The following is a 72,089-nucleotide window of genomic DNA, read 5'->3' on the forward strand; positions in this document are numbered from 1 at the left end:
AAAGTCAATCAAATCAAGAGTAAGTCTCATTCACGAAGCCACACTATAAGAGATGTATAAGGAAACGACCTATAAAATATTCGTTGAATGGGTGTTCTTTTCAACTACCGCTTCTTTGTGTGGTGGAGGGTTGTAGGCGAAAGGGTTTGATAAGACACTAATCACATTAAAAGTATAATGTATAAGTACTAGAACATTCTATAAAATCCCACTCTAGTTACTTTAGGGAAAATGTGAAATTGTATGTCAATCCATGAAAACGCACATTGTTTCTTTGTGAGTCGTTAGTGGAGCGTGCGTAGTTAACCGACATACTAATGTGGGTGTAACGTCCCAAAAATAAGATCCAAAAATTTCTGTTTTTAAATTAATAAAACCAGTATCCCAAAACATCACCGTGAAAATCCAAATAAAACAAATGTATCAATCATCAAATCACATCAGAGTAAATCAAGAAAATACGGAATGAGGTGGTGTGTGCTCTGCAATCATCCAGAGCTCTTCCCTTTGGAAACAGAAGTATCTGAAACATAAACTGAAAACTGTAAGCACAAAGCTTAGTGAGTTCCCCAAAATACTACATACCATACATACATTTGTCAAGGGCTACCCCCGTGGTCTTTTCCCTGAAATGCCATGGGCTACCCCCATGGTATGACATCCAAGTGCGATGGGTTCCCCCATGGTCTTTCCTTCAAATGCCATGGGCTGCCCCCATGGTCTGACATCCAAGTGCCATGGGCTACTCCCATGGTCTTCCATAGAAATGCCACGGGCTACCCCCGGGGTCTTCCAAGCAAATATCACAGAGAGAACTAGCATTTCCACATAACAAGTAATAGGCCGACATTGGTGCCTTCAACCCATGGATATGGTGAGAAGACTCACCTCAGACACCTGAAACCCACAGATAAATCTCTGACTGCAAATCCGCTAAAATCCCCCCGCTATCAATTACCATAATAACATCAAATTAATAACTGGGTCCCGACTCACACTAAGAGTCCAAATTTGGATAAAAGACCTTTTTACGCTTCCTCCAACTTAGCCCAAGGCCAAGGCCCAATGCAATTGTCCATAAAGCCCAAAATCCAAAATAATCATCTAAAGCCCAAATATGGAAAATTGGGCCCAATCCCTTTCATGGGCCTTCTCCCAACAGATCCCAACAAAATTCCAATAACCCAACCAAAGAATTCGGATGACCCAACATGGGCCAAGACAACCAAGCTCACCCAAGCCCAAAACTGAAGCCCAAAACAATGAAATCCAATCATGCTGAGTACGTGGGGCGTACTCAGCTTGTACGCTCAACGTACTTCTTAAAGGGCTTGGACGCGCAACGTACATGCTTGTACGCCCCACTTACTCACCAACTTGGCAAACTTTCCCATTTTAGCTTTTAATCGATTAAGACCATGACCCGAACTCAAATTTGACTTCCTTAAGGTGGTTAATCACATAAAGTTGCCAACTTTATGTGCATGCATGGCTTAATGGGGCTCTAGAGTTCAAAAGAGCTTATTAGATGACTTAATTCATGCATGAGGCCATAAACACCATAAAGCTTGCACCTTTAATCTTAAGAAAATCATAATATACTCAGATCTATGAAGCATTTGAGGCATCACACTTGGGGTGCTAGGCTCATAAGGTTTCAAGGATCATAATCAACAACAAGGTAAGTTATTCTATCTTTCATTCAAGTTAAAAATGTTCCCCATGTATGCTAGATAGGAATATAACCTTGGAATTCAACTTTGCATGATTATTAGACAAACATAGATCCAAGGTTATTAGGGTTGCATGTACACTTAGGAAGTGTTAGAATGCTCAAAACCCATCAGTGGTATCAGAGAATGGTTCGTTTGTTGTTTTTTTTTTTTTTTTTTGTGTGCAAACAGCTTGAAAAAAAAATCGTTTTTCTGTTTTCTGCTCGTATGAAAGTTTGCACATTTGTTGCTGGAAATGGACTAGAAACATTACCCTAAACTGTTTTGATGTTTTAAAGCTTGTTTTAGATGGTGTAATGTTTATGCTAATCCATTTACAATGACAATTATTAAAATTACAAGTTTTTTTTAAGTGTAATTTTTGATTCTTGAAAAGTGTTCATATTCATGTTCTTGAACTTATGAAGATTAGATGATCATAGGAATTGTTTGTAACCTTCATGGTAGTTTAATTCATGATCATAATGTGTTTTAATGGAGTCCATAACTTGTCCTCAAGTTATGGAAAACCAAAAGTCTCACTTTTATTAAAGCCATTAAAAGAACACAAGAGTTATAAAAATGAAGAGTCTTCATTTTTATTACTCAATTAATTCATAAGTTATAAGAAATGAAAAGTTTTGGAAGTTTACAAAACTTGCCCTCAAGTTTTGGAACATGTAAAGTCTTGATTAAAACTTTAGTTCCAACCCTTAGAATTTTAAAAGTTAAAATTCAACCCTTATACTTTATAATATTATAAGTTACTAATATATATATATATATATATATATATATATATATATATATATATATATATATATATATATGTATAACGTCAAGTCGTCTTACCGCTAGTACGCCTCATTCACGAAGCCGGTCTTTAAGGGGGGTATAAGGTTGTTGCCTATAAAATGGCAACTTAATGGGTGTCCACTCTCACCCATCGCTTCCTTGATCGGTGGAGGGTCGTTAGCCGAACGGGTAAGACAAGGACTTATAAATTCTCATTAAAAGTATGATGAATATTATAAAGTAACTAAATGCTTTTATTAAATTCCCAATCTTAGTTACTTTAGGAAAATGTGAATAAGGTGCTAATCCATGAAATTACACTTTACACTTTGTTTAAGTCGTTGGTGGAGCGTGTGTGGTTAACCGGCACACTAACTTGGACTTAACAAGGTAGGTAAAGGGTGACTTAAGGTTTACCATAGCATCGGTGGAGCGTGTGTGGTTTACCGGCACATCGATTGAGTGATAAACCTTGAGGGTACCAAGTGATTTGCATGGTTACTTCACACCTCGTTTTGTGATCCTCGGTATCCCAGTCACAAAACTTGGAGGGCACACTCGAGATTGAAACATGCCTTTGAAAAGTTCATTGAATCTCAAAAGAATCTAGGAATTTCTAAGAACCAATTAAAAACCTAATATTTATATTTCGTTTTTCATGGTGGAAATTGGTGAATCGTCATTCACCTACCTTTCAAATATGTTATAGCTTGGATTACGGCATACCTCTTCTAAGTTATAATATATTGTGATTGGATCCTAGCCTTAATATTACATTTGGGTGTTTTATTAAGGACTCTCTTAATATCTAAACTAATCTTGTTCTCTTCTTTCAGATGTCTTCAAACAATGCTGCTTCTGGCTCTAATCCTAATGGCTCCTTTACCCTTATGAACTTGTGTGGGAAAGTCACTTTTGATGGATCCAACTTCAATGAATGGATCAGAAACATCAGGATGATTACCCGCTACGAGGACAAAGAATATGTCCTTGACAAGGAGCTTAAGGAGATTGATGAGACCACTGCAACTCCCCAGGAGATCGCTGACTTCCGGGCACATGAAAGGGATGCTACAAAAGTGGCATGCATCATGTTGGCCACCATGACAGCGGAACTCCAAAAGTCCTATGAGGACTTCTACCCTTTTGAAATGCACCAAGATCTGATGGAAAGATACCATCAAAGTGCACGACAAGAGAGGTATGAAATCATATGCTCTATCATAACAACCATGATGAAGGACGGGGAATCCGTCACGAGCCACATGCAGAAAATGCAAAGGTATGTGGATCGGTTGCTGAAGCTTAATGTGAACTTCCCTGAGGAGCTTGTAATAGATATCATTTTGCACTCCTTACCATCGTGCTATGATAAATTCCAGATGACATATCACATGAATAAGGAAGAGGTCACACTCAGCAAACTTCAGGGACTCCTCAAGACCGCAGAAACAGGTCTTAAGGGTAAGTCGGTTGTTAACACTCCTACTCCAAACTCCGCCCCGGTTTTGGCAATCGGGAAAGGTAGAGGGAAGAAGAGGAAGAGCTCTTCGAAGGGTACCAAGGCTAGGACCCTTGATGGCTCTTCTTCAAGTGGAACCAAGAAAGGTTTTGTCACTCCTTCTTCTGACCCTAAAGAGGCTGAATGCTTCTATTGCCATGAAAAGTCACATTGGAAGCGGAACTGCCCAAAGTACCAGCAAGATGTGAAGGATGGGAATGTTAAACCCAACCATGCAGGTATTTACACTATCTTATCTAATAACTCACCCCATTCTAACTCTTGGGTCCTTGATACCGGTTGTGGTATTCATATATGTTCTGATTTGCAGGGACTAAGAAGAAGTGAGAATGTGGAGCATGGAAGAATAAACTTAATCATGGGGAATAGGAAAGCTTTACCTGTCACCAAGATTGGAGTTTATACTTTATCGCTAAGTAGTGGGTTTAGTTTAGATTTGAATAAATGTTGTTATTCGCCAGAAATGGCAAGAAATATTATTTCCTTTCATGCATTGTATAAAAAAGGTTTCACCTTTTCATTTGATAATGAAGTTGGTTCGATTAATGCTTTCTTTAATAATGTTCTTTATTTTAAAGCATTACCTTGTGATGGTGTGTATGAAACTGTATCTGTGGTTGATAACTTAGGGAATAGTGTATTGTGTATTGATTCTGTTAATGATAATAACTTGGATAAAGCATCATTATGGCATTGTCGTCTTGGACATATAAGCAAGAAACGCATAGGCCAACTCCAAAAGGATGGAGTATTGGAGTCATTTGACCTAAAGTCAGATGATAGTTGCGAATCATGCTTACTTGGAAAAATGACAATGTCACCCTTCACAGGTTCTTGTGAGAGGGGTGAAGGTTTGTTGGATCTTATACACACGGATGTGTATGGGCCCTTCAAACATGCCACAAGGGATGCTAATCGTTATTATTTGACTTTTACTGATGATTACAGTAGATATGGATATGTCTACTTAATCAAGCATAAGTCAGAGACTTTTGAGTGGTTTAAAGAGTTTAAACAGGAAGTCGAGAATCAATTGGGCAGGAACATTAAGATGCTTCGATCCGATCGAGGTGGTGAGTATCTTAGTTCAGAGTTCCTCGACTATCTTAGGGAATGTGGGATTGTCTCACAATTGACACCTCCCAGGACACCGCAGTTGAATGGTGTAGCTGAGAGGCGTAATCGAACCTTGTTGGATATGGTTCGTTCCATGATGAGTCGAGCTTCGCTACCAATCTCATTTTTGGGGTATTCCTTAGAGACTGCCGCCCATATCCTTAATCTAGTTCCCACAAAGAAAGTTGCCAAAACTCCTCATGAGATGTGGACTGGTAAAGTACCCAAACTAGACCACATTAAGATTTAGGGTTGCGAGGCTTTCGTGAGACGCGAGACTCATGATAAGCTCGAACCTCGAAGTGAGAGGTGTATTTTCATCGGCTACCCACAGAAATCCTTTGGTTACCTCTTCTACAGACCTAGTGAGAATGTGGTCTTTGTAGCTAGGAGGGCTTTCTTTCGAGAGAGAGAGTTCATAAGCCAAGGAGACAGTGGGAGGCAAGTTGACCTTGAAGAAATTCAAGAGTCAAGTGGTGAAGGAACTTCAAACCCTAGCACTCAACTTGAGGAGGAAACTTCTGTTGAGCCAATTGACAAGTCTATACCTCTGAGGCGTTCCACAAGGGTTAGGAATGCACCTGAGCATTACTATGGATTCCATATTACTGCGGAAGGTGATATACTTATCAGTGATGAGACACTGATAGGTCTGGATGAACCTAACAATTACGCGGAAGCCATGGCAGGCCTTGAGTCAGCCAAGTGGAAAGAGGCAATGGACAGCGAGATACAGTGCATGTATGACAATCAAGTTTGGAACTTGGTTGAGAATGTACCAGGTCGTAAGACTGTAGGGTGCAAATGGATCTTCAAGAAGAAGACCGACATGGATGGTAATGTACACACTTATAAGGCACGACTGGTTGCAAAGGGTTTCTCACAAACTCCGGGAGTTGATTATGATGAGACATTTTCTCCAGTGGCCAAGATTAAGTCTATTAGGGTTCTGTTAGCCATAGCCGCATTTCATGACTATGAAATATGGCAAATGGATGTCAAAACCGCTTTCCTTAATGGAAAGTTGGCTGAGGATGTTTACATGAGTCAGCCAGAGGGTTTTGTCAACACAGAGTACCCTAATAGAGTGTGTAAGCTTGAGAAATCCATTTATGGGTTAAAGCAAGCACCTCGCAGATGGAATCTTTGCTTTGATGAGAAAGTCAAGGAATTTGGATTTTCTAGGAGTGAAGATGAATCTTGTGTATATGTCAAGGCTAGTGGGAGTATAGTTAGATTTTTGGTATTGTATGTGGATGACATACTACTCATAGGAAATGACATCCCAACTCTGCAGGAAGTTAAGTCCTGGCTTGGGAAGTGTTTCTCTATGAAGGACCTAGGAGAAGCTGCCTATATTCTAGGGATAAGGATCTTGAGAGACCGGAGTAAAAGACTAATTGGACTTAGTCAGAGTACCTACTTGGATAAGGTGCTGAAGAGATTCGGCATGCAGGACTCCAAGAAAGGAGAGTTACCCATCCAGAGTAACGCCAGATTGAGTAAGACACAAAGCCCTAGTACTGAGGCTGAGATAGCAGAAATGAGTCGAATACCTTATTCTTCGGCTGTAGGATCGATCATGTATGCTATGACGTGTACTCGACCTGATGTAGCCTTTTCTTTGAGCATGGTTAGCAGGTATCAGGGGAACCCTGGCAAGGCACACTGGACTGCGGTAAAGAATATCCTCAAGTACCTACGGAGGACTAAAGACTGGGTCCTTACCCTCGGTGGGAGTGAAGACTTGAGAGTTGTAGGGTATGGTGATGCTAGCTTTCAGACTGATAGGGATAATTTCCGCTCTCAGTCAGGCTGGGTCTTTACCTTAAATGGAGGAGCAATTTCTTGGAAGAGTTCCAAGCAAGAGACAGTGGCTGATTCAACTTGCGAATCAGAGTATATAGCAGCTAGCGAGGCAGCAAAGGAGGCGATATGGCTGAAGAACTTCATTGGAGACCTTGGAGTTGTACCAGCTATTAAAGAGCCGATGGAAATTTTATGTGATAGTGAAAGTGCAGTTGCCTTAGCCAAGGAACCAAGGGATCACGGGAGATCCAAACACATCGACAGAAAATACCATTTCATCAGACATCGAATAGAAGAAGGACTCGTCGTGGCAAAGAGGGTATCATCGGATGAGAATCCAGCAGATCCCCTCACGAAGGGACTGACTCGGGTTAAGCATCTCCAGCATGCTCGGAGCATAGGGCTGAAGGATGATATTAGATTTAGTAGTTAGATAACCTTGAAATTTGTAAAGTGTAATTGACATTAGATGATGAATAAAAGGTGTTTTATTTATGAGTAAAGTGTTGCTATCTCTTGTCGATCGTTTACTATATTTCTTTTGCATGTTTTGACTTCCAGAATAATTATGTTTGGTATATCATATTATTCGAACCTCCACAGTCGGTCATATGTCGGAAGTAGGTATGAATCAAGACTGTCATGATTGGTTGCAGAGGTCTAAGTTGTTGGACATGGCTACAACACTCATGAGTGCTCATAAGTTCTGAGCATTGGACTCAACCCACGCTCACTGGAATCACTTCATGGAATTTATCTCGAGTGATCGTGAGACGGTAATATCATATAAGTCTTCAAACCTAGAGATATAATTTGTTACTTATGAGTTGGTTATGCGTTGATTGTATGTTAACGCATTGGTAACTCGATGTTATAAAACATGCTTTTGTGTATAATTCAATGAGTGGTAGAACAAACATATGAGTCGAAGTTTATCTGTTCCTTCTTGGATTAGAAGCTGATATCTGGGCCCCTCGATGATTTTGTTTTGACCTATGTACCGGGCCCGGTCAGAACTAAGTTGATGTGTTTAATTGAGTTCTATGTCAAACAAATCGGAAATCGGGAAACAAACTGCTGGACACAAAGTAAGACACTGTTCCATGTATTTGTACGGCTGATATCTAGAACAGAGGATTATATGATCACTTATCTTAAATGGCGTATCATCATCTTCTCAGTTCTGAGAGACCTTGAAAGAGCTACGATTGCCGATCGGTTCCTGAAGTATTGCAGTTATAGTTATTAGACTTATCCAAGTGGGAGACTGTTGGATAAGGTGTCTAAGTCCATAACTATTTCTGGTATGTACTTGACCCGACCCGACATGGTCCATTTGGGTTGCATGGCACCATGCAATTGGATAAACTAAAATGAGAGAAATAACACTTATGGTTTATTAATATATTATAAGTTCTAATATATTAATAATATTATTTAATTAGTTTGATCAAGAATTAATTTAGAATTAATTAAGTGATCAAAAGATAACTAATTAAATATATGGGTAGATTATGTAAATCTTCCATATCTTATATAGTGGGCTAAGAGGCTCTATGGATTATCAAGTTGGGTTCCACCCATAGGATGCTCCATGGATGCTCCATGGGAGTTACAAACCCATGGGTCATGGAAATGAAGAGTCATGACACATTAGGGTTTACATGGTGTAACCCTAGATGTGTCAACACTATATAAGAAACCCATTCTCCACCAAAATCGGATACACATAAGAAACAAGAGGGCTAGGCCGATTTTAGAAGTGTAAGATTCTCTCAAAGTTTACTCCTTTGCATTTGGTGTTGTGTGAAGCATTTGAGGCATCACACTTGGGGTGCTAGGCTCACAAGGTTTCAAGGATCATAATCAACAACAAGGTAAGTTATTCTATCTTTCATTCAAGTTAAAAATGTTCCCCATGTATGCTAGATAGGAATATAACCTTGGAATTCAACTTTGCATGATTATTAGACAAACATAGATCCAAGGTTATTAGGGTTGCATGTACACTTAGGAAGTGTTAGAATGCTCAAAACCCATCAATCTAAAAGGATAATCCCCATTGTTGGGGGTCAGAAATGGCATCGACCAAGTCCTCGCACGATGGCCGTTGTGCCGCAATCTAATGCCTGGTCCTGGAGGGCTGAATGCGCTATATGGGTTAGGTTTCGCCCTTTCTAACACTAATTGGTTTTAGATTAACTGGTAACGTTGATGTCAAACAAGTGGTATCAGAGCCAGTGGCGAGGGTTCGATTCTCTCAGGGAGAAATTTCCGAGGGGGGATTGTTGGGGGTGAGAAATGGCATTGACCAAGTCCTCACACGATGGCCGTTGTGCCGCAATCGAATGCCTGGTCCTGGAGGGCTGAATGCGCTATATGGGTTAGGCTGCGCCCTTTCTAACACCAATTGGTTTTAGATCAACCGGTAGCGTTGATGTCCAACACCCACAAAAGAATTAACTCATCAAACTAACCCAAAAGGGACCAAAAGCATAAAAACCATGACATGAATAGATCTAATCAAAGAGATGCCAAGATATGAGCTTTTTACCTTCAATGGATTGCAAAAGATGGGAAACTTGTGGATCTACAAGCCCCACTCCAAATGATGATCATTCAACAACCTTCAATCTCTTCAAAGTGCACAAAACACTCCAAGATTCTTCACAAAAGCTTAAGAACTCCAAGATGGTGGCTTGGGGGTCGAATATTAGGGTTTATGAGGCTTGGAGGCTGCAAAGGGGCATGGATCAAGAATAAAAGATACTTAAATAGGAGTAAAACCATAAAAATGAGGGTTTCTAGCTGAAGGGAGTACGCATACCCCTTAGTACGCTCGATGTACTAAAAAAGAACCCGCGACCTAGCAAGCCATTACGCCCAACATACTTGGTGAGTACACCTCGCATACTCGACCAAGATCCAAAACACTTAAACTTCATTTGGCCATAAGTCCCTCGATCTAAGTCCAATTTCGACGAACTTTATATCTACAGAAAGGTGACAAGAAGCCCTACACTTCTAACAACTCACCCCCGCCTTAAGACTTCCCGAACAAAAACCCAAAATTCATAAAGGCCCAAACTGCCAAATTACAATTATACCCTTCGGCTCCGAAACCCAATCGAACACTCGGATCACTTAACCTATAATACCCACATCCAAAAAGGGCTAATTCTCTCTTCCCCCCAAGGCCTGAAGCCTTATGATAACTGATGATCGGGCAACAGCCCCAAATCATGAAGCGATCAAAACCGAGTGTTACAACTCTCCCCCACTTCAATTAGATTTTTTCCTTGAAGTCATTCCTTACCACCCCAGGCACGCCAGACAGCCTAAGGAACACAACCGCAAACTCGAGCATACAACGGCCTTCCCAAAGCAACCGAACCCAACCTTAGCAGAACTCTCCAAACCCGATGATGAACGAAGCCTTAATCCCTGGTAGAAAACCACTTCTACCTTACTCGAAATCTGAAATATCAAATTGGTTTGACTTCCCGACAGACCGCCCATACTGAACCACTACCAGGCCAAATCCACATTGAATTCCAAACTAAACAAAATACTTCCAACCCTTGATTATCTTGATGCTTCTATTGGAAACAAAACCCCTGACCATTCTTTGTCGCGGAACACTTTCACTTGACAGAAGGCTCAGAAAATCATTTGAATAGAAAACTCATCCCGACAACGGTTAGATTCAGACGAGAGCTGTGCAACAGGGTCGAATTAATTACTTTGAGATTATTTAATCCAAGCTGCAAGTGCCTTAGCATATTCTCCGAATAACATGCGACTCCACACATGAGTCCCAAATCACTAATACCGCCTCGACTCATCTTGATTCCCCCTATCTGCTTTCCAAAAGCAGTCCTGACATCCCTGGTACCAAATTAACTGCCAACTAACTGATTCACCTGATTCCCACCCGGTTGGTAAGTCAAATATTCACCCATAGTCACACCACGCGACTTCCGAACGAAGGCCTCATCTGACCGTAATTGCCTTAGCTATCTTGCCACTATGGCTCCAACAACCTTTCCGATCCAACCGATCATAACCGACCGACAAACCTGGCGCCACCAAATCCAATGCTAATAGTGAATGCTACGGGCCACCCCGTAGTCTTACACACTCCAACGCAATCTGCCAACCCTTTTGTACTCATCCTGAGTTGAACATGCATCAGACCATACTCCCAATCAGGTGTTTGGATTATGCTTCGCACCCCAAAGCCTTAATTAGGATAGAACAAGCAGAGAGGATCTAACACAACCCTCAACCTGGATCCATCCATATGCCTACTGTCCATCACCAAGAAGATGCTAACCAACTGTTGAAAGTTTCCTGAACTCCCAACTTACACAATCCTCAATCTAGACAGCTACTTGAGTCGTCTTCCCTCCCAACGGGAATGTGAAACTCATCCTAGTTTCACGCCTGATTCAACTTCCGGAAATCTGAATGATTCTCCCCCACTTGGATTCGTCGAAGCTCTCCCAGCCCACAAAGTTTGATGGATTCCCAATCCCTCACACCTCCTTATGATTGAACTGCCGATAACCTGCGCTTACCAATACTAGTGTTCCATCACTAGCCAAGCCTAAAGACCACACAACTCTTGAAATCCAGATGAACACTCCCTAAAATCTTAGAAAATCCGACAACCCCAAATGCTTCCCAAGATACATCACCCAAATCCTTAAGTCCTTTATGTTGGTGATAATGACCATAACCCTTGCGATAAATGAATCTATTTGGCACCTCCAGTGACCAATCAAACTCATGCGACTGACACCACCATCTTTTTGCTACCGCTCCCTCCTTAGCAACGGTAGTGATTGAACCCAAAAGTTCTTCCATAGACGACCGCCGACCCCACCAAATCAAATATTAAGACAAATGAACCCTGACTTTATTGGAGAACTAAACCGTTGATCCTGACCATAGATCTTCCAAACAATACCCCAAAATTTATCCCATCAAAGAACTAGAACAACAATCAAACACACTAAAACCCGCTCAACAAGATATGACCCACTAATGATTCATGGCATGCAAAAATGGCATATAACAATTCTTCATGATATAACCCAAAAAATAACAGAGAATTATACCGAAGATAATGCTTACCCAAACTGATACAAAATTCCCAAGCAATATAAATTCTGATAATAATAAATAAGGAAGCAAAAGATAACATACCCGCAGCAGCACCTGATGGAACCCTGGTCTCCTCTGACTGACACTGCAATACTCGACTCCTCATAGCTGAGGATCCTGCCCCGCCCTCACAACCATCAGAGATCCTCAAATAAATCGGAGCAGATGCACTCACTGCTCCACCCCTCAACATCGGATAGTCGGCCTTCTTGTGGCCCACTTGATTGCAGTGAAAACATAACGCCCCCCCTTGAGAACAATCTCGACTGACGTGGCCAACCCTTCCGCACTTGTAGCAACCCATGCCCCTAGAACGACAAACCCCATCGTGCTCCTTCCTGCATGTGCTGCGCTGACCCCTGCCCGGTCGGCCCTTCAATCGCTGATTTGAAGTCTTGTATCTCTTCGCAACACCCTCAACTACTTGCACATGCTCTGGTTCCCTCTTCCCCAGGTGCCCTAAAACAATCTCTTGCTCCTGGGTTATCCCTACCATCCCATCATCCGTGTGAACAGCCAAGGTCCGACCCACGAACCCGACAGCTAATCTATCAGCGACACGCCCAATGATGACAGGTAACTCCTCGCACAAAGCTCGTGAAACCTTAGAGGAAATCCAGTCACGGGATCGATTCCACTGATAACATGGTGCATAACCCTCCTCCGATCCCAAATGACAAGAAATAGCAATAGGATCCTCCTTCCAGAAGGATTCTAGGACTCCACAAGCTTTGGGCTCCTGATGAACCTCTAACTGCCCCGCTACAATCTCGGCCCGAAAATCCCCGAGACGACCATCCAAGAACTCCAAAATCCCTTCCTTGACTGAACCAAAGATCACAGGAGTCCACTCCAAAATACTGCGGGTAATCTCCGACGAGATGAACTTTCGCATGCGCTCATCGATCGACTCAACACCTGCACTTGATCCTAAATCCGAACCCGAACCTCCTTCCCGAGTGCTCATCACGACGCTAGAAGACGACATGAAAAAGATCAGAACATACCCAAGAATCCTCATCCAAAAGGCTCCCTAGATTCTTCGAAACTTTCCCCGATTCGAGTATGGATCCTGTGCTTTCAGTAGTACGGGCCCAATACTACCTTCCACACCTATCCATACTTTTCTCAAGAATCATCCCAAATCCTGTAAGTGTAACACTCTGAATTTTCAAATAAAATTTTCAATTTTAATTCTCAAAATATTACTCATAAATCCAAGTCATCAGACAACTTGTAAGTTATTATCAAAACAACATCAGAGTATCCCAAAATCCTCAAATCTCTATAAGCCGACAGATGTGTACAATCGAGCATTCACCTTCCCGAAATCAACAGAAGTACCTGAATCACATGTTACACAACACTGTAAGCACGAAGCTTACAGAGTTCCCCAAAATACCATGCACAAATAATTAGCCTCTCATGGCTATATCTGAATAAGGACCCTCCGGTCATGTGTCTCAGTGAGGACCCTCCGGTCTCACAGCTCGGGTCGGACCCTCCAGTCTGGTATCTTAGTGAAGACCCTCCGGTCTCACAACTTGGTTTGGACCCTCCGGTCCTAACTCAATAAGGTATACATCATAAATCACAAAGACAAAATGCATGATATCAAATAACTCAGAATAAGCACATAAGACCCTCCAGCCAGTAACTCAAATAAGACCCTCCGGTCACACAGTATTACCACTCAGGTAAGTATAGAGAGAAGACTCACCTTGCAGAGTAAATCAATGTATCCACACTCGAGTTGCTGGTCTAGACTCCGCCTACACATATCGTAATCATCTCTACTTAAAAATTATATAAAAATGTTAATCTAACTCCTCTACTAAATCTCAAAAGGGCGAAAGACCATTTTACCCCTCCATGTTCTCCAAGGTCCACAACTTGACCTAACCCTAAAAGTCAACAGAAGTCAACACTCAAGTCAACAGTCCATGTTGACTCAACTCGTCGAGTGCAGCTCATGAACTCGTCGAGTCCCCCCAGAACTCAGTAAAATCACGAAAGCCTGAGTCAAGTCGCTGAGTTGCTAGCCAACTCGTCGAGTCCATGCAGAGTCCAAAAGATTGGGGAAAAACCCTAGCCACTCGTCGAGTTTTCCCACCAAATCGTCGATTTCACTCTGAATCCAAAAACGGGAAAACCCAACTCAACCTGTCGAGTTAGATGCCCAACTCGTCGAGTTCTTCAGCCCTCTCTCATTAAACTCATTCTAGTCGATTCCAATGCTTCAAACTCCAGATCCAACCTCCTAGGATGAAGTTACCACGTAAAGTTGCTAACTTTACGATCATGTAAGGCCTCACAAGGCTAAAACACCCAAAACTAAGCTCAAGAGGGGTTTAGGGCATAGAGAAAGGCCAAAGCTTGATAAAGCTGAAGACTTTATGTACATGAGGGCCTAGAGGAGTCCAGATCTGCAGCTACTCCCCCTGGACAAGCTTAACCCGAGAATGGCCCTAATTTTGCACCAAAATGCTCATAAACTCACACAAGAAGAGATCTAAGAAATGGAAACCCAAGGTAAAGACTTTTTACCTCCAGATGGATGCTACAACTATATGAACGCTGCATCTAAAGAATCCTTCTTGTTCCAAGTTCTTCACTCTTAATGCTCGTTCAAGGAATGCACCAAAATACTCACTATTAGCTCCCAACACTCTCAACATCGAAGGTATTCGATTAGGGTTTGTCTCAAGGTTGTAAAGTGATGAGGGAGGCGGGGTAAAGGAGTTAAAGTCCTTTAAATAGGGTGCAAGCCCGAAGAATTAGGGTTTCATCAAACATACACAAAGTCCTCCGACTCGACGAGTAGACTTCATAATCCGCGCATCCTGATCAACTCCTACACGAAGAGTTGGGACCAACCAACTCGTCGAGTTGGTCCTCTAATGTGAATAAAATTCTCAAGTTTCACATCCAGGAAATCGAGGTGTTACACTAAGTCACCTTCTCAAACTGATACCCCAAATACTCGCTACACGACACGAACAAACCCACTGAAGCACTACCTAGACTTCCCTAGGTTCCCGACCTCACCCTGCCATCAGCTGCTGAAGAACTTCCCATAACGTCAGCTACCTACCTCATGAATAAAATCACATGCAACCAAGCTTAGACAATCCTTCGAGTAACGGACTCATCCCTACAATGGTTAGACTCAAACGAGAGCTGCACAATAGGGTCAAATCCATCACTCTGAGATTATTCAACCTTTGTCAAATGTGACTTAATATATTAACCTAGTAGGTAACTCACATCACTTAAGAGTTACACAAAGCACAAAGCAAGTAGCATTCAGGCAATAACATTCCAGTCTCACATACCACAACTCATGCTAGGAACTTCCACTCTGACTGCTGGTTGCCTTATGCATGCAAATTATACACAATGCAATATCAAATAGACTATCGAATAAAAGACTCTACCCTAGGACGACAACCATACGAGGAACATGAAATAAGGCCAAGTCAATCATTCTAGGGCTATATGATCCTAACCGTATACAATTTTTAGAGCAAGCACTTAACAATTACTAATACCAATAGATATTCCCAAACCCGTAAAACATCCAATGCTCCTAGGCTACAAGGAATCATATATCATGCCAATCTATCAATGACTAATCAGGACTAGCATGCAAGGCTACACGCTCATACTATAGGGATACTAGGCATCTCTCCTAGCATTTTATCATGCAAACACTGAGCAGACCCTTAGCCATAACTAGCATGTGATTCGCAGATTCATAAATCAAATCATATCAGATAACATGTATGGGTATTTTGGGAAAAATTTACTTGAGCTCAGCTGATTGCACGCACCACACATTTGCTTATCTAGAAAACTCTTTTCTTGAAGGATACTTTTCTTTTTGAAAACTTTACCAAATCCTCAGTTTGAGTTCAGACACACCCGAGAGTGTGTACGAATCCCTCAAACCAAGGCTCATATACTAACTTGTAACGCCCCAAAAATAAGACCCAAAAGTTTCCGTTTTTAAATTAATAAAACCAGTATCCCAAAACAACACCATTAAAATCCAAATAAAACAAATGTATCAATCATCATATCACATCAGAGTAAATCAAGAAAATAGGGAACGAGATGGTGTGTGCTCTGCAATCATCCCGAGCTCTTCCCTTTGGAAATAGAAGTACCTGAAACATAAACTGAAAACTATAAGCACAAAGCTTAGTAAGTTCCACAAAATACCACATACCATACATATATTCGCCATGGACTACCCCCGTGGTCTTTTCCTTGAAATTCCATGGGCTACCCCCATTGGTCTGACATCCAAGTGCCATGGGCTACCCCTATGGTATTTCCTTAAAATGCCATGGCTGCCCCCATGGTCTGACATCCAAGTTCCATGGGCTACTCCCATAGTCTTCCATAGAAATGCCACGGGCTACCCCCGGGGTCTTCCAAGCAAGTATCACAGTGACAACTAGCATTTCTACATAACAAGTAATGGGCCGGAATTGGTGCCTTCGACCCATGGATATGGTGAGAAGACTCACCTTAGACAGTTGAAACCCACAGATAAATCTCTGACTGCAAATCCACTAAAATCCCCGCACTATCAATTACCATAGTAGCATCAAATTAATAACTGGGTCCCGACTCACACTAAGAGTCCAAATTAGGGTAGAAGACCTTTTTACCCTTCCTCCAACTTGGCCCAAGGCCAAGGCCCAATCCAATTATCCATAAAGCCTAAAATTCGAAATAATCATCCAAAGCCCAAATATGGCCTAATTTTCCAAATTGGACCTAATGCCTTTCATAGGCCTTCTCCCAAGAGAGCCCAAAAAAATCCTAACAGCCCAACCAAAGAATTCGGATGACCCAACATGGCCCAAGACAACCAAGCCCACCCAAGCCCAAAACAATGAAATCCAATCTTGCTGAGTACGCAGGGCGTACTCAGCTTGTACACTCAGCGTACATTTTAAAGGGCTTGTATGCGCATCGTACATGCTTGTATGCCCCGCGTACTCACCAACTTGGACAACTTTCCCATTTTAGATCTTAATCGATTAAGACCACGACCCAAACTCATATTTAACTTCCTTAAGGTGGTTAATCACATAAAGTTGCCAACTTTATGTGCATGCATGGCTTGATGGGGCTCTAGAGCTCAAAAGAGCTTAATAGACGACTTAATGCATGCATGAGGCCATAAACACCATAAAGCTTGCACCTTTAAGCTTAAGAAACTCATAATATACCCAGATCTAAAAGGATAAGCCCCACAAACGACTTAACTCATCAAACCAACCCAAAAGGGACCAAAAACATAAAAACCATGACATGAATAGATCTAATCAAAGAGATGCCAAGATATGAGCTTTTTACCTTCAATGGATTGAAAAAGATTGTAAACTTGTAGATCTACAAGCCCCACTCCGAATGATGATCCTTCAACAACCTTCAATATCTTCAAAGTGCACAAAAACACTCCAAGATTCTTCACAAAAGTTTAAGAACTCCAAGATGGTGGCTAGGGGTCGAATATTAGGGTTTATGAGGCTTGGAGGCTACAAAGGGGCATGGCTCAAGAATAAAAGATGCTTAAATAGGGGTAAAACACTAAAAATGAGGGTTTCTAGCTGAAGGGAGTACGCCCCGCGTACCCCTTAGTACGCTCGGTGTACTAAAAAAGAACCTGCGACCTGGAAAGCCATTACGCCCAACGTACTTGGTGAGTACGCCTCGCGTACTCGACCAAGCTCTGAAACACTTAAACTTCATTTGGCCATAACTCCCTCGATCTAAGTCCAATTTCGATGAACTTTATATCCACGGAAAGGTGATGAGAAGCCCTAAACTTCTAACAACTCCCCCGCCTTAAGGCTTCCCGAACAAAAAACCCAAAATTCATAAAGGCCCAACCTGCAAAATTACAGTTATACCCTTGGGCTCCGAAACCCAATCGAACACTCAGATCACTTAACCTATAATACCCACATCCGAAAAGGGATAATTCTCTCTTCCCCCAAGGCCCGAAGCCTTAAGATAACTGGTGATCGGGTCATGAACCTGAATCATGAAGCGATTCAATACCGAGTGTTAAAGTGGGACTGCAAAGATGAAACAATGGTACACACTCGAAATTTATGGTTGTTGATGGAGCATGTGTGGTTAACCGACACATCAATGTGAGATCATAAACGGCTTCGAGGGTATCACAGGGGTTTGCATGGTTATTTACATCTTGGTTGTGATTCTATGCATCCCAGTCACAAATCGAAGAGCATAATTTGAGATTAAACATGCCATTGAAAAGTTCAATGAATCTCACAAGATCTAGGAATTTCATATTAGAGTGCTTTACCCATCTAAAATAAATCCATAATTAGATTATGACATCCCTCTTCTTAAGTTCGAATTGTATTTATGGATCCTAGCCTTAGATATTAACTTGGGTTAAAATATTAAGGATTGAATTACTAACTAAAATCTTATCTCTTATTTTAGATGTCTGGAAATGGCGATCTTCCTCCTCCGCTTCCCCCACTAACTCAGAACTTCACTTTATTGTCAATTATCAAAAGAGAAGTTTACTGGTCCAAAGTATATGAACTAGATGTGGAATTTAAAGATGAAATTTTTATATGAGAACAAAGAATATGTTCTCAAGAATCCAGTTCCTGAAATTGATAAAGCAACTACCACTCCTGAGGAACTTGTTGATTATGACCAACACTTTGATGATGCCACTAAGGTCGCTTGCATTATGATTGCAACCATGACAACTGTTCGTCAAAATTCCAATGAGGACTATTGGCCATATGAAATGAACTTGGCTCTTGCTCAAATGTTCCATAAGAAAGCGAGAAAAGAGCGTTATGAAGTCATCAAGGCCCTAATTGCATGCAAGTTGAAAGAAGGGGAATCTGTATATGCTCATGTGTAGAAGATGCAGAGACACATAGAAAGATTAGAGAAGCTTAATGTAAATTTTGACATGGAGCTTGCCATTGATATGGTGCTCAACTCCTTGCCAAGTAATTATGATCAATTTATCCTAACTTATCATTTGAACAATAGTGAAACCACATTGATTGAATTTCATAATCTATTACAAACTAGTGAAGCTCGAATGAAGAAGACTCATTCAAGCAGTTCTGCAAGTGCCCCAGTCATGGCTATTCAACAAGGCAAGGGGAAGAAGAGTAAGGACTATTCACTACCCAAGTGGAAAGGGAAAGCCCACATTGGAGAGTCCAGTGGGTCAAAGGTAAAGGTCAACTTTGATGCTCTTCCTGTCAGTGATCCGAAAGAAGTCGTGTGCTTTCATTGTGGCCAAAACGGACATTAGAAGAGAAGATTCCCCAAGTACCTACAAGAAGTAAGAGAAGCAAAGGGCAATGTGTATGGCTCTACATCTAGTATGTACTCTATTGAAATCAATAACACTTCTGTTTCAAACTCTTGGATCCTTTATACGCGATGTGGTTTCCATATTTGTTCTGATATGCAGGGACTAAGGGAAAGTGAAGAGGTTGAGCATGGGAAGCTGGACCTGATCATGTGGAATAGGTGAAAATTGGATGTTACCAGGATTTGAGTTTACGAGCTTATGTTTGATAATAGTGTTAGAGTTGATTTGAACAATTGCTTTTATTTGTCAGAAATGTCTAGAAATATAATTTCTTTTCACGCTTTATTTAGATAAGGTTATCGTTATGGTTTTGACAATGATGATAGTGTAATTTTAGTTTATAAAAATGGTGCATTTATTTTTAAATTCTATCCTTGTAATGGCATGTATGTAATTATTGTGTGTGTGGATGAACTTGGGAATAGTGTTTTTAGCATTAATTCTTCTAATAGTTTAGACAAGTCATGCTTATGGCATTTTCGTCTTTGGCATATTAAAAAGAAATGCATCGCCCAACTCCAAAAGGATGGAGTGTTGGAATCATTCAAACTAAAATCGAACGATGAATGAGAATCTTGTTTATTAGGAAAAATGACTAAATCACTTTTAATTGGAACTTTTGAAATAGGTGAAGGATTGTTAAACCTCATCCATACTGATGTATGTGGTCCTTTCATATCCACAACAGGGGATGCTAATCGCTACTACGTGATGTTTACTGATGATTATAGTAGATATGGCTATATCTATTTAATCAAACATAAATCGGAAATCATTGAAAAGTTCAAAGAGTGTAAGAACGAAGTAGAAAATCAATTCAGAAAGAAGATAAAGATGCTTCGATTTGATAGAGGTGGAGAATATCTTAGTATCGAGTTCAACGGCTATCTAAAGGAACGTGGAAGTGTTTCACAAATAACACCTCCCAGAACACCACAACTTAATGGTGTAGCTAATAGGCGTAATCTAAGCTTGCTTGACATGGTTCGTTTTATGATGAGTCGAGCATCACTCTCTATATCATTCTGGGGGTATACATTAGAGACAACTGCCCATATCCTCAATCTTGTTCCTACCAAGAAGGTTTCCAAAACGCCTCATGAGATGTGGACGAGGAAACCACCCTCGCTCACATATATCAAGGTATGGGGTTGTGAGGGTATCGTTGGGCGCGAGACCCAATAAAAATTAGAACCAGAGCTGAGAGGTGTAAGTTCATTGGTTATGCACAAAATTCGTTTGGATACCTGTTTTGTTAACCTTTTGATTATGTGGTATTTGTAGCTCGAAGGGGAATCTTGAGAGAGAGAGAGAGAGAGAGAGAAAGAGAGAGAGATCATATCCAAAAAGGATTGTGGGAGTATGATTGATCTTGAAGAAATTCAAGAGTCATCTAATGAAGGAACCTTAGATGATACTAGCTCTCAATGTGACATCCCAAATTTTAGGTCTAAATCTATAACAATCAATTCACCGCAAACCTCTTTGTAACTTGACCTATTGAGATTTAATGCATACTTTGGTAAATATATAGTGTCATTACAGTTACAATAAGATATGAAATGTAACATCCCAGAAATACTGAGTAAAATTTTCATTTTTACTAAGTCAAAACCATTCATATATTATCCCAAAAGACAATTTGAGTAAAAGTATTTTCAAAACATCAGAGTAAAATCATGAATAATCATTGTAGAATAAATCTTCAGGGGATGCAGTGCGATCAAGGCATACTCTTCTTTTTAAAACTGGAAGTACCTGAAAATGTTTAAACCACAAAACTGTAAGCATGAATCTTTGTAAGGTCCTCAGAATACCACATACAACATATATATAGATATAACAGCACGTGGTTATGTTGGGTCCGTATCAACCCCGAGTCCATAATGACTCTATATAACAGATTGTAGTTATGTCAAGTCCATATCAGCCCCCGGGTCCGTATCAACCCCGAGTCCATAAAGACTCTATATAACAGCTTGTAGCTGTGTCGGGTCCGTATCAACCCCCGGGTCCGTTTCACCCCACATACATAAGCATACAGATATATAAGCATGAGTCACAAAGACAACACACACATACAGACATATCATCAAGTCTCACAAAGACAACCATCATCCTACAAACGGAATACAATAGGCCAACATTAGTGCCTTCGACCCACGAGTACAATGAAGATACTCACCTGAACTACTCATCAGAAGCTCAACCGCCACCTCAGCAACAGAACAGCCAACCCAAGCTTCCTAAAGCCAAACCAAAATCAATCCTTAGCGAAATGCTCAATTCTACTGAAGTTTGACCAAAAGTCAAACCAGTCAAAAAGTCAACGGTCAACAGACAACATTGTCCTTTACCACGTCGTGCTGCATAGAGGACAAAACAGACGATCTGACCCCTAGTCGCCATGGCGTGGGGACCTGAAACCACGTCGTGGTAACGAGGTTCCAAACACCTTAATTTATTAAGTTGTTTTCTTCAACCTATCAAGCTACAAAGAGCTCAGATGTCACTCAAAACATGATCTAAAGGGATAAAGTTTCTACCTTTACTCTTAAGGACCATCCAAAAGGTCCAAAACCCAAACCCTAGGTCCAAATAAAGCCAAAACCACAATGTCTTAATCAATAAGTCCTCAATCTGAAAAGTCCTTAACCCAACCACTCAAGAAGGGTTTTATAATATCGGGTTTATCATAAAGGTGGAAGCTTTATTGAATTGCATGCCCAAAACATGTCTAGAATCCAAATTAGGTCAGAACGGGTAAAAAGGTGACCAAAACTCATACATGGATGTCAAAACCCAACCAAGTCTCAGATCCATGAGATATAATATTCTTGGGACTCTTAAGAGTCATAAAGTTACAAACTTTATCTCTTCTATCTTGACAAATGCAACCAAGAATCCAAAATGTGCTAAAATTCTAGATCTATGAAGATAACATCAACAAGAAAGGAACTAGAAGGCTCACCAAAGGTCCAGAGAGCGAACACAAGGAGTGGAGATGGATTTCTTGTTGAGTCTTGCACCACACTACATTCTTCTTCCTCTAAAGATCACCAAAAGCACTGAAATGAGCTCACAAAACTGAAAGATGCTAGGGCTAGGGTTTCTGAGTGTTGCAAGGTGATGGAGGCTGATAAGGGGTGAAACCCTAGCTGCTACTTCCTTTAAATAGGGCTCATAGTCCGGAAATTAGGGTTTTTCTCAAACAGATGTCATCATGTCATGGTGCCCTATGGCCACGTTGTGGTAGGCACTAAATATATGCGTGTTTCCTGCACGCTGCCACGCCGTGGCGATCCATTCACCACGTCGTGGCCAACCTAAAAATGACAATAAACTTCATAATTACCATACGAGAAACCGGGCGTTACAACTCCCCCCCCCCCACTTAAGTTAGATTTCTTCCTCGAAATTCGTTCTTACAACTTAATCTTAAACATCCTCTGAACCCCTTGTGGGTACTTCCAAGTTCAGATCCTCCTAAACAAGCTGTCATAGTTCTCACGTCCTGAACAACAACGAAGAACTTTTAGATTCCAAATCTGATCGCACATCCCAAGCCTTTGTGATACTCCAAATGGTTTGGAACACCATGATTTCCGAAACTCCGGATGACAACATAAGAAAACGACCACCTTCTGCTACCGGTGTTGATTCCATCCTCAACAAGAAATATGCGACTTGAAAAAGACATTCCTCACAACTAACCTGTAAGACCCGACTTCCGGTGAAAACCGCTCAAAACGGAAACTCTCAAGACTACAATCACAAACCAACTCCATCAATATACTTCCTGAAACCGAGAACTTATTAGTTTAAACTTCAGAAACCATACCCTGATACAGATAATCATCCATTCATCATACCTACCTATAGTTCCCTAACCCAGAACACCAACAATTCATACCGAAAGAATACTAAAAACGTCCTGATCTTGAATTTCCACAAATCCCAAATCCGGAAGTTGTGCCCAAAAACCTTAAATATACGCTTGACTTCCCGACAAGTCATCACCATTCCACTGCTCCCACGAGCATAACGATGGTTCATCCAAGAATTTCATGTTGCATCCAAACCCCTCATCATCCCAGGGTGCACATCCACTTGAAAAAATCACTATATACATTTACAACAAACTTCATGACTCGAGATCTCAAAACTGATACCCCACATGGATAACTAAACTCCTAATAACAACCCACAAGCAAACGGGGATCAATATGGAAACATTCAGAAAGAGACTTCCGATGTACCATTAATACTCCCAACAACCTTTTACTGACCAAATGATCCAAACTATTTGGTCACTGATTCTCCCAACTTCCAACAATGCACTAACACCTAAACATGTCAATAAGACTAACGATTCGAGACCTAAGAGTCTCAATCAACTGACTACCGGGTCCCACCCGTATGAGTCATACAACCACTAGTTCACGATACATCGTGACAACCTCTAACCACTAAAGTGGTAGGCTCACAGTCCTCTACCGATCTTGCCGTCATTACATTACTGTACTGAAGACTCACGACCAGCACCACATGGCCTAAAAGTACTCAACCATCAACCCCACCGCTTTGCAAGAACCCAATCAATATCTCCCTCGACCCTAACCAATCACAATACAAGCCATACCCTTCTATAACGCAAAATTCCTTTAACAGAACGAGTTGCTACCAACGCAAAAATTCAGATGAAAACATGGCCACACACAACTAGAGAATGCAATAGGTTGTTGTACTCTTGTTCCAATTCAAAGGCTATAAACCAAATAAGAACCATGCCTTTAATTCGAACTAAGTGATCCTTTTCTATCTTGTTCGGTCTACATACACCCTTCACGACAATATCTAATGCACTTACCATGAATACACATCCTTAAGAGAACCCATAACCAACCATGGATCTACTGCATTCCTTTTTTTCCTTCTCACTACCTTACCCAAAAGGGTGAAAACCAGTAGATCTCACGAAATGACGAACCTCAATTGTTAACATAAACATCCTCATGAATGACTGAACAAGCTCATGCACCTTGATTGAAACTGAACAGATTCCACCAATACGTAACTAACTCGATAAGACTTCCAAAGTCATCCAAAATGCTGCTAAAACCCTCGTCGGATCAATCCAAATACCCACCCTGTCGACACGTCAGGCCAAAATTGGATTCTATGTAGATCCCAAGCCACACCTGAAAAACTAAACAACCCTGACTCAACATCCGAACTTCCAATAACCAAGGACATCTGCCAAACCCGAGCCCGCTATGAACAATACTTCCATAACCAACAATTTAGGGTACCTAAACCCAGAAATCAAAATGTGGAATGTATAGATTTTAACGGTAGATTGATGCATCCATTGAACTTCAACTGATAAAGATTGAAACTTCCGACGAACCTCAGCTATTGACGATGAGCGGAATGACTAACGATTGAGAATGCATTGACAACTAATCCAATGATCCAATTCACTGCTGAACAAAATCCATGAGGAACTACTCAGCCTAGACTATAGTTATCAATCTATACAATGATCTGACAAATCCCGCGACAATCGATTCTGACCGGAGCGACCAAAACACCTCCCGATCTATACGTTGGCATTCCCAAAAGGAACCACTCACTACAACGAGCTCCCTGACCAACAACTTCCTGTCGTGAAGACAACTCATGTATTTCTGAGCACATACATATGATGGTAACTTACTGTACACCCTCGACTTGGCCAAATCTTGAACCAAAGTATTGCATACCCGAACCACAGATTCCTGTGACCCATTATTCTGAAACCAACTGTATGAATAGATCGATGATCTTTTAAACAGAATACTGGTTCTCCCCCACTTAGGGTTCGAACTACCACCAACTGACATTGCAAGTCGACCAAAACTCAAATTGGCCAACCAAATACATAACATTCCCTATCTTGGAATGTATAATACAAAACAAGATGATATTCCATATAAAGACCAAGCAAACTCATTCCGAATCTCAGATGGGGACCTCGGAAACCTCCGATCATAACTACTTCTAACTTCAAGAACCCCATACAGATGCACAAGCAATAATTCCAATTGTCCATCCATAACATTGATTCTCAATCCAGAACAAATGGATTACCACTTACCTCGCCCACAAATTCCCAACCATAAATTTATTGTGAGGATCATTCATATACTGAGACATCACTCTCATTGTCAGGATACATCAGAGACGAAAAAATTTGCCTCTCAACTCACCTTCCTTGATCACCTGGAACAATCAACTAGCACCAGATCTAACCAAATTCAAAGGAGGCAGTCCCTTGATTTCTTCCCAAGGCAGCCATACCACAAGAATCCTCTTGTGCATTTCCGTACTGCCATACTTGCCGCAAAAAACCACAACTATCTAGCCCCATGTTGGGTCTACATCCCAACTAAAAAAATCTCATATCTGCTCTCTCTCTTTCCCCCAAACCCGGAAAGCTGGAAGAACATAACCCCCGCCGTGGGTAGTGACATCCCAATCCATCTATCAATCACTCAGCCTTTGGTTGCACTAGTCAAGCCGGTCATCACAATCGCTTCCTTCTTGGGCCCTACGACTCATATGGCACTACCTCGAGCAAGGCCCTCGAGACCTCGAAATCAACTAACTCACTTACGTCTACACCATTCAATCCCAATCTGACAATGTCACTAAGGACCAAACAATAACCATGCCCATCCTCAACCTGAACAACCATAACCGATAAGCCGAATAAGAAGGAAACACGATCTAATGAACCATGGTGCCAAACCATACAGTATACCCTCAATGAGCTCCTTAGAATCCTCGAAATTTTCCTCGATTCGAGTACGGACCCTGTGTTTTCAGTAGTACGGGCCCAATACTACCTTCCACACCTATTCGTACTTTCCTCAAGGATCGTTTCGGATCCTCTAAGTAACTACTCATGTCCACTACCGACCGATCCAACCACATATACCCATTTTCAAACGAACACCCACCACTAAACATCACATCATTTCCTCTAAGGCTCTTCCTCGGATTCCCACCTCACCCTGCCATTAGCTGCTGAGGAACCCCTACTAATATCAGCTAACTATTTCATGAATACAATTAAATGCAACAAACCTTAAATAATCTTTCGAATAAAAGACCCAACCCTACAACGGTTGGACTCAGACAAGAGCTGCGCAATAGATCCAAGTAAATCACTCTAAAATTATTTAATCTTGATTGCATGTAACTTATCATATTCACTTAATAGTTAGTTCGCATCAATATGAGTCCCACAAAGCACAAAGCAAGCAACATTCGAGCAACAACACTCTAAAACATAAAGGCATCCTTCAAATCACTTGCTACTACGAAGCTAGGAGCCTCCACTAACACTATCGGTTGCCTTATGCATGCAAATTATACATAAAATGGGATCACATAGACTGTTGAATGAATGATTCTACCCTAAGCTCACAAACAGATAAGGAACACACAATAAGGCCAAATCAGTCCTTCTAGGGCTATATGATCCTAATCGTATACATTTTTTAATACATACACTTAGCAATCAATTCCATCAACATGGATTCCAATTCTGACATAGGATCCAATTCCTCCTAAGCTACAAAGCATCAAGAATCAGGCCATTCTATCCAACATCTGAAATCCATACTAGCATGTAATTTCAAAAGCTCAATCAACAGGCATATACAGACATCCCTCCTAGAATTCTATCATGCAAATCCCGAGCAGATCCTTAGCCCTAATCTAGCATACAGTTCTCATAAACGCATACCAAAACAATAAGCATAACACATGTATGGGTATTTTGGGAAATACTTACTGGAGCTCAGTTGATTGCATGCATCGCACATCTTTTTCTTAAAAACCTTTTTGGAAAACTCATTTTCTTTTAAAAGATTTTATCAACTCCCCAGTTTGAGTTCAGACACACCCGTGAGTATGTCCGAATCCCTCAAACCAAGGCTCTGATACCAACTTGTAACCTCCTAAAAATACCGAGTAAAATTTTCATTTTTAATAAGTCAAAATCATTCATATATTATCCCAAAAGACAATTTGAGTAAAAGTATTTTCAAAACATCAGCGTAAAATCATAAATAATCATTGTGGAAATAATATTTAGGGGATGCAGTGCGATCAAATCGGGCTCTTCTTTTTAAAATTGGAAGTACCTGAAAATTGTTTAAACCACAAAACCATACGCACAAAGATTACTAAGCTCCCTAGAATACCACATACAACATATATATAGATATAACAACATGTGGCTGTGTCAGGTCTGTATCAACCTCGATTCCATAATGACTCTATGTAATAGCTTGTAGCTGTGTGGGGTCCGTATCAACCCCGAGTCCATATTGACTCTATATAACAGCTTGTAGCTGTGTTAGGTCTGTATCAACCCTCGGGTCCGTTTCACCCCACATACATAAGCATACAAACATATAAGCATGAGTCACAAAGACTAAAACCATATACAGGCATATCAACAAGTTTCACAAAGACAACCATCATCATACAAACATAATCCAGTGGGTGGGCATTGGTGCCTTCGACCTACGAGTACAGTGAAGATACTCACCTGAACTACTCATCAGAAGCTCATCCACCACCTCAACAACAGAACAGCCAACCCAAGCTTCCTAAAGCCAAACCAAAATCAATCCTTAGCCAAATGCTCAATTCTACTCATGTTTGACCAAAAGTCAAACTGGTCAAAAAATCAACGGTCAACAGCTAACATTGACTTTCCACGTCGTGGTGGTCCGTCACCATGTCGTGGTCCGTAAGGGACAAAACAAACGATGTGACCCCCAGTCACCAGGGTGTGGTGACCTGACACCATGTCGTGGTAACGGGGTTCCAAACAACTTAATTGATTAAGCTGTTTTCTTCAATCTCTCGAGCTACAAAGCTCAGATCTCACTCAAAACATGATCTAGAGGGATAAAGTTTCTAGGTTTACCCTTCAGGGCCATCCAAAAGGTCCAAAACCCAAACCCTATGTCCAAATAAATAAAAAACCACAATGTCTTAACCAATAAGTCCTCAATCTGAAAAGTCCTTAACCCAACCACTCAAGAATGGTTTTATAATACCGAGTTTATTATAAAGGTTGAAGCTTTATAGAATTGCATACCCAAAACATGTCTAGAATCAAAATTAGGTCAAAATGGGTAAAAAGGTGACCAAAACCCATACATGGATGTCAAAACACAACCAAATCTCAGATCCATGAGATATAATATTCTTGGGACCCTTAAGAGTCATAAAGTTTGTAACACCTGTTCCAGGTATCAATTAATTTTCCAAATTTTAGAGTTTTGTGCTAGGACTCGACGAGTTGGGGAGCTCCAACTCGTCGAGTAGAGATCATTTATGAGGACGCGAGACTTTGGATCTACTCGACGAGTTGGAAGGCCCCAACTCGACGAGTAGACACTATAAAGAGAAACCCTAATTTTCAGGGATTTGTACCCTATTTAAAGAACTTATGGCTCATATGCAGCCTCTTTCATCGTCCTTACAATCCAAAGAAACCCTAGTTCGTGTCGTGCACCTTTTTGAGTGAGAGAGAGAGAGAGAGCGCTTTTGAGAGTGATTTTGGTGTGGTTGTGAAGGATTTTGGAGCTTGAAGAAGAAGGATGTGACAACCCCAATTTCCGATACCGAAAAAAAATTCTTTACGCTTTAAAATATATAATATCTTTTATTGCGGAACTTCCTAGTATATTAAAACAATTTGAGTACAAAATATTGTCTCAAAATAATACAACTCTAGGGATGTCATAACTGATACACAACATATGTTACAGCATAAAGACCTAGCGGTCCTGAACTCTATTGCAGGCCTTCTCTCAGCATCATACTTGTGTCTTCAGTAGTCTTACACTGCTACCTGTGATGCATATAAATTGAGTGTGTCAGGTTGGGAAAACTGGTGAGATACATAGGGTTTTCAATCCCACAATGTGATAATAATGTATATCTTAAACCTGCAAAACCACTATTATCATTAACACAGATATATCATATCTCTAAAATAATCTATCCCATCCCGTCGATCCCCACGTACTGATGATCTTAGGAGATCTAGCCTAAAGGATCAATATGAACAAAAAAATGATGACGCTGCTTCGGAAATTCCCTGGCAGCAAACGAGGATCAATAAAGACATCAAATGAGGGGAATGGAATAAGTTTCACCACGAACCTCCGTTCGTAAAAACCACAAGACAGTTAAGTCAGGGGTAGTTATCTAGATAACTGTGCCTAGCAGTAGTGTGACACCGTGATGTATTTTACCCCCAGACTCACCCTATCCGGCAATATAACACCAGACATACCTAGTAGTGGTCTATCAATGACACACTTTATTAGGCAGTCTACGAAGTTCCCTCAATTACTTCGAGAAAGGAAACGCTGGCACATGAAACTCATCCGATCACTTCATAAAAGAAACGATGACTCCAAAGCTCTTCAAAATAAAAAGTATGAGGAAATACTAATAAAGTACTCATGTATGCTCCCATACCCGACACGCAATAGTGTAAAAAAGAATGACTTTGTACATGATAGCACTTCTGGCACATTATAGTACCCTGGTATGAGTAGCACTCGTACCCTAGAACATAATAATACCTTGGCACAAGTAGCACCTGAGACACAGAGCTTTGAAAAAGACTTCGTCCATAAAATGTACTTCTGTACGTAGGACGTACTCCACCGATCATCAATCTCAACACACACGCACTCTTAATAAGAGGCTACCCAATGTCCAAACTTAATTAAACTAAACATCCCCATTTAAGTCTTATCCCATTACTAGGCAAAACTAAAATGCTTATAATCAATTTTTAATACCATCTCAGTTTAGGCAACGCTAACTAGTGTATACTTAACACCGAGTTTTAGGTATTAATTTACTTTTTTTAGAGATAAATACTTCTATTATTATTATTATTATCACGTAATAATATCATATATATACATCTTAACACATATAGAACCATAACTGGTTCGTACATTGTATATCATCAAATATATATCTAACACATATTTCAGGCAATAAGCATATAATTGACATATAAACTTTCAACAAATATTTAATATTTTAATTAATATTTGTATTAAAATCATGTTCATGAAAGTAACTATGCACTCACCTGACTAGTTAGTGGAAACTAACTACTATCGTGGCTCCAACCTCAACACTACTTGCCAACTTATTTTCTTGCCAAAACCTTACTTCGTAAGCTTATTTTCGTAATCAACATCGTTACACACTTCCTCTATCTACGAGTCACCGCTTGAACGTTCGAATTTTTAATCGAAGAAATACAACACTTTAGGCTATTTATACATGGTTGTGATATGTTCCGCCGTACCGACCACTATGATTTCTTAATCTATAATCTCAATCTTGATAATCAAAATAAATAGTTGATGTTAATTTAACTATGATACAAAATGTTTTGTTTAAATCATCTATTTATACTCTAATTTGAACCGCCTTCCATCGAATCATTCATATCCCTTAAAGCCCAAAAGTTGACACGTTAACTTCATATATATATATATCCAGAATTAATGTACAAATTTCCTTTATCAACACGTATCTCTTTTTTTTTTTATTACTATGTGAACACCTCATTTATTTTGGATGTTCTAATCCACGTCATATGCATTTCTAAATTTCAATCCATTTTCACCACACTTACATATACACGTATAGAACTTTAACAAAAATTCAAATTATATATATATATATATATATATATATATATATATATATATATATATATATATATATATATAATCATTTAATTACATACTTTGTAAACCGACAAATATGATATACATATATCATTTTTTTTACCATGACTTTAATAACTATTTCTATTCGTACATATAGAAGATATATGTATATATGATTATTTAATATATCATAATCTCCAACAATCTCCACATGTACATATAGACGTTTATTTTTATTAAATAATTAATTCATTTCTTTATTATTTATTTAATACATCATATATATAAAACAACTAGTTTAATTAATATTATCTTATGATACATTAAAGTTAATCACCGATCGCTAATGTCGTAAAATATATATAGATATTTATCATCGAAAAACGGGTGCAACACAAAAATAACGTTTCACTACTTGGGATCATCCTTGGATGCATATAACGCGTAAAGCGTACGACGAACAATTATCATATTCGAGGATTTTATTTATTTAATAAAATGAATATTTATTATTATTATCCCTTTGACGTCTAGCCCTAATTCACGGACGTTACAAAGGAGCAAAGAGAGAAGTAGTAGATCCGACATCTACTCTGTATTGGCGACCACCTTGAGGTATAAAGTCACTATCTTGACCATTAGTTGCTTAGATCTCATTTCAGGGAAGTAAATGGTCACCTTTGATGCATAACGGTGTCACTTTTTGGATTGGACCTTGTTATGAGAATACAGTGCAGATATGGACATCCCTAGACCTCTATGGACATAAAGTTACTCACTTTATCCAGCCTTATCCTTTCTCCATGCCCTAAACTTGGTATAAACCTTAGTTTTAGTGTTTTAGCCTTGTGAGGCGTTGCATGTATGTAAAGTTTGCAACTTTATGTGGTAACTACACTAGAAGGAGTTGGATCTGTAATTTAAAGCCTTGGATTCCACTAGAAAGGACTGAACACAAAAAGAGTTGAAGGGACTTGACGAGTTGCTTAGCCAACTTGACGAGTTGGGTAGGGTTTACCCGTTTTCGGGAATATGAGTGAATTCGGTGAGGGATTAGGGTTTTTGGCCTGCATGAGTTTTCGGCCATCTGGACATTGAAGGAACTCTACAAGTTACTCAGGTGACTCGGCGAGTTGACTCGGGATTTCTATTGTATGGACTCTGAAGGAACTCGACGAGTTGCTGGATGCACTCGACGAGTTGAGGTCAACATGGACTGTTGACCTTGACTTTGACCAGGGTTGACCTTGAGAGTATTTATGGTATTTCGGGATTGTGACAAGTTAATCACATGATGATTATAGGCAGTTGAATTGGAGCTGTGCGTTGGGATTATCTGATCTTATCTTGTCAGTTCAGTATTCACTAGAGGTAAGTCTCCTCACTATACCAATGGGTCGAAGGCACCAATGCCGGCCCATTTTGTGATATGGGGTACACTCGCTGTTGTAGAGATACGTGGTATGATAGTCATTTATGCTAAGTGTTATGCTAGATATATATGCGATACTTGCAGGGAAGACCATGGGGGAGCCCATGACACTTGGATGTAAGACCATGTGGGGGAGCCCATGGATTTTCAAGTAATGACCATGGGAGGAGCCCATGACACTTGGATGTAAGACCATGTGGGGGAGCCCATGACACTTAGGTGTAAGACCATGTGGGGGAGCCCATGACATCCTGGAGTAAGACCTTGGGAGGAGCCTACGACATCCTTATATGTTTTTATGCATGGCTTATGTGGTTTATGTAGCTTTTATAGCTAATATGATTATGTGATTATGTGGATTATGTGGATTGTGTGGGGTATGCTCTGGGGAACTCACTAAGCATTAGCTTACAGTTTGTGGATTTGTTTCAGGTACATTTGAGCCTAAGGGCAAGGGCAAGGCTTGATGACGTGGCATGCACACTCTCTCTGGCATTTTTATGGGACACTCTGATGATTGCAATAATATTGTTATTGTTATGAGTTTGAAAACAAATGTATTTGAGATTTTATAGATTATGGAAAATATTTTTGACCATTTAAAAATGAAAATTTTCTTTTGAAAATTGGGTCGTTACAAGTTGGTATCAGAGCCTTGGTTTGAGGGATTCGGGCACACTCTCAGGTGTGTGAGGACTCAAACTAAGGAACTGGTAAATTGTTTTCAAAAAAATAATAAAAGTTAAAAAAAATTTAAACTGGAAAAGAAGAGAGTGCAACGTGTATGATCGGCCGAGCCAAGTAAGTAGTTCCCCTATATGTTAGCCATGTTATACTGATATTTGAGTTATGATAATCGTATGGATCTTACTATGTGTATGCTTTTAAAATTATATACGGTTAGGAGCTTATAACCTTAGAATGATTGATTTGGCCTTATTTCCTGTTCCTTGTCTGGTTGTGGTCCTAGGGTAAAACTATTATTTGAAAGTCTATTTGATCATTTTATGTGTATAATTTGCACGCATAGAGGCAACCTGTTATGATTGAGTTCTGGTTTGATATGAATGGAGGAAATCTTAGGCTAGCCTAGGATTTGAGTTATGCAGTAGCCTGTGAGATATGATTTGTTTTGGTACGAATTAGAGTTATCAGGTAGAGCCTTGGGGAAGGTACATGTAGGTGTGGAAGGTAGTATTGGGCCCATACTACTGAAAGCACAGGACATGTACCCGAACCAATGTTAGATCTGGAAGCTCTAAGGAGGACCGGTGTGGGAGGATCCTGTCTATGGACATCCTGGTCATTATGTTATGTGGTATTGCAGTATAGTATGGTGGTGACACGGTTTAGAGCAGGGGGATCAGGATCGGGATCAAGATCTGGGGCTGGGTCGGATGACACTACCGAGCCCATTGACGAGAGATTGTGCGAGCTTATTGCAGCCGAGGTGATGAGGGGCATCCTTGACACTACCCCAGTGATTTTTGGGACGATCAAGGAGAGTATGATGGTGATCACGGAGGAGAGGCGCAGGGCGTTCAGAGCCGATATTGGTGAGGGCCAGGTCGTGACCCGAACTACCTTGTTCCAGGAGTTCAAGGCGTGCGGGGCGCCGGAGTTTTTTGGGGTCAGGGATCCTATTGTTAGCCGACGCTGGGTGGCGGACATAGAGAACGTCCAACCTATGAGTTCTTGCCTTGATGCGGCAAAGGTGGGTTTTGCTTCATATATGCTGAGAGATCGAGCCTGAGACTGGTGGGGAGAGGTGACTAGCCAGGTGGGGGTAGCCGGTGTGGCTGAGATGACATGGGCCGAGTTTGTCAGGTGATTTGATTTGGAGTTTGCACTACCTATCTAGGTGCAGCGGTTAGTAAGGGAGTTTCAGGAGCTTCAGCAGACCACCGAGACTGTGGCGGAGATCACCACCAAATTTTGGGAATGAACACTATTGATCCCGCAGTATGCTGCGGATGAGGATATGAGGAGGACGAGGTATCATTCCATGCTGAGGGATGATATCCGTGAGTTTGTGAGCTTTAAAGGGTGCAAGACCCTGAACGAGATGGTGGAGAAGGCCCGTGAGCGGGAGATGGATTTGGAGTTCCGCACCAAGCGGAAAGCCAAGCAAGCACAAACAGCAGTAGGTCAGGCTAGAAAGCCTAAGACCTCAGATTCTTCTAGTAGGGGCCAGCAGGGCCGTGGCCGGTGTGCCAAGTGCGGTAAACCACACAGTGGGGCTTGTCAAATAGCGGGTTCAGGATGTTATGCATGTGGCCAGCCGGGTCACTTGAGCATGGATTGCCCCAAGAAGGGCTTGATTTGTTTTCACTGCAACCAGACCAACCATAAGCGGGTCGACTGTCCGAGGTTGTAGGGAGGGGGAGGAGCAGTGGCGGTGCCTGCGCCCGCCACACTGAGGATCACAGATGGCCGCCCTGCTAAGGCGGATGCTCCTGCGGTGAAGAGCCACGCATTTCAGTTGACCACCGAGGAGGCTCGGGCAGCGCCAGACGTTGTGGCTGGTACGTATTTTATCTTCCTACTCTATATTTATTTGCATTGCTTATGTGTACAGTGTGCTTATGTATAGGGACATTTTTGGTCAATGGTATGTCGGCTCATGTTTTATTTGATTCGGCAGCTACCCGATCGTTTGTATCTCTTGCACTTAGCAAGAAGTTTTGGGATGCGCCGGTGACTTTGGATTCCCCGCCTGAGGTTGAGATTGCGGACAACCGCACCGTGACTGCTGCGAGGGTGTATCGGGACCGTGTCCTGAATGTGCTTAGGGAGAGGTTTTGTGTTGATCTAGTCCCGATACCGTTGCGAGGGCTGAAGGTGATTGTCGGGATGGACTGGTTGGGGGCCAAGGGGGCCATGATAGATTGCGAGCGCCAGTTGGTGAGGGTTCGAACCCCAAGTGGGGGAGAACTAGTTATTCATGGAGAGAGGGCCTCGCAGGGGCCAACCCTCTGTTTAGCTACGAGGGCTAGGATATTTTTACAGCAGGGTTGTATAGGATTTATGGCATATATCTCGGATACTAGGGTTGAGACACGGATGGATTTGGTCAGTGTACCGGCTGTACAGGAGTTTCGGGATGTCTTTCCCGAGGAGTTACCTGGAGTGCCTCTGGAGAGGCAAGTGGAGTTTCACATTGATTTGGTGCTGGGTGCCGCTTCGATAGCCAATGAACCATATCGGCTAGCTCTGCCCGAGATGCAGGAGCTGTCTACATAGCTTCAGGAGTTGCTAGACCGAGGGTTTATCCGTCCGAGAAGTTCCCCGTGGGAAGCTCCGATCCTGTTCGTGAAAAAGAAGGACAGGTCACACAGGATGTGTATTGATTATTGAGAGCTGAAAAAACTAATGGTGAAAACCCGTTATTCGTTACCGAGGATCTACGATTTGTTCGATCAGCTGTAGGGTGCGTCTTGGTTTTTGCAAGATTGATCTTCGGTCGGGGTACCATCAGATGAGGATTCGGGATAAGGATATACCGAAGACAGCTTTCAGGACTCGGTATGGGCACTATGAGTTTGTGGTGATGCCATTCGGGCTCACCAATGCCCCAACAGTGTTCATGGATCTCATAAACAGGGTGTGCAGACCGATGCTAGATCAGTCGGTGATCGTTTTTATTGATGATATCCTGGTCTATTCTAATACCAAGGAGCAGCATGAGCAGCATTTGAGGGAGGTATTAGAGATACTGAGAACATAAAGGCTTTATGCCAAGTTCTCCAAGTGTGATTTCTGGCTGCGAGAGGTACAACTTTTGGGGCACATCATCAACCAGGAGGGTATTTCGGTGGATCCAGCCAAGGTTGAGGCAGTGATGCGGTGGGTAGTACCGAAGAATGCATCTGAGATCCGCAGCTTCTTGGGTTTAGCGGGCTATTATGGGAGATTCATCCAGGATTTCTCTAAGATCGTTGTGCCTTTGAACCGTTTGACCAAGAAGAATGTGACTTTCCGATGGGGCCCGGACCAGCAGTTGGCTTTCGAGACCCTGAGGCAGAAGTTATGAGAGGCACCGATTCTAGTGCTACCGGAAGGGCTGGGTGATTTGGTAGTGTATTGTGATGCATCGATCTCAAGGGTTAGGGGCGGTACTGATGCAGAGGGGGCATGTGATTGCTTACGCCTCGAGGCAGTTGAAGCCTCATGAGGCGAATTACCCCACCCACGACTTGGAATTGGGGGCAGTAGTGTTTGCCCTCAAAATTTGGAGACACTACTTGTATGGAGTACGATGCACTATTTATGCTGATCATAAGAGTTTGAAGTATTTGATGGACCAGCAGAACCTCAACATGCGACAGAGGAGGTGGTTGGATGTGCTGAAAGATTATGAATGTGAGATCTTATACCATCCAAGGAAGGCCAACGTAGTGGCCGATGCTTTGAGCCACAAGACGGCAGGTTCCCCAATTGGAAACGTTTTCTTGAGGATGACGGTGATCTCTCCATTGTTAGATATGATCAAACAAGCTCAGGTTGAGGGTGTGAAGAAAGAGAATTGGAAGATAGAGTGGATTTAGGGTCAATATCCCTTGTTTGTTCGGGATAGCCGAGGTCTTCTGACACAGTGTGGATGGGTGTGGGTACCGGTGACTGGGGGAGTGAGACAGAAGATATTGGAGGAGGCACACAAGTCCAAGTTCTCTATACAATCGGGGGCTACATAAATATATAGAGATTTGAGACTGGGCTATTGGTGGCCCTGCATGAAGCGGGAGATCACTTGGTTCGTGGAGCAGTGCTTGACCTGCAGCAAGGTCAGGGCCGAACATCAACGGCCGTATGGCAAGGTTCAGCCGCTAGCCATTCCTATGTGGAAGTGGGAAGATATCACTATGGACTTCATCATGAAGTTACCAAGGACAGTGAGGGGTGTGGATGACATATGGGTGATTGTGGACAGGTTGACGAAGAGTGCTCACTTTATTCCAATCTCTGAGTGTATATCCGCTGAGAAATTGACGGATATTTATGTGCGAGAGGTGGTGGCTAGACACGGGGTGCCAGTGTCGGTAGTCTCTGACAGAGATTCTCGATTTACATCTAGATTCTGGAAGAAGTTCCACGAGGAACTGGGCACTCAGTTGCATTTCAGGACGACTTACCACCCCCAGACAGATGGCCAGAGTGAGAGGACGATCCAGACACTTGAGGATATGCTTCGGGCATGCATGTTGGATTTTGGAGGGAGTTGGGATACATACCTCCCACTAGCAGAGTTTTCATATAACAATAGTTACCATGTCAGTATCGACCGACCTCCGTTTGAGATTTTGTATGGTCGGAGATGTAGGACCCCGGTTTGTTGGGGCGAGGTTGGACACCGAGTTATGGGGAGCACCGAAGTAGTGCTCAAGACTACCAGATTGATTCAGCAGGTGCGCGACCGGCTGCGAGTCGCACGGAGCCGTCAGAAAAGCTATGCTGACCGGCGGCAATCAGATCTTGAGTTCCAGGTGAGGGACTTTGTGTTACTAAAAGTGTCGCCATGGAAGGGAGTCATCACTTTCGGAGGAGAGGCAAGTTGGGGTTGCGGTATATTGGCCCGTTCAGGATTTCCGCCCGGGTGGGCAAGGTGGCCTATCGCTTGGATCTGCCGGACGAGCTTAGCCAGATACACAACACCTTCCATGTGTCTCAGCTTCGTAAGTGTGTCACAGACGAGGCCGCGATTGTTTCTCTGAACATTCAGGTGGACGACAGCCTGAACTACATTGAGAGGCCTGTTACGATTTTGGATAGGAAGACCAAGGTCCTTCGAAACAAGGAGGTGAAGTTAGTAAACGTGCAATGGTAGCACCGAAGGGGCTACGAATGGACATGGGAGCCGGAGGATGAGATGCGAGATCACTATCCGGACTTATTTGCGTCAGCAGACTTCGAGGATGAAGTCTAGTTCAAGTGGGGGAGATTTGTAACACCTGTTCCAGGTATCAATTAATTTTCTAAATTTTAAGGTTTTGTGCTAGGACTCGACGAGTTAGGGAGCTCCAACTCGTTGAGTAGAGAGCATTTATGAGGAGGCAGGACTTCGGATCTACTAGACGAGTTGGAAGGCCCCAACTCGACGAAGAGACACTGTAAAGAGAAACCCTAAATTTCAGGGATTTGTACCTTATTTAAAAAACTTATGGCTCATTTGCAGCCTCTTTCATCGTCCTTACAGTCCAAAGAAACCCTAGTTCTAGCCTTGCACCTTTTTTAGTGAGAGAGAGAGAGAGAGAGCTTTTGAGAGTGATTTTGGTGTGTTGTGAAGGATTTTGGAGCTTGAAGAAGAAGGAGCAAAGAGAGAAGCAGTAGATCCGACATCTACTCTGTATTGGCGACCAACTTGAGGTATAAAGTCACTATCTTGACCATTAGTTGCTTAGATCTCATTTCATGGAAGTAAATGGTCACCTTTTGAGAGAACCCCTCTCTAAAAGTACATCATATTACTCCAAAACATGCTACATGCATGTTCATAAACAATATTTTACATTGATAGTTTAATTACAAAAGACTGGATACAAACCAACTAAGTTTTAGTATATTATGTAACTACCCAGGAAATTATAAGTTTATACATACACGATCACTAAATACAAAAGTAATATTATTAACTATTCTAAATCTTCCAATAATATGTGTCTATACTGGATCCTTATTACCTACAATAGTTAAACATTGAGAGGGATAAGCGGTGACACTTAGTGAGTTCAATAACAGTTACAATATAACTTTATGCCATATATATATCAACATGACAGAAGCAAAGGGGAACAAAGAACAAGAAAGGCAGATGAGTATCATATGACATGCTTTCCATATCAACGGATAATCTGATTCAAAGATTTACAATCAATGAGACATAACAATTTCAACTTGATATACATCAATAAGACTTCATCCCATGTGGTATAAAAAAAATAAACGATTTCTGAATAAACATTTTGCTAGCAATTTATAGGCTTTTCAATGCTACCTAGCTTTCTGCCAATGCCAAAGTGATGCTTAATCATTCACTTCATGGTAAAAGGCTACATACCAGTACCCAAGTGATGCTTAGTCATTCACTTCAAGTCAAAGGTATAGCTCTATTACTAAAATATTATGAGACATGCTCTACATGGCCAAAGGCTCAAAGCCAATACCAGAAGTTATACAAGTCATGCTTTACATAGCCAAAGGTATAAAACCATAATAACACAGGAAAGCACATTGAACATATAACACATAACATACGATTGTCCCTATATTGAACACACCGTGAAATAATCGGAGGTTAAAATAGTAATTTGGGCAGCACTTCGTTTCTATAATTAACTTTCTTCAATGAAAACCTAGAGCTTTATTGAAAACCGGGCCTTGCGAGCGTTGAGCTTCAAACCGAAAATATACCGAATCTTAGAAAAATCATAACTTCCTCATACGAAGTCAGATTTGGACGTTCTTTTTATGAAAGTTCTCGATTTAAAGAATATTACGACTTTAATTTAGATCACTAAAGCTAAAAAATTAGTTTATCATAAACTCACTTTTTACGTCATATGCCGTCGTGCCGGTTTTGTCGCGAAACTTCAATAAGTCATAACTTCTTCGTTATAACTCGGATTTCGATGAGGTTTTTGCCTAAACGTTTCTAACGAGATAATTTACAACTTTCAATAACATTATTTTTATTTATTTCCAACTTAAATTTTACATTTTCTTTAATTTCAATATTTGACTTTTGATTGGAATCTCATAAGACTTCCAATTCATTTCGAGTGATTATAAACAAAGTTTTACTTCAAATCTCGTAAAAACTATCTTGTTAGAACTCAACGCTCAAAAACATATAATATTATTCATTTTAAGCTAATATGCTTTACAAAACACGATAATCGAACAAGGTTATTAATGTGTATGTTACAAATACCTCCTCCTTTTGAGGATTTCGTCCCCGAAATCACAACGATTTAAAGCAAATGGGGATATTTTGTTCTTATCTCGTTCTTATTTTTCCACTTGACAAGCACCAACTCCACTTCTTTATTACGTAGATTAGTCGTTATTTCGTTTACAATCTCTTCATGCTCTTCTAGATATGTTAACTTATTATCCAATTTCACCTCGGATAACGGAACCATTTCATCATATATGCTTAAACATTTACGCAGATAACTCACATGAAACACATCATGAATACCTGCTAAATCTTCAGGCAATTCCAAGCGGTATGCTTGTTTACCAATTCTCTGGATGATTATTGAAAGGACCAATAAATCTAGGACTTAGTTTTCCTTTCTTTCCAAATCGCATAATGCCTTTCCATGGGGATACCTTCAGCATTACGAAATCACCCACCTGGAATTCTATGGGCCGTATCCTCCTTTCTGCATAGGACTTTTGTCGATCCTGGGCCGCTTTCATTATTTCTCGTACAATTTGAATCTTGTCAGTGGTGTCTTCAATCATTTCAGGGCCACTAAGGACTTTCTGTCCTATATCATGCCAACATAATGGAGTATGACATTTACACCCATATAGTGCTTCATATACCTTCAGTATATTTTCTACTGTTTGGATTGTTCTCTTCTTCTGACCATCTGTATGGTGATGATAAGATGTGTTGAGAGCAACACAAGATCTCAATTCATATTGCATACTTGTTTAAAAAAAATGAGAAGTGAAGCTACTATCACAATCGGAAATAATATTTAGCGGCACACCATGTCTCGCAACAGTTTCATCCAAGTATACTTGTGCGTATTTCTCTATTGGAACTGTTTCACGTATGGCAAGAAAATATGCACTCTTAGTCAGCCGGTCGACAATTATTCAAACGCTATTATTCTGTATAGCAGTCTTTGACAATTGGAACAACACTAGACATAAAGTCAGTTCTGAATTCTACTTGCCTATCCGGGGTAGTCTAGGCAAATCATCGGGGAAGGCGTCAGGATATTCGGGAATATCATTTACAGTTTTGTTCTCCTCTTTTGAGATATCAATTGTATAGGCTAGATAAGTAGAATACCCCTTCAATATAAGTTTACGGTTTTCTAGGAAAGAGATTATTTTTAATATTTTAAGTCTTTGTTTACCGTAGACATAAATAGGATTCCCCCCTTCGATAGGGATGCGTACCATCCTTTCATAACACAAGAGTTCTGTGTGGTTCTTTGACAACCAATTCATGACGAGAATAATTTCAAAGTTGGGCAAGGAGATAGGAATCAGGTTAGCAAGAAAACTATAACCTTCAATTTCTATGACACAATCTCTATAGACTTTATCAGCAAGTAATGATATACTTCCCACAGTATCTACATGAAATGATTGGGCGAATGTATAACAAGCAATTTGAAAAGAATGCGCAATTTCATGAGACATAAAAGAATCTGAGGCATCAGAATCAAATAAGATGTGAGCAGCTCTAGAGTTGACGAGAAATGAACCAGTCACAACATTCGGGTCTTCGCGTGCCTCCTCTATGGTAATATGAAATCTACGGCCTTTATAAACGATTGTCAAACTCTTCAAACTTCTTAATTGATGGCAGTGCTCAAATCTGCACTCGTTCTTCATTCTCTATTGGGCCTTCGGTCGTAATCTCCGAGTTAAAGAAAAATCAGTTCTCATTGCAGACTCTTACTCCTTCATGAATTTGGGTTATAGACTCAACCCAAGATAAGGTCTTCACTTTTGCTACAACAACTCGAATGGTCATATTCTAATGACCTTTGATTTCATAACGCAAAAGTGACACAACGATCCATACCCTTGTTTCTATTAGTCTAATACTATCACGGAAGAAATCTTCCTTCATATTTTCATGTGATATAATCTTTTTATAGTAGGTAGCATTTCTAATTAATAGTTGCTTAATCCTTTAATGAAGGTTGTTATACTTTTATTGACTACCTCGACCATCTCCTTCTTCAATATTCCGACTGAAGTTTCGTCGCTACACAAAACATGGTTCTCTGAACCAATCAACTCACTTCGCAGATTTATATTAATCGGACTCGATTCTTTATGACCACTAAGGTCTGAACAAAAATCATTTTCTTAGTCATCACCGAAACGAAGGTAATGACATACTCGAACAAAAACAGAATCAATTTCTAGCTTCTTGGTAAACTTGTGACTTTCCCTGATCCAAGTGTGAGTCATGTGCTTCCAGTAGTATAGGCCTCTACTACTATTCACACCTACTCATACTCGTCCCAAGTATTGTCTCGCAGTTCCCAAGTCACCATACAAAAGTTTTCACAAAGCAACTTTTCACACCTGAGTGTTTTCAAACAAGTACATACAACAATTTCTCCTAGACTCAACTAGGGATTTCACGTTTCTATCAAACATATTTTGGATTTCTTAAATTCACCTTCTAGAATTCTTTTATGCATAAGCTCGATCTAGCATATCCTAATATTTTTCCTAGTTCGATAGGAATTTCACTTCCAAATTCTTCATATAAAATCTTTCTCGGGTAGTGTCTACTTTACAAGATATGCTATACCAGAATTTACTCTAGTAGTGTGGAGACAAACAGTCTCTAACTATCTACATCATCTTCTAACTCATGCAAGTCACCATGCACATTTATTCATTTCATTATCCTTTCATGACATCGTCATTCCTTTATATGGGAAAATTTTCCTCTCATGGGTGTATCTTTTAAGTCTACTTCATAGGAATCTATCCTAGGAAGTCTGCATTTTAACTGTATCTCAACATGTTCTACTAGATTCGACTTGGTTCTCTGTCATTCCTAATAGCAACATCTCTTCTCATACAACACTATGAGTGTATATCTTCTTCAACTATATACTCTACCTTACTCTGACTATTAACTCATTCAACCTAACTAAATGACTCATTTCACCATCCTAATCAAGTACGTTAAAGTCGGCTAAACACACTATGGAACTTTTATAAGGATGTGATAGAAGTCAATTGTCACTCAACATTATTAAATACTAAGTCTGAGCATCTTGTATAGGGTTACATATCAGCTCTTATCATACTACTCGAACTGCATACTACATCACAATGTTAGGCAAGGTCTTGGCCTATTGAGTCTGAAAACTTTGTTAGCCTTTCCTTTAATCTTCATTGAATTCTTCTAAATCTTGCATAATCATGAATTTCGATATCGTCGAAGTATTTATCACCATTTTCAGCTCTTCTAACTCTGTAAGCAATCACTGCTTCAATCTGGTCAGCGGTGGAACAACTTCATGGATTACACCAAAACATTCGTCTCGTCTGAATGTACTTTGAACACACAACATTCCTCCAAAAGTGTTATTATTTCATCAAACATAGTTTGAATGTACAACACCACTCTATTGGTATTAATACACTTTTTACAGTATCACTTGATATATTTTATTTTACGATATCCCTCAACCATTTATTTATGAAGTTTTCGATGTCAACTATCGTAAGTCTCCTTATCACCTCGAAAAGTTTCATGCCGATGGAATAGAAGAAACATAAACAGTTCTATCGACACATGGATGCTTCGGAAGAGAAAGAGTGACACTACGTATCTCCAAGACGTGTTCGCGCTTTTGGGTATTTTATTTATCTTTTAGCACGTATTAGCATATAAGGCATCTCCCTTAAAGTATGCTAGTGCACACTATAGAAAGTGAGGTATTCAACCTAAAGTATACTAGGCAAACATCGTACCATCATTACTTAGCAATTCAAGTTTAAGCCTAGAAATCCTTACAATTCCTAGTTCGCTTAAACTAATGCTCTAAAAATTTTGAAGTAGCTTAGTACTTTAAAATATTAAGATTTATCATTATCCAATACTCCACTTAATTCTTTTCCTATGGTTTGTATCTATATACTCCTAATGAATCCATTCACATATTGAACTTCGGACGGTTTAAGTCTAAATACCAATCGTGGTATTTAGTTCACTTAAACTATTGCTCTGATACCATGATTGAGAGAACCCCTCTCTAAAACTACATCGTATTACTCCAAAACATGCTACATACATGTTCATAAACAATATTTTACATTGATAGTTTAATTACAAAAGACTGGATACAAACCGACTAAGTTTTAGTATATTACGTAACTACCCAGGAAATTATAATTTTATACATACACGATCACTAAATACAAAAGTAATATTATTAACTATTCTAAATCTTCCAACAGTATGTGTCTATATTGGATCCTTATTACCTGCAATAGTTAAACACTGAGAGGGATAAGCGTTGACGCTTAGTGAGTTCAATAACAGTTACAATATAACATTATGCCATATATATATATCAACATGACAGAAGCAAAGGGGAACAAAGAACAACAAAGGCAGATGAGTATCATATGACATGCTTTCCATATCAACGGATAATCTGATTCAAAGATTTACAATCAATGAGACATAACAATTTCAACTTGATATACATCAATAAGACTTCATCCCATGTGGTATAAAAAAAATAAACGATTTCTGAATAAACATTTTGCTAGCAATTTATAGGCTTTTCAGCCCTACCTATCCTTCTGCCAATGCCAAAGTGATGCTTAATCATTCACTTCATGGTAAAAGGTTACATACCAGTACCCAAGTGATGCTTAGTCATTCACTTCAAGTCAAAGGTATAGCTCTGTTACTAAAATATTATGAGACATGCTCTACATGGCCAAAGGCTCAAAGCCAATACCAGAAGTTATACAAGTCATGCTCTACATAGCCAAAGGTATAAAACCATAATAACACAGGAAAGCACATTGAACATATAACACATAACATACAATTATCCCTATATTGAACTCACCGTGAAATAACCGGAGGTTAAAATAGTAAATTGGACAGCACTTCGTTTCTATAATTAACTTTCTTCGATGAAAACCTGGAGCTTTATTGAAAACCGGGCCTTGCGAGGGTTGAGCTTCAAACCAAAAATATAAATTTCTCGGGGTTTTCGGACACTTCGGGACGTTTTTCGGGTGTTAGGTATGATCCCGGGGCTTCGGGGGATGTTGGTATAGCTTAAAAATGGATTTAGGGGTAAAAAGTTCGAAATTTCCAAACAAAACTAGGAGGGTTCGCACCTCCCCTTATATAGGGTGCGAGGCTTCTGTTCCGGAGGGAAGGAGGGACACGCGGCTCGCATGCGAGGCCGAGACACGCCTCAGCAGCGAGGGCGAGGCACGTGTCGGATACGCAGGCGAGGTGGCTCGCTTTGGACCTTCGGACGCGCCACGAGTCGGACACGGGGCAGGCTTGCGAGGTTGGTACGTGGCTGATTCCGAGCCATGCATGCGAAACTTCTCGGATTTTGTGCCCAAATCTTCAAAAATTCATAACTTTCGCATACGAGCTCTGTTTTTGACGTTCTTTATATACACGCGTAGGCGAGATTATATTCTACAACTTTCGTTTAGATTCCATTCGCTAATTTTGATTTTATTTTTAATATTTTTATTTTTAACAGACCGGGACAGGAAAATCCGTTAAAAATTCATAACTTCTTCATCTGACGTCCGTTTTTGTCTGTCTTTTTACCGTTGTACTACTATTGATGAGACATTCGATTCTCGTTTAGGTTGTGTCAGCGAAAAATCAATCGATCTTTATTTCGAGTTTTTAGTTGTATACTGCTATACCGAATCTTAGAAAAATCATAACTTCCTCGTACGAAGTCAGATTTGGACGTTCTTTTTATGAAAGTTCTCAGTTTAACGAATACTACGACTTTCATTTAGATCACTAAAGCTAAAAAGTAGTTTATCATAAACTCACTTTTTACGTTAGATGGCGTCGTGCCGGTTTTGTCGCGAAACTTCAATAAGTCATAACTTCTTTGTTATAACTCGGATTTCGATGAGGTTTTCGCCTAAGAGTTTCTAACGAGATAATTTATAACTTTAAATAACACTATTTTTACTTATTTCCAACTTAAATTTTACCATTTCTTTAATTTCAATATTTGACTTTTGATTGGAATCTCATAAGACTTCCAATACATTTCGAGTGATTCTAAACATAGTTTTACTTCAAAATCTCGTAAAAACTATCTTGTTAGAACTCAAATCTCAAAAACATATAATAATATTCATTTTAATCTAATAAGCTTTACAAAACAGAATAATCGAACAAGGTTATTAACGTGTATGTTACACCTTTGATGCATAATGGTGTCACTTTTTGGATTGGACCTTGTTATGAGAATAGAGTTTAGATCTGGACATCCCTAGACCTCTATGGACATAAAGTTGCTCACTTTATCCAGCCTTAGCCTTTCTCCATGCCCTAAACTTGGTATAAACCTTAGTTTTAGTGTTTTAGCTTTGTGAGGCCTTGCATGCACGTAAAGTTTGCAACTTTATGTGGTAACTTCACTAGAAGGAGTTGGATCTGTAATTTAGAGCCTTTGATTCCACTAGAAAGGACTGAACACAAAAAGAGCTGAAGGGACTCGACGAGTTGCTTAGCCAACTCGACGAGTTGGGTAGGGTTTACCCGATTTCGGGAATATGAGTGAATTTGGTGAGGGATTAGGGTTTTTGGTCTGCATGAGTTTTCGGCCTTCTGGACATTGAAGGAACTCGACGAGTTACTCAGGTGACTCGGCGAGTTGACTCAGGATTTCGGTTGTATGGACTCTGAAGGAATTCGACGAGTTGCTGGATGCACTCGACGAGTTGAGGTCAACATGGACTGTTAACCTTGACTGTTGACCTTGACTTTGACTAGGGTTGACCTTGAGAGTATTTATGGTATTTCAGGATTGTGAAAAGTTAATCACGTGATGATTATAGGCAGTTGAGTTGGAGCTGTGCGTTGGGATTATCTGATCTTATCTTGTCAGTTTAGTATTCACAAGAGGTGAGTCTCCTCACCATACCAATGGGTCGAAGGCACCAAGGCCGGCCCATTTTGTGATATGGGGTACACTCCTTGTTATAGAGATACATGGTATGATATTCAGTTACGCTAAGTGTTATGCTAGATATATATGTGATACCTGTAGGGAAGACCATGGGGGGAGCCCATGACACTTGGATGTAAGACCATGTAGGGGAGCCCATGGCTTTTCAAGTAAAGACCATGGGAGGAACCCATGACACTTGGATGTAATACCATGTGGGGGAGCCCATGGATTTCCAACTAAAGATCATGGGGGGAGCCCATGTCACTTAGAGGTAAGACCATGTGGGAGAGCCCATGACATCTTGGAGTAAGACCTTGGGAGGAGCCCAAGGCATCCTTATATGTTTGTATGAATGGCTTATGTGGTTTATGTAGCTTTTATAGCTAATATGATTATGTGATTATGTGGATTGTGTGGGGTATGCTCTGGGGAACTCACTAAGCATTAGCTTACAGTTTGTGGATTTGTTTCAGGTACATCTGAGCCTAAGGGCAAGGACAATGCTTGATGACGCATCATGCACTCTCTCTCTAGCATTTTTATGGGACACTCTGATGATTGGAATAATATTTTTATTGTTATGAGTTTGAAAACAAATGTATTTTAGATTTTATGGATTATGGAAAATGTTTTTGATTATTTAAAAATAAAAAATTTCTTTAGAAAATTGGGTCTTACAAAGTTACAAACTTTATCTCTTCTATCTTGCCAAATGCAACCAAGAATCCAAAATGTGCTAAAGCTCTACATCTATGAAGATAACATCAACACGAAAGGAACTAGAAGGCTCACCAAAGGTCCAGAGAGTGAACACAAGGAGTGGAGATGGATTTCTTGCTGAGTCTTGCACCACACTACATTGTTCTTCCTCTAAAGATCACCAAAAGCAGTAAAATGAGCTCACAAAAGCAAAAGATGCTAGGGCTAGGGATTATGAGTTGATGCGACCTTGGTCTGGCTCGATCGGTACTGTTCACTTGGATTCTCGATTGCCTCTGCAAGATCACAAAGAAAGAAGGCCGTCAGCCGCTTTCCGGGAGGAGCTCCCGGAAGAACGCTCCGACGGTCAAGTTAGAGAGTGTTTAGGGTCTTTGGGTGTACGCTCTTAGAGAGTCCAGAGAGCTTACCTCGTAGGTCTGAGAGCATATCCTTTTATACCTAGATCCCTTGCCTGATCCGTACCAGACAAGATCGCTTTTTGGGGAGACAGGATCAGGGGCGCTGATTGTAGAGTCATGTGCCTTTAACCGTTAGGGCGCTCTTATTGGCTCTGACGGTAATGGTCTGATCCTCCTGCTTGTCTCCTAACCGTTTCTTTTGTCTTGGAGCTGGGAGCGTCTCTAGGCGGGCGCGAGCCTTTCGCCTGTGCGTTCCGATCCCGAGAGCGCCAGCGGACGCTAAGCCTGCTGGGCTGGGCCCGGTTGGCGTGTGTGAGCCTTTCGCCTGTGCCTTCCACTCCCGGGGGTGCCAGCGGACGCTAAGCCTGCTGGGCCAGGGCCGGTTGGCGTGTCCGGCTCGTGCTTCTGCCGTGTTGCCCTAGGCACGTCATCAAGTCCCCCAGTCCTGTAGCCGTAGCGTTGCAGCGCTAGCTACGACGTTCTGGACATAGATAGCTTACGCGTGTCGGTTTTCCTTTACCCGCCGTTCCGTCTTTAATGGCGACGTGACTGCGCATGATGTCTGGTAATTACGTCACCGTGTCAGGCATTTAAATATCCCGCCTCTTCTTCTTCTTCTTTATAAGGGCCTTTGAACGGTTTCTCTTTATCCTTTCCTCCTTCCCTCTTCGTCTTCCTTTTTTCTAGCTTGTCTTCTTCTCTCTTCCTTTCTCATGGCAAACCTTCCCGGTATCCTCCCTTCCGCCACTGAGTATCGTCAACTGGAGGTCACGTATCGCTTATCTTCTTTGGAAGGCGTAGAGTTTCCTGCACCTGGCTCTAGTATCTCATCCCCTCCCCCTGGCAAGATTGGGGTTTACTTGAAAACCCTAGACGCTGGCATCCGTTTCCCTTTGACTGATTTTCAAAAGGAGGTCTTTCAGAAAGACGGTTGCAGTCTTTAGATGTTGACCCCTAATGCAGTCAACAAAGTGGTTGCATTTGAGATGATCTGCAGGGCCAACGGGTATCTTCCGGATTACTTTGTTTTCAAGTTTTTGTTCCGATTCTACATCACTGGGGATAAGTGCACCTTTTCGGTCCGGCGAGGGGGGCACGCCTTGGTTCCCGACGGGCGGACTCCTAAGAATTGGCAAGACAAGTGCCTATGGGTAGACCAGGAGTTGGTTGAAAGCGGCCGGTACCGTGCGAATGCTTTTGCCGATACCATCCCCAAGCTCTTCCCTCACAACCAAAGTGTCGCTGATTATCTGAAGTGTGTGCAAGTATCCCCTGAGGATTATTCTGAAGCTCTGCTTTCTGGTGTGGGGATGAGCCCTTCTTGGAGGCGTCGTAGCAAGATGGCGGTGTTTTTCTCCGTTGTCGACGGTAGGTGCTGTACCCTTCTTTTTCCCTTCTCCCCCTTGTTACCACTATGTGACTGATATTCCTTGTTCTAATATCTCTAGGTGTTGAGTCTTCCCTGTCCATGGATGAGGTGTTACGGAAGCGTTATCGTGGCAAGTTAGAGTACCGTGAGGTGGATCTGGTTGATCGGCTTCCTCCACCCCGCCGACTGGACCAGCTTGTCTTAACTGCTGCTCCTTCCGCCCCTCCTGCAGGCTCGTCAGCGTCGGAGGGAGATCCTTTAAGCGCCCGCCCAATCTCTGCTGTCATGCCCCTGGGTAGCGCTCGCTCCTCCTCCGTGAAGGGTAGCGAAGACAGCAAAGAGGGGATTATCACGGATATCCGGCGAATGCAAGCGAAGAGAAAAGCTGTCTTAGCCGTGGGTGAGCCGGTTACCGGTTCACCCACCGCTACCAAAAGGGTTCATACCCGGCGCAACTTCTCTCCTCTGCTGAGCTCTATGACTTCCACGCCGGCCGGTGTGGTCGTGATCCCTGATGACGACACGCAACAGTCTGAAGGGGTCGTCGGGGCGGCTGAACAGCCCGTTGTTCCTACTCTCTCTTCTATTCCCGTTCCAGGTGTTTCCTTGGTTTCCCCAAAGTTTCCCCCGGTTAAAGGTTCTAGTGGCCCTGGGTCAGTCTCAGTTCCTTTAGGTGGTGTTTCTGGAGACAGCTCTACTGAGTCTCCTGTTTTTGTTCCTTCCTGGGATCTCCGCAACGATTCCCGACTCTCTGTTCGTAACAATGCTTTGGAATTTTCCCGCCATGCTTTTCCTCCGGCTGCTAGTGGCGATATGGAGGCTATGGGTAATCCTGCGCTCGCTCATAACATGGCCTATGCTGCTGCGCAGGCCATGTTTTACATTGTCGCGGGTTCCCGTCGTCTTCATGCTCTTGGCGAGATGGAGGCCGTTCATGCTACTTGTGGGTCAAGCGTGACGGAGCTGGAACGTCGCCTTGGCGAGCTTGGCGAGGACCTCCATCTGTCTGAGCAAAAATGTGAATTGCTATCCTCTGAGAAGACCGTCCTTGACGAAACTAGGGTTGTCTTGGAAGCTAAGGTCGACTCCCTTACTCAAGTGAATGAAGGTTTGATGATCCAAGTGGAAAGTCTTGAACGCGATGCTGCTGATCGTGATAAGCTTATTTCGTCATTGCAATCGGATTTGGACGCTTCCCGTCAGGATTTGGATTGGCTGGTGCATGTTGGTGTTGTTCGAATTGTTGATAAATTGATTGAGCACCCGGACTTTACTAACGCGATAAGTCTCATCCGGCATGCTGCTTTTATGGTCGGGGTTGAGTCTGTTCAGAAAACCTCTGCTAGTGCTGGTGGTGGAGATGTCGGTGCTGATGCCGCTTTTGTTGGTCCCGTGGTTAGTGTGAACGACGATTTGTTATCTTTTGCCAGTATGGATCATGCGTCCTTGTTGGGTCTGGGTGAATTGGGTGTTGGAGGTCTCCGAGAGTTGTGCTCGTTTGCTAGTTCAGAGGGTACTCCGGAAAGTGCAATGGGTCAGGGTATTGTGCTGGTGGCTGAGGTCGATGCTGGGAAGGGTAACGAGGGTGGTGATGGTGATCTTGGAGAAGGTGAGGTGGCTGTTGTGGGAAACGAAGTCACATGTGGCGAGGATGATGTTGTTGAAGATGCTCCGGCATCGTGTGCTACCCCTCTTGGGGCGTGAAAATTTCTTTGCATGTTTTAGTTTCTGTCTTGTATGTTTCTTTTGATGGCCATGTGGTGCCTTTAGTTTGTATAATGTATGGGCTTTTGAACATTATTCTCTGTTTTATGTGTGTAATCACGAACTCTAAGCGCTATTTGTTTGTTGCTTACTCTCTTTCATATATATATATATATATATATATATATATATATATATATATATATATATATATATATATATATATATATATATATATATATATATATATATATATATATATATATATATATATATATATATATATATATTGAAAAGAACATAGCGCTCTGATGCGCTAGGCGTTCTGCTTCGCCTATGTCATTGTCGATACGCTGAGTATCGGTACTGGGTGCTCTTAGTACCCAACGAATGGATCTCTACATGCACATTTTCAATCGTTAAGAGTTAATACACTAAGTATTAAAGATTAGCATTTGAATAATCCCATTACATTAACCATGGACTACAAATACACTAATTATGAAACTCATGTCACTAAGCATGGACCTGTGTACACTAAGTACTTGGGATGTGCCGCACTAAGCAGCGTATCGATCGACTGGGATTATACTTTTCTCTTTTCAAAAGAAAAACTTTTTCAAGTTCCTGGCGTTCCACGTTCTTGGAATCTGCTTTCCTTCCATCGTTTCTAAGGCATACGCGCCATTCCATTTTGTTTCCGTGACTTTGTAAGGGCCTTCCCACGCTGGGCCTAGTTTGCCTTGGGGTTGGGCTCGAATTGCTTCGTTTTTCCTTAGAACATACTCGCCCACTTTGAACGCTTTCTCCTTTACCCTTTGGTTGTAATACCTTTCTGTTGCATGCTTGTATGCAGCCTGGCGCATCTCTGATTTTTCGCGTTTTTCTTCTAGGATATCTAGGTTTACCCTCAGGTCCTGTGCATTGCTTTCTTCATCTGTGCTAGCCACCCTTAGCGTACTCACTGTTAATTCCATGGGGAGCATGGCTTCTGTCCCGTATGTCAAGCTGAATGGGGTTTCTTGCGTGCTTGTTCGTGGTGTGGTCATGTATGACCATAGCACTGTTGGTATTTCCTCCGGCCAGTTCCCTTTTGCTCTGCCCAGCCTTTTCTTAATTCCATTCACAATAGTTCGATTGGACAATTCCGTCTGCCCATTCGCTTGTGGGTGCGCTACTGACGTGAACCGTTGCTTTATCCCTTTAGTGGCGCACCACCCCTTGAATGGGTTCTCGGCAAACTGTAGGCTGTTGTCACTGATGAGTACTTTAGGCGTCCCGAACCTTGTTATAATATTCTTCCATACAAACTTTATCATGTGCTTGCCTGAGATGCACGCTAACGGCTCTGCTTCAATCCATTTTGTGAAGTAATCCACGGCCACCACCATGTATTTCAGCTTCCCTGGTGCTTCCGGGAATGGGCCCACTATATCTATACCCCATTGATAGAACGGCCACGGGCTAGATATGTTATGCAGTGGTGCTGGGGGGTTTGTTTGGACTGGGGCGTACGACTGGCATTCCCTGCATCTCCTGGATATTTCTAGCGCATCTTGCTGTATTGTGGGCCAGTATACACCCATTCGTAGTACTTTGCCTGTTAGGGCCCGTGCCCCCTCGTGTGCACCCACCTGGCTTGCGTGTGCTTCCTGTAGCATCTCTCTCCCTTTGGCTTGGTCTACACACCTCAGCCATGGCGCTGTGAACCCTTTCCTGTATAGCTCTCCATTTATTAATGCATATCTTCCTGGCCTCGCCGTGATCGTCCGGGAGCACCCCTCTTTGCAGGTATTCCCTGAATGGTGTCATCCACGTTGGTCCAGTGGTCGTTAGGGTATTCACCTACCGTTCGTCTATACTTCTTTCTCGGAGCACCTCTACCAAGACTTTCTTCGATAGGTGATCGAAACATGTGGACGCCAATTTGCTTAAGGCATCCGCCTTCTTGTTCTCGCTTCTAGGTATCTGTCGTATTGTGAACTGCTTAAACGACTCGATTAGTTGTTTCACCGTCTTCACGTACCTTCCCATTCTCTGATCTCTCACCTCGAAACTTCCATTGACCTGGTTCGCTGCTAGCCTTGAGTCCGTCAGGGCTGTTACAGCCTTTGCCCCCATTTGCTTGGCTAGTCGCAATCCTGCGAGCAGAGCCTCGTACTCCACTTCATTGTTTGATGTGTAAAAATCAAAACGGAGGGCGTAGGTAACTTCTTCCCCCTCTGGGCTAGTCAGGATTAGCCCCGCCCCCGAGCCTTCCCTGCTGGATGCTCCGTCCGTATATAATGTCCACGAACTGTTGTCGAGCGGAGCTTCTTCAACTGCCCACACTTTCTCCTTGGCAGGGCCCCCCTCGTCTGGGATTTCTAGCAGGAAGTCGGCCAACGCTTGTCCCTTAATACTTGTTCTCCGGTGGTAACTTATGTCATGTTCCCCTAAATCGATTGCCCATTTCGCTAGCCGGCCCGACGTCTCTGGTTTAAGCAGTATTTGTTTGATGGGGCAATTTGTTAGCACTTCGATTTGATGTGCTTGAAAATACCGCCTTAGTCGCCGTGCCGCGTAGATGAGTGCCAGGACTAACTTTTCCAGGGGGGGGGGGTAGTTGAGTTCTGGCCCTTGTAATGCCCTACTTACAAAATACACCGGCCTCTGTTCTCCTTCCCTTTCTACAGTTAATACTGAGGATATTGCTTCGTTTGAGGTCGAAAGATACATTTGCAACGTCTCCCCCGGGACGGGACTGGCCAGCGTGGGTAACTTGTGTAATGCCTCCTTGATTTTCTGGAGCGCTACTTCTGCCTCGTTCGTCCACTGGAAGTTGCTCTTCTCGATGCAGCCTTTTAACGTGTGGAACAACGGCATGGCCTTGTCAGTGGATTTTGAGATGAACCTGCTCTGAGCTGTAAGCTTCCCGTTCAGGCCCTGCGTGTCCCTGAGGGTGCCTGGGGTTGGCGTTTCAATAAGCTCATCCACCTTGGTCGGGCTGGGCTGAATGCCCTGCCTGGTGACATAGTACCCCAAGAACTGCCCCTCTTCCACTCCAAACGTGCACTTAGCCGGGTTTAATTTCATTTTTACCTTCTCTAGGGTTTGGAAAGTCTCATCGATGTCTTGCAACATCTTGTCTTCATGCGGGCTCTTGATCACCATATCGTCCACATATACTTCAATGTTTCTCCCAATTTGTTTGGCAAAGATCGAGTCAACTAGGCGCTGGTATGTAGCCCCGACATTCTTTAGACCGAAAGGCATTTTAGTGTAATAGAAGGTGCCATGGTCCGTGTAAAAAGCCGTTTTTTCCTCGTCCTCTTTGCTCATCAAGATCTGGTGAATCCCTTTATATGCATCTAAAAAACACTTCAGCTTGAATCCTTGCAATGACTCTACCTTCTGGTCAATTTCCGGGAGGAGGTAGCAGTCTTTAGGGCATGCTTTGTTTAAGTCGGAAAAGTCTATGCACATTCGCCATGACCCATCTTGCTTGCGGACCATGACTAGGTTGGCGATCCACGTCCGGAATATTGCTTCCCTTACTATTCCAGCTTCTGCTAGTTTGGCCACTTCGGCGTTGATTGCCCTATTACAGTCCCCACCCTGGACCCTCTTCTTTTGCTTAACTTCCTTTGCTCCTGGTTTAATTACAAGTTTGTGCTCAATGACTTTCCTTTGTACCCCCACCATGTCCGTGGGGGTCCATGCAAACACGTGTTTATACTGCTTGAGCAAGTCGACCAACGCTCCTCTTACGCGACTCGGGAGATTACATCCAATACTGACCGGCTGGTCAGGGTGTTCCGCGTTGATCACCTCCTTTCCTTTTGCGGGGTCACGTCTCAGCTTCTTGGCCTCTTTAGTTATCTCTGCTGGTTTCATAATTGTAAAACATTGCAATTCTTTCGGTGGAGTGGCCAGTACCGTGGCTGCGCCCGTTGGAGTATCGAACTTCATAACTCCGTGCATGGTTGATGGAACCGCTCCTAGCTTTAAGAGAGCTGTTCTCCCCAGAATAATATTGTGTTCCGCCGCATGTCGGATGACCACAAAGTCAATCAGGGCGGTTTTCTTTTGCTGCTTATCGTGGCTGGTTATGGTCAAGGGAAGGTGAATTGTGCCTAGCGGCCATAGGCTATGGCCGGTGAACCCGACCAGCCTCCCCGTCGTGGGCCGTAGGTTGTCTTTCCAGTGATCTGGGAGAAGCCAGAAACAGTGCTCATAAATGATGTCCGCCGAACTTCCTGTGTCAACGTAGACCCTGTGTATGATTATATCCCTGATGGAGGCTTGGATTACCAGTGGGTCGTCGCCCCTCCATCCCTCCGGACGAGGGTCTTGAACAGAGAATGTGAGCGTGCGCATCGGGGTTCTGGTGGTCCCTTGTTCCGTTTGTTGCTCTCCCCTGCTTCTCTTACTCCATATCATGAATATCTCCTTAGGCTGGACTCCTTCGCGAGGTATGTTTTTAGCGTTTTCAGCGTCAAACTTGGCACGCAAGCTTCGTGCTATTTCTACCAGGTCCCCTTTAAGCTGCTTCTCTTCCATTTCTTTTTTTAATACCGAACAGTTAGTTGTGTCATGCGTCTTACTTTTGTGGTAATCGCAGTACCGGTTCTTTGGCGATTTGGTTGGTTGCTGCTTCTCCGACACCGTGTACACCTCCGGGTGACGGCCACGCCTGTCATCCTTGGCAAACGGTCGGAACCGAGCCTGTGGTCTCCTTGCTTGGCCGTAGTGCCTACTTCCCCCTCAGAAATCCGTGTGACCCGGGTTGTGGTGTCTGGTAGTCATTGCATTCAAGTAGGCCTGTTTTGCTGCTTCGCCATCCTCCTGTCTCAAATATCGTTCCACCCTTTCCTTCAATTCGGCCCGTGTTAGAGGCTTCTTTCCCATGAGTTTTTGCGATAAAGGGCCTGGCAAAAGCCCCCACGTGAAGGCACCGGCTATGAGCCCCTCATCATGCCCTGGTACGTCTAGTGTGGCGTTTATGAACCTTGTGAAGTATTCCCGTACAGTTTCACCCTCCTTTTGCTTACAGCCTATGATTGAATGAGAGTCTCCCTTGTACTTGCGTAATTGCAAAAAGTTGGTAAGAAAAATATACTTAAGCTGGGCAAAATTGGAAATGATGCCCGGTTGTAGTGTCTTGAACCACGTGCCGGCGTTGCCGTCGATTGTAGTTGGGAAATACGTGCACCAAAACCTTTCATCAAGCTTTAATGACGTCATGGTCCATTCATATGTGTCGATGTGGCTATCCGGGACAGTGCTGCCCTTATACGTCTTGAGCGTCGGTAGTTTGGCTGTGTTTGGTATTTCGTAGTCCAACAACTCTTTGACAAACGGAGACGTCACACTACGGGAAAGGCATTCGTCGCCTGGGGTGGTGGACGCTCCCGGCGGTTGGTATTGTGTATTTAAGCCATATGGTGGCGGCGTGTGGTAGCCAGGGCTTGGTCCGTAAAAGGGATACGGCTGGAATGGTAGTTGGAGGGGGTAACTGGAGGGGAAAGGGTGTATAGGTTGCATAGGGCTAACCGTTGTTGTCTGCTGTAAGTTATTGTTAGCGGTGATGGTTGGTCCGGCCCATGTGCCGGCCAGTGAATAGACAGGTGGCAGATGAGCTATCATGGTTTGTGACAACGGTGGTACTGAAAGCATTGAACTCTGCCTGCTTGTCGCCTGGTACGGCGGTGTCGCTGTAAACGACGGTGGGATGTTGAAGACGTGGCCTGGTGGAATCATCGCTCAGTGAACCGGTTGTGTTTGTTGCAACGGCGACACGAAGAACGGTGGCATCTGAAAGGACATTATCGGAAATGGCCCCACCGGAGTTGTTCTTGGCTGGTGAACTGGCGGTTGTGGGGCACCGTCAGTGGTTACCGTTGAGCTTCCTTCGCCTGTAGCGACCCTGCTGACCGCTGTAGGCGGCGGTGTTTCGTCCAACGCTGCCATGAGGCGTATGGGACTTGCCTGTTGTCCCTCACTGTCGTTGGACGCCATTCACTTGTCACTTTCGTGCTTTTAGTTTGTGTTCTTGATCTCACAAACGGATGGCGCCAAATGATGCGACCTTGGTCTGGCTCGATCGGTACTGTTCACTTGGATTCTCGATTGCCTCTGCAAGATCACAAAGAAAGAAGGCTGTCAGCCGCTTTCCGGGAGGAGCTCCCGGAAGAACGCTCCGACGGTCAAGTTAGAGAGTGTTTAGGGTCTTTGGGTGTGCGCTCTTAGAGAGTCCAGAGAGCTTACCTCGTAGGTCTGAGAGCGTATCCTTTTATACCTAGCTCCCTTGCCTGATCCGTACCAGACAAGATCGCTTTTTGGGGAGACAGGATCAGGGGCGCTGATTGGAGAGTCATGCGCCTTTAACCGTTAGGGTGCTCTTATTGGCTCTGACGGTAATGGTCTGATCCTCCTGCTTGTCTCCTAACCGTTTCTTTTGTCTTGGAGCTGGGAGCGTCTCTAGGCGGGCGCGAGCCTTTCGCCTGTGCGTTCCGATCCCGAGAGCGCCAGCGGACGCTAAGCCTGCTGGGCTGGGCCCGGTTGGCGTGTGTGAGCCTTTCGCCTGTGCCTTCCACTCCCGGGGGTGCCAGCGGACTCTAAGCCTGCTGGGCCAGGGCCGGTTGGCGTGTCCGGCTCGTGCTTCTGCCGTGATGCCCTAGGCACGTCATCATGAGTGTTGGAGGGTGATGGAGCCTGATAAGGGGTGAAACCCTAGCTGCTACTTCTTTAAATAGGGCTCGTAGTCTGGAAATTAGGATTTTTCTTAAACAGCTGTCACCACGTCGTGGTGCGCTATGACCACGTTGTGGTAGGCACTAAAGATACGCGTGTATCCTGCATGTTGCCACGCTGTGGCGATCCATTCACCACGCCATGGCTAACCCAAAAATGACAATAAATTCCATAATTAGCATACGAGAATTCGGGCGTTACATGAAATAGAATCTTCATTCTAGTTGTAGAAAATCTCAAACGAATCATAAAGCACAAACTGTAATCGTAGTCAATACGTCTAAAAAACTGAAAATTTGTATTAAATGTTTTTAGCAAAGCAAATACTCTAGTCTCTTAGTACATGTTCCCCTAAGTCCGGAAATATAAAGAGCGTCAAAAACGGAGTTCGTATGCAAAAGATCCAGCTGTTTTAAGAAACCTAACCGGTATAACACTAATTTTACCTTATTGCGTAAACCATTTTAATCCATTGAGGCACTTGTACGCCTCAGATGGAAATTCCGAGAGCGTTTTTGGACTCAGACTATGGTCTAATATTTAATTCCCTAATATTTAATTCCATACTTGGAATATTTTTAGCATAAATATTTGTAAAAGTCGGAAAATCAGACGTTTTTGGTCAATTAGACGCACAACTTTAAACGCGATTTCCGGAGTTCTACAACTTGAAAAATTAATCCGTTCGAGTTTTTGGAATACTTAAAATTAAAACTATCATTCGCTGCTTTCGAAAAAATTATTAGATGTCGGGAACTGGGCACGTGAATCAAGAAAGTTATTTTGTAACATTTTATTGTTACAAGTATGACATTACATGTGTGGGTATCATTAGGCTACAAATGGAGAGCCTTGACTCTTCAATCTCATCACAAAAACACAGCCAAAACATCTCACCCTCCCTCCCTCTCCATTGCTCACTTTTCTCGGCAAGGACATCCCCCCACCAGAGGTGGGTCTTGGCCACCAAAAACCACCGCCACTCCACACTTATGCCTCATGAGTTCGTCGACAGAAACCACCTCAAACTCTCCCTCTCGTTAATTGCTGGTAGAAGAAGAAAACGGAGGCAGCAAAGCTGCCGGAAGCAGCTCTGCCACCTCCCACTGCTGCTGAACCGCCATCACCATCTCCTGCTGCCACTGTGAGTTTTGATCACCACCACCATCATTTCCTTATTTTTTTATTGTGTTCGTGTCTTGATCAGTCGACACAAGTGACCATTTTTTTTGGTTTCGTTTTCCTCTTCTCGATCGTAACTGAAGGAAGAAAGCAACATCCCAAACTTGCATTTAAATCAAATACATATGGTACCTCTTTTATTTAAATTATTTCATTTCAGCCCCCCTTATTTATTGTGATGCTTTTCCTTTGTTCGGAATCAGTAGAGAGACCCATATTCCTCTTTCACTTTAATTGTTTTGAGTTACCATGCATACGCCCGATTTTGATCAGTAAGTATTCCAAAGAAATTCCAAACTTTGATTTCCAATAAACACTTTCAACCCTCCATGGATATTTGTTTACAAAGTTAGTTCTATCCTCAAATTTTGATTAAAAATAATCAAAAACAACCCTCCCTTGAAAATAAGTCTGAAAATCAGTCTCTTGTTGAGATATTTTAACAAATCTGCCCTTATGGTTTAGTTAAATTACAAAACAACCCCACACTTATTAAATAATACCAAAACTTCTCTTTTGGTTAATTAGGTAACAAAAATAATCCTGGTGGTTTGTTTTAAACGCAAAGAGCGTCACGTTGCGGTTTCTCACGACAAGTTTCACCCCAACAAACCTAGTTCACGCTACAAAATTGAGTGCTTACGGCCTCTTTTTAATGTTTATATTATTTTGGGAGAGAATACTTGTGAAACACGTATATTGATTATGAAAAATGCATACAAAAATTCATATCTAGCATAAACGATACTTTATCTAAGTATTATATCATATATTTGTTTATCATGACATACTTATGTTATAGTGGGTTAAACATGTTGCGAATTAGAGAATATAACATATCATAATGCTATCATTTTCATGTGATAATGCATGTCATATAACACGGGTCACAAATGTTTATCCACATTGTATTTTAAACCTATATCATGCATGTATTTATGCACATATTAAAATATTTAAGCGAGTAAAATATACTTTTATGGATGTATTGAACTTACTCGGCTTTTATAGTGAAACTTTATAGTATACCTTAGTTAATGGCCTTTATAGTGAGACACTATTCATTAACTAAGTTTAACCACTTAGTATACCCACTTGGCTTGGCCGTTAATCATCGGAGCGAGATACGTATGTATAGATCTATAGGGGTTGACACCCCTACATGCGGTTGCTAGCTACAACCTCAACGGATCATCGAAGCGGGTGATAATTATCTTTAGTCTTTATCCACGACGTCCACTGAAACTTTGTAAGGGTTTATATCTAGTCACATAGCTCAGTTATATGACTCACTATATGCCTTAACTAGATTATTCATCTAGAAACCACATATTCAGTTTCTCTATTTATCAAACATTTTCAAACATGGTTTTTTTTAACTACAAAAGAAATATTTTTCAGATTTTTTTTAAAAGTATCATTACTGCGGTTACCAGAAAACCTGTAACTGTCACCAACCTTTGTGTTGACTCTCACACTACATGTATTCTCAGCAGATAATTGAACCAACTTTTAGCAGAAGGAAGTTGTCATGGCTTTCGGGCAACCTAGTTTTATCTAGTTTTGTTATTTCGGCCTGTTTGTTAAGGCAGTTCACGTACTTACTTATTATTATTATCTATAAGACCCATGTATTCAAACTTTAAAGTGGATTATAACTGATGTGGTGTTATTGTTGTACTTGTGATGTATATTCAATTTGTTTGTGATCCATAAACTAAGTCGCACAAACCGACATGTTCCGCCGCCTCGGCCGAGGGTGTGACACACAACCTGAGGATGAACCTGTTGAGCCCATTGATAATTTTTTACCTCTTCTTCGATCCGGTAGAGTTAGTATGCCACCCTCGTTTTATGGTTTCCATATAACGACAGATGGGGACATATTTATAAGTGATAACACACTAGTAAATTTAGATGATCCGACTAAGTATAAGGAAGTGAGGGCAGACCCTAAAGGTAGAAAGAGGCAATGTATAGCGACATCCAATCCATATACGATAACCAAGTGTGGACTTTGGTTGATCACACTCCTGGTCGAATGACAGTAGGGTGTAAATGGATCTTTAAGAAAAAGACCGTCATGGATGGTAATATAAGAGCTTCAAGGCATGGTTGGTTGCAAAGGGCTTTACTCAAACCCAAGGGGTTAACTATGATGAAACCTTTTCACTAGGTGCCAAGGTCAAGTTAATTAGGGTAATGCTTACCATAGCTTCTTATCATGACTATCAAGTATGGAAATGAATGTTAAAATTGCTTTCCTTAATGGGAAACTAACTGAGGACGTTTACATGGCTTAACCAGAAGGTTTTGAACATACCAAAATCCCTGATAAAGTGTTCAATCTTGAGAAGTCTATCTATGGACTTAAGCAAGCATCTCGTAGCTGGAATATTTTCTTCCATGAAAAGGTCAAAGAGTTTGGATTTTCTAGAAGTGAGGATGACTATTGCGTGTATGTTAAAGCTAGTGGGAGTGTAGTGACTTTTCTAGTTTTTTATGTTGATGACATACTCCTTATAGGAAATAATGTTCCAACTTTGCAACAAGTGAAGTCTTGGATTGGGAAATGTTTCGATATGAAGGATCTAGGAGAGGCTACATATATTCTTGGAATAAGGATTTACAGAGATAGGCAGAGACGTTTGTTTGGGCTTAGCAAGAGTATTAACTTGGATAAGATACTGATATGATTTAATATGGAGAATTCCAAGAAAGAGGATTTACCTATGCATCATACTGTCAAATTGAGTAAGGCTCAATGTCCCACTAGTGATAAGGAAACAAATGCAATGATTCAAGTCCCATATGCTTCGTGTAACACCCGCAGATTCGAGCTAGACAATTAAAATATAATAAGCTATAAAAACGATATTTTTATAGAAGATTATTTAGGATAAATAATCTTAACCAGAGTTATAGTATATGTGACAAGGATTCTATACATATAAAGAACTATGAAATCTGACTTCGTATGAAGAAGTTATGCTTCTTCGAAGTTGTGCGAATAACCCGACACGTTCTAAGTATTCTAAATGAAAGTCGTATTAGTCGTAAAAACGAGAGTGTGCATATAGACAACGTCCAAATCTGAATTCGTGAGAGGAAGTTATGATTTTTGAAGTTTCAGCGCAGCCGTACGGACATAGAAATCGAAATTCAAGTCGGTTGAATTTTAGCCGAAACAATCTAAACAAGAATTTAATATCTCGTGAATATGAACTTGTCGATATAAAGACAGTTGAGAACAGAGTTTTTATGAAGGAGTTATAAATTTCACACAGACTTTAACAGTCTAAACTGGTCTAAATATGAATTTTAGTTAGAGAAAGAATTAGTGGTTAAGACCTTAATGAAACTTGTAGAGATCATCGAGAGGATTACAGGGATATAAAGTGTGTCGAAAACGGAGCTTGTATGCGAAAGTTATGTACGTCCAAAGAATTGCAAGAAAATACATGCGTTGGTGACGTGGTAGCACCGGAGTACGCCACATGGCATGGTCGGCGACTGGACTCTCCCTAGAGACAAGGTGACGTGGAACCATGATAATGAGGCACGTGGCACCACAAATAGAGGACACGTGGAAATCTTCTAGAAGCGATGCCGTGGAGGAATCTGGGCGTGACACATGGAAAGCTGTCTATGGAGCCAAGAAACCTCTAGGGCGCGGCGCGCCACTTGTTTGTACGCGAAGCACACCCCCTCAGCCTATATTAACCTCATGGATTTTTCCAAGTTCTCGCACCAAACCCTCCAAACTCTATAAAATCCTTCCAATTTTTCTAGGTCTAATTTTAGGGGTTTTTATTGGTCAGTAGCGGGGCTCTAGTGCGTAAGAGGGCCCGAAAAATAGAAGCTTTTGGGTCGAGATTCTGCCTGTGCAATTTCCTGGTTTTCGCAAAAAAATCTCTATAAGTTAAGCTACACTTATTTTATTTCAAGTGTAACTTGTATTTATGTTCATAGTCATTATTATGAACCTATAAAAAAAGATTTATCAGTGATTCCAAGTCATTATACTGATTGATCTACTTACGGGAATGATGTCTATGTTGGATTTAGTGAGTTGTATAAAGTGGGATTTCCAAATAGTATACTATGTACACCAAACAGACCCTACCTCCGATATGATCCTATCTGGGTGTTCCTTACTTGATAGATCTTATGTAGACATTGAGATTAGTGAGGAATCTAGACTATCATTAGTCATGAGGAATATCAAACTAAGACTTAGTAATAATCATACCTAGGTCACGTCAAGGGAAACGGCAAGATGTTAGGCGAAACACTGCACAAATTCTGAGGCATCCACTTTTAACATGTGAGTGCATAGTTACTTTCAACTTACACATAGATATGAAGTATGTTTATATGCTATATGTATTTATTATATGTGTTCATGATATACATGCTAGATGCAATATTACGATATGATTTTATTGTATAAATTACTTTATCATATTTAAATTTGCATTGGGTAGTAAAGGGTTTTTGGGAAAATAAAATAATGGTGAGAGGCTACGTATTAAATTACCGGGACCAGTAATCTAACGAAGTATATATGACGACCACTAACTATTCTAGATAGTTCGGTTGAACACTAGCAGCTTCGGTACCTATAGGGGGAAAAGGAAAGTTGTTCGTTTGGGTACTCTATCCCCATCTGGGTTTCCTTATTCACACATATTGCTAGGGATTCCCCAAAGTAGTATTGTCTACTCACAGAGATCTTTTAGGGTAGGTCTCTTGAGATTAACATTTAGGGATCAGAGAGTGATAATAATGGGAATAGGTAATCGGGATTATTTTTTATTGTGAAAAATATATAATTACAGTATTATGGGTTGAAAACCCTATGTACCCACCAGGTTTCCCAACCTGACCCACTCAGTTTATTTGTATCACAGGAAGCTATACAAAGATATTGGTGTTTGGATTCGTTGAAAGATTCGAGGAAATATAGGCCATAGGATAAAAGATGTTGTAAGGTGTGTAATGTCTATGTTTATGCTTATGTTTCTTGTACCAATAATGACATCCCAATTTTTTAATATTTAATGAAATCATTTCTTCGGAAATACTTTTTATGGGACAAATTCCGCACAACTCTGTTTTTAAAATAAGCATAAATAAAAGGTCTTTTCTGGCCGTGAAAATTGGGGATGTCACACTTCGGCTATAGGGTCGATCATGTATCCTATGACCTGTACTCGACCTGATGTGGCTTATGCTTTGAGCATGGTTAGAAGGTATCAGGGAAATCCTGGCCCAACTTATTGGAGAACAGTGAAAAACATAGTATTTGAGAAAACCCAAATATATGATCTTAGTTTTTGATGGCAAAGATGAACTTAAAGTGAGTGGTTATAGTGACACCAACTTTTAAATGGATCGAGATAACAGTTATTCGCAATCTGGATGAGTTTTTCTATTGAATGGTGGAACAATTACTAGGAAGAGTTCCAAGTAGCAAATAGTACTTATGAATCAGAGTACATCACAGCAAGCGAGGCAAAAAATAAAGCAACATGGTTAAAGAATTTCATTGGAGATCTTGGTGTTGTTCCATTAATCCAAGAGCCAATGGAAATTTTCTGCGACAACGAAGGTGCGGTTGCTTTAACCAAAGAACCAATGGATCATGGTAGATCAAGGCACATCGAAAGAAAATACCGTTATATCCGACATCAAGTTGAAGAAGGAAAACTCATGGTAAATCTTGTATCATCAAAGGAGAATCTTGTTGATCCTCTCACGAAGGGTTTGAGCAAGATTAAGCACTTCGAGCATGCTAGGAACATTGGGCTAAGAGATAATATTAGATTCTAGATTTTGGTAGTTAGTTGATAATTTTGAAAAATGTAACAACAATAAAATGTAATTGAATGAGGATTAAGTAATAGAGATTTATTTATGTTCAAAGAGTGTGATACCATAGTCATGTAATTTATTTTTATTTTAACTTTGCATGTTTTACTTCATGAATATTAATTTAATCAAAATACCACAGTCGGTCATAATTTAGGGAGTAAGTATTGATTAAAGACTGTCATGGAATATTTGTAGATTGTCAATAGGGATTGGACATTGCATAAGGATTGCTGCAATATTCATGAGTACTTAGAAAATAGGGATTTTGAGTATTGGTTACACCCACACTTAGAGATTACTTCATGGATTCAATCATGAGTAATTGTAAGTCGATAATATTTTCTATTCTTCAATCAAAGATATATAAGTCATAGTCTGAGAATTTGTTGAGCATTGGTTTTACATCAACGCATCTATAACTGGTTGTTATAAAATGTAATTCCACGTGTGATATGATTTGTAAAAGGTATGATTATATAGTCAAAGTTTATTTGTTCCTTTTACGTATTAAGGAAAGGTGATAACTTTGAAGGCCACGATGATTTGATGTTAACATTATAAGTGTTGGGTCCAGCTATGACTAAATTGATGTGTTTGATTAGTAGTCTAATGATGTCATCACAAATCGGGAAATCAAGAAACAAAATCTGGACCATGAAATTGGTTCTAATCCATGTCCCGTCTCCATACTATATCTTGAAGAAGGAAGGGATTAATGATCACTTATCTAAGGGCTGACGTCTGATTTGATCAGAGTTTGAAAGTTTCTTTGCAAAGCAAACATTAGTGGTTATTCCAAGTTATACTTGCAGTTATAGTTGGTGACTTATCTAAGTGGGAGACTCTTAGATTAAGTGTCTAAGGTGTTAACTAAATTGGTTTAATCTTAGAGAATAAAAGTAAAGTCTTTTTTGGGTTGCCCTCATAACTAGGAAATAACTTGCATTGATCTTAAGAGAGAGAGAGAGAGATAGAGAAAGAGAGAGAGAGAGAGAGAGAGAGAGAGAGAGAGAGATAAATGATTTATTAATATATTATATGATTAACATATTAATTAGAAATAATAAATAATTAATTAAGAATTAATTAGAAATAATTTAATTGCTGATTTCGGATTAATTAGAATTAATTGAGGGTATAAGCGTTAGAGTATAGTTGTTCAATAGTTGAACAATGGATGCATTCTAGAACCTCCCTAAGGTGGACGTTTTTGGGAGCCTTTATTAGGGTTTCTAGAAGCCTCTATTTTCTGATTTGGTAAGTGGTTTAAATTAGATTAAAATATTATTATTTTAATATTCAAATCAGGGTTTCCTATAGCTCTAAATAGGGTCATATAGAAGGCTTTAAAAACCCTAGACAATTCATAGTGAATTTTGAAATTACTCTTCCCCCCCTCTCTCTCTCACTCTCTCTCTCTCTCACTAGTTTTCGATCCTAGGGTTTTGGGTGTGACACATTAGAGGCTTCCACATTATTGGAGATAGCTTTCCAAGAAGGTTTTTGTAACACCCAGAATCAGAAAGACCAAGAAAGGAAAGGAAACCCTAAGTCAAAGGGGTCAACTCGTCGAGTCTAGGGAAGAACTCGACGAGTCGGAGCGGGTTCCGTGTCAAAGATTAAGTGACCGACTCGGCGAGTCGGCGAGTGGACTTGACGAGTCTGGTCTGGGTTTGGAAACCCTAATTTCGGGACTTGGTACCCTATTTAAGCATCTTATTCTCTTCCCTAGGGCTCATTTGTGGCCCCTATTGTCCAGAACTCGAAACCCTAGCCACCCAACTCCATTGTTGAGCTAGTTCTTGCCTTGAGAGTGAATTGAAGCTTGGAGAAGGAAGAAGGACCTTGGTGGTGCAAGAAGAAGCTATAGATCCAGAGTTGGGGTAGCATTTCAGACCATTTAGAGGTAAAAAGCTTATACCTTGACTGTTAATCATCTAGATCCCCTTTCTAGCTTAGATTTTGTCACATTTGGACCATTTCCAAGGTCAATCCGAACATTGAGCCATTGAGGACGAAAAGGACTTAAGATCTAAGCATTTCTGAGGGGGCGGCTTTACCCAGCCATGGCTTCATTTCATGACCTAGGCCTTCTTTGTAGCTTGGATTAAGTGTTCTAGCCTCATAATACCTTACATGCACGTAAAGTTAGAAACTTTACATGCAATGCTAGCATTAGAAGTCCAGATCTATGGGTTGAAGGTGTTGCAATGGACTGTAATCGACAGAATATAGATGTCACAAGGTGGACTCGGCGAGTCAGTTCATGGACTCGGCGAGTCAGGTCGCAAACCCAAACCCTTCTGTTTATGATTCGGATCAGTGAGTGGAGTTAGTAAAGGATTCAACCAAAATGGGTCCGTAATGGACATGAAGACATAGTACTCGACGAGTTCGAAGAGGAACTCGACGAGTCCAAGACAATCTTCTTGGTTATGAAGATGAACTCGACGAGTTGTTCATACAAATCAACGAGTCATGGCCTAGATATCCATACGATGATGATGAACTCGACGAGTTCAAGGATGAACTCGGTGAGTCGGTTGAAGATAGTCCCGAAGTGTTAGATGAAGGAGAACTCATCGAGTTCTAGCTAGACTCGACGAGTGGAGTCGGGGTTGTTTTGGGATTTGAGGAGCATGGACTCGGCGACGAGTCGAGTCAACTGGAAGGTTGACTTTGACTAGGACTTTGACCTTGAGAAGGACTTTGACCACAGTTGACTTAGTTGACTTCTTGAGGATAGTTAGGCTAAGTGTTACTATTATTTGGTATTGGTAGCTCGGGGAGCTAGATGAGCAGCAGTTCGGAGAGTTGTTGGATAGCAGCCAGAGGGTTATCAGCAGTTTCAGCAGTACGAGGTGAGTCTCCTCACTGTTTGTATGGGTCTACGGCCACAATGCCGGCCCATTTAGTTTATGTATGGTAGGAAGACCCGGGGGTTAGCCCTAGGCATTATGCATGAAAGACCAGGAGGAGGCTCCTGGCACATAGTATGTTTAGAGATGCACAAAGACCCGATCCGATCCGATGCGATCCGGATCCGGATCCGATCCGGTTTGATGATGTCACAAGGAATCCGAATTCGACCTTAATCCGAACCGGTTTTAAATCGGATTTGACCGGTTTTCCGAGCCCCGAATCCGAATCGGTTTAATCCGATCCGGACCTGATCCGATCCGAAATCTGATCCGATTTTGGAAATTTTTTTTTTTTTTTAAATAAACATTTTTTGGACCTCATGTATAACACAAAATGCAACATAGGTTCATTAAAATAGTTAAAACATACATCAAACGTCGAATTAGAAAGACTTTTTAAACTAGTTAACTAATAATAATAATAATAATAGAGTGGCGTTATAACATTTAGCCAAATATAAATAGTTTTTGTGGTCTTCCACTTCGTGTCGCCTTCATTTAATTATTCTTCAACCGCCACACAAATAACTAGGGGTCTCATCAATACCATATTCTTCATCTTCGTCTTCGTCTTCGTCTTCAGCGTCATCGTCTTCGTCTTCCGTAGGTGTTGATAAGCCTTGTGCATATTCTTCATCCATGATCTCCGGTTCAACATTTTGTGGTAGTGGGCCTTCTAGTGATGCCAAGTGTTGTATACGCTCCACAGAATCCAAGTAATCCTTCAAGCAAACGCAAACCTCTACCGCAATCGGGGTAAGATTCGTCCTCAACTTTGATAATACTCTACCACTAAAAGAAAAAGCGGATTCCGAAGCTACCGTGGAAGCTTGGACGGTTAGTAAATCATGGGCCATAACGGAGAGAATAGGAAATTGTGCTTCCTTTTCTCTCCACCAAGCCAAAAGATCCAAATTTTTAAATTGTGGTGCACTCATGAATTTTAAAAAGTTTGAACCCATATAAATTTCAAGTTCGCTACTAGGCGTTAATGTGCGTGCTCTTTTGTTTTGCTCCTCCAAAAGGTAGTTATAGAGGTCGATATGAAAATCTGTTCGACCCCCACCACTACCCGATGCACCGCTAGTAGTGTCGGTTACACTTGCAAAAGTGTTTGACATATTGCCATATTTTGTAGCATAAATGTCAAACAAATTAGTAAAAGTATTATTAAAAGTGTTTATTTGGTTACGAATGTAGTTTGAGTTATCTTTGTGCAAATTTAAAGACATAGAAATTTTGGTAATCAAAGCCTCTACACCCATAACATTGATACATGGGTTTAATGCCGCGGCGCAAGTAAAAAGTGGTGGCATTTCTTTGAAATATTTGACTAGTTTTTGTCTCATCGGTCTCGTAACCAAAACAAATATTTCACTTCTTTGTTCAAAACGTTCCAATTGTGCGGACATCAACCATAATTCATTTAGTAACAACGGACTTGTAGGGTAATACACGCCCGATAAAAAAGTGGTTGATTGTTTAAAAACTTTTAACATTTCCACAAACTCTTCCATCAAATCCCAATCATAATCCGAAACCGGGTTTTTTCCTTTTGAAATTGTGTCGTAAAATAATTGCAAAGAGATTCTTTGACGTGTCAAACTTTCAAACATCATGCATGTTGAACTCCATCTAGTGTCAACATCCCAATGAGGACTATATGGAGTTACGTTAATGGAAATGGCAAACTTTCGATATTTTTCCATTGTAGCTTTATTTTTTCCAAAAACTCTAGTTAACACAGTTTTGAATTTTTCAATCGTTGAATATATCATTTTTAAACCATATTGTACCGCAAGATTAATAATGTGACAAACACATCTAGTATGAAAAAACGAGCCATCCAAAACAGGTTTATATTTTGCAATTAATCTTTTTGCCGTGGCGGTATTGTTACTTGCATTGTCAAACGAAATAGAGAAGATTTTGTCGCGTAAATTATAAGTCTCTATAACGCTTACTAGAATTGCAAATAATCGTGCCCCCGTGTGAGGATGCGCAAAAACTTCAAAAGCAATAACTCGTTTGTTCATTACCCAAGTAGAGGGATCTATCCAATGTGCCGTGACACAAAGATAGCTTTTGGGACAACTTCCGGTGGAGGACCAAACATCACAAGTTAAAGAAACACCGGTTTTTATATTTATAAATCCCAATTGCATATCTTTTTTGGCTATATCCCAATACTTTAAAGCATCACGTCTAAGAGAAGTGCGACTTACTTGCCGGTATTGTGGTTGCATTTTTTCCCGCAAAATCCTTGTTAATCGGGGGTTGTCGAAGTGGTTGAAAGGCAAGCCCTCTTGAATCACGAACTTGCAAAAGCTTTCACGAAGGTCATCATTGTTGTAAATAAAGATCGACCCGTCGGGAGTAATATTTGGTTGATCCGGATCGCTTTGACCTTTTACAGTCGGACAAGTTTTTGTTGTATGACTCCTCAACATGCTATTGCCATCTTTTCCCAAAAACATTCCGCACTTCTTGCATCTCGCTTTTTCCTTCCCGTTCGACAACAAACACAAATCGTAATGTTCCTACACTTCTTTACTCCGAGTGGTTGGTATGATTTTAACCACCGTTGCATCCGAATCTTGACCCGCAGTTGAATTTCTCGAGCTCATTTTTTGGAGTATTATGAAAATAAGTAGTAGATTTTTTGTGTAAAATTGAAATGTAACAAATGAAAGGTATTTATAGGTGTTTGGAAGGGCCAAAAAGTCAAGAAAAGTCAAAGTAGACGTTTTTTAGGGGTTCCAACGGCTAGAAAAAAAAAAAAAAAAAAAAAAAAAAAAAACTCAAAATTTCGAATTTTCCCGTTTTTTAACGGTAACAAAAAAATCCGGTTTCAAACCGGTTTCGGATCCGGTTTCCCTCAAATCCGGTTCATGATCCGGGGTCCAATCAGAATACCTCTCTGAAGCGATGATCCGGTTCGAATCCGGTCACCGGTTTAATCCGAACCGGTTCGGTCAAAACCGGTTTTGACAAAATCCGGTTTCCGGATCGGATCGGATCCTATGGGCCAAACCGGTTTTTTTGTGCATCTCTAAGTATGTTATTATGTATGGTAGGAATACCCGGGGGTTAGCCTTAGGCAACATGTATGAAAGACCAGGAGGTGGCTCCTGGCACATTGTATGCTATTATGAATGAAAGACCAGGAGGTGGCTCCTGGCATACTGTATGCTGAGTAGCCTAGTAGAGTAGTATGTATAGTTGTCTTTGTGATGCTTGCATGGAAGACCAGGGGGTGGCCCTTGGCACTTGTCTGTAAGACCCAGGGAGTGGCCCCAGGCCTGACAAGAAAGACCACATGCGGCCCGTGGCAAAACAGCAAGACTATGTTTGGCACATAGCACCTTACTTGATTATGGATATGTTTGTTATGTATGGCTCATGGTTACGTATGGCATGTATGGATCAGTTGATATGTATGGTATGTGGTATCTTGGGAACTCACTAAGCTTCGTGCTTACGGTTTTCAGTTATTTGTTTCAGGTACTAATGTTTTTCCAAGGAAGGAGCTCGGGGCGA

The sequence above is a fragment of the Lactuca virosa genome, chromosome 4 (genome assembly GCF_052849685.1).
Source record: "Lactuca virosa cultivar CGN04683 chromosome 4, Lactuca_virosa_CGN04683_v6, whole genome shotgun sequence".
In the NCBI taxonomy this organism is placed as follows: Eukaryota; Viridiplantae; Streptophyta; class Magnoliopsida; order Asterales; family Asteraceae; genus Lactuca; species Lactuca virosa.